The sequence below is a fragment of the Melozone crissalis genome, unplaced genomic scaffold (genome assembly GCF_028551555.1).
Source record: "Melozone crissalis strain CALT ecotype California unplaced genomic scaffold, PUWL_Pcris_2 ptg000020l_1, whole genome shotgun sequence".
NCBI lineage: Eukaryota > Metazoa > Chordata > Aves > Passeriformes > Passerellidae > Melozone > Melozone crissalis.
In genome coordinates this window covers 1,533,861-1,598,257 of record NW_026535798.1, presented here as the reverse complement: position 1 = coordinate 1,598,257, position 64,397 = coordinate 1,533,861, and the positions used below count along the sequence as shown (strand labels likewise).

General features: G+C 46.3%; 1 protein-coding gene across 1 annotated transcript; it reads left to right on the top strand.

Moving 5' to 3' along the window:
• Positions 1 to 23,204: 23,204 nt before the first annotated feature.
• Positions 23,205 to 52,119, top strand: LOC128937668 (mastermind-like protein 3). Its single transcript, XM_054277461.1, has 9 exons — positions 23,205 to 23,222; positions 31,907 to 33,379; positions 48,456 to 48,500; positions 48,633 to 48,665; positions 49,635 to 49,781; positions 50,188 to 50,242; positions 50,834 to 51,022; positions 51,147 to 51,224; positions 51,914 to 52,119. Exons 1-9 carry the CDS (start codon positions 23,205 to 23,207, stop codon positions 52,117 to 52,119), a joined length of 2,244 nt encoding a protein of 747 aa, XP_054133436.1.
• Positions 52,120 to 64,397: the final 12,278 nt, after the last annotated feature.

Sequence of the window (64,397 nt, the reverse complement as noted above, 5' to 3'; positions counted from 1 at the left end):
GGATCTCCTCTCACAGCTCAAAAATTTCCAAATTTCAGTGCAGGATGGAGCAGAACCTGCAGTTCCTTGTGCTGTGGAATCTCTGATCCAAGCTGGGAAATCTTAAAATTAATGCATTTGACCAATTCCAATCTCCTTTAAGATTTAGGAAAGCAGGGAGAGCTGTGGACTTCCCAAAGGATTTGGTGCTTTTCTTCCTTGCTTTAGGTTTTCCCTCCCTGTAAACGACACTGAAACACCCAAACACCTCAAAAAATCCTTCAAAAATTGACATTAATTGAATTAATTAAAGCTATTTATCATTTCAAAGGCAAAGGGATCTCCTCTCACAGCTGACAAATTTCCGTATTTCTGTGGATGACAGAGCAGAACCTGCAGTTCCTTGTTGGGAAATCTGAAAATGGATGGATTTGACCAATTCCAATCTCATTTATGTACAGGTATGACAGCCCTGGCCTGGGAATGATCAATCCCTGTCCATTTTCCCCTGGCAATGGGAATTGTTTGGTGCCCTCACAGCTTTTTCCAGTCTCACCCCATTACAAGGAGAGCCAGGGCTCATATTTAAATTTAAACCAGTGCAAAAATGTCAATAAATTCACAATGCTGCATAAATAGCATGAGATAGACCCAAAACTCACTCCTCTGCCCTTGGGGGCTGAAATCCTGCTGGATAAAGGGGAAAAAATTGGGGAAAATCAGCATTCCTGGCACAGCCTCCCTGCCCCGATGAGCTGGGCACCTCCCCACACCAGATATCAAAGGGGCTTCGATTGCAAATAATTACACTCACTTTTAATTACAACCCTGAACTAAACGAGCCTTCAGCAGGGAGGGAAGGGCAGGGATTTCAGGACAGCTGGGAAAACACAGGGAAGAGTGTGTGGGGACAGAAACTGAGCCTGGGGGGCTGAAAAAACCCCGAATGTGAGAGCGAGGAGGGGCTGGAAAAGGTTTCCCTCTGGATCCCAAAGTGGAAAGGGCTTGGAGCAACCTGGGATAGTGGAGGGGTCTGGATGTGTTTAAAGTGTCTGGATGTGTTTGAAAGTGTCTGGATGAGTTTGGATGTGTCTGGAAGTATCTGCATGAGTTTGGAAGCGTCTGGATGAGTTTGGAAATGTCTGGGTGAGTCTGAACATGTCTGGAAGTATCTGGATGAGTTTGGAAGTGTCTGGATGTGTTTGGATGAGTCTGGATGTGTCAGGAATTGTCTGCATTTGTTTGGATGTATCTCGATGTGCATGGGTATGTTTGGAGGTGTCTGGATTTGTCTGGATGTTCCTGGATGTCCTTGGATGTGTCTGGAAGTATTTGGAAGCATCTGGATGTGTCTGGATCTGTTTGGAAGTGTCTGGATGTCTCTGGATGTTTTGGAAGTGTTTGGATGGGCCTGGAGGTGTCTGGAATTGTTTGGACGTGTCTGGAATTGTCTGGAAGCACAGCTACCTTTCAGGGGTTGTGGAGGGTGATGAGGTGACCCCTGAGTGTCCCTTTGTCCAGGCTGAGCTCCCTCAGTGGTTCCTCAAAGGGTTTGTGTTCCCCAGCTCAAGAATCCCAACATCCCTCCCAAACTGAGGGCCCAGAAGCACAAGCACCTCTCAGGAAGGTGATGAGGGCACCCCTAAGCCTCCTTTTGTCCAGGACAAACACCCCCAACTCCCTCCGGGGTTCCTCACAGGGTTTGTGCTCCCAGCCCCTCTGATCAGCTCAAGAGTCCCAAAATCCTCCCAAACTGAGAGTCCAGAAGCACAGGCACCTTTCAGGAGCTGCAGAGAGTGATGAGGGCACCCCTGAGCCTCCTTTTGTCCCTCAGTGGTTCCTCACAGGGTTTGTGTTCCCAGCCTCTCTGGATGAGCTCCCAATGTCCTTTGCAAGCTGAGGGCCCAGAAGCAAGGGAACCTTTCAGGGCTGTGGAGGGTGATGAGGTGACCCCTCTGAGGGTTTCTGAACCCCTCTGGATGAGCTCAAGAGTCCCAACATCCTTCCCAAACTGAGGGCCCAGAAGCACAGCCACCTTTCAGGAGCTTTGGAGGGTGATGAGGTCACCCCTGAGTCTCCTTCTGTCCAGGCCAGCTCCCTCAGTGGCTCCTCACTCAGGGGTTGTGGAGGGTGATGAGGTGACCCCCGAGTGTCCATCTGTCCAGGCCAAGCCCCCCAGTTCCCTCAGTGGCTCCTCACTCAGGGGTTGTGGAGGGTGATGAGGTGACCTCCAAGTGTCCATCTGTCCAGGCCAAGCCCCCCAGTTCCCTCAGTGGTTCCTCACTCAGGGGTTGTGAAGGGTGACGAGGTGACCGCCGAGTGTCCATCTGTCCAGGCCAAGCCCCCCAGCTCCCTCAGTGCTTCCTCACTCAGGGGTTGTGCAGGGTGACGAGGTGACCGCCGAGTGTCCATCTGTCCAGGCCAAGCCCCCCAGCTCCCTCAGTGCTTCCTCACTCAGGGGTTGTGCAGGGTGACGAGGTGACCCCCGAGTGTCCATCTGTCCAGGCCAAGCCCCCCAGCTCCCTCAGTGCTTCCTCACTCAGGGGTTGTGCAGGGTGACGAGGTGACCCCCAAGTGTCCATCTGTCCAGGCCAAGCCCCCCAGCTCCCTCAGTGGTTCCTCACTCAGGGGTTGTTCAGGGTGACGAGGTGACCCTCGAGTGTCCATCTGTCCAGGCCAAGCCCCCCAGTTCCCTCAGTGGCTCCTCACTCAGGGGTTGTGGAGGGTGATGAGGTGACCCCCAAGTGTCCATCTGTCCAGGCCAAGCCCCCCAGTTCCCTCAGTGGTTCCTCACTCAGGGGTTGTTCAGGGTGACAAGGTGACCCCCGAGTGTCCATCTGTCCAGGCCAAGCCCCCCAGCTCCCTCAGTGCCTCCTCACTCAGGGGTTGTGCAGGGTGACGAGGTGACCCCTGAGTGTCCGTCTGTCCAGCCAAGCCCCCCAGCTCACCTTGGCGGGGTTGAGGGCGGTGATGACCCACACGCAGTAGGCGTTGTTGTCGTACTGCACGGGGTAGTTGGGGGACGTGATGACGCCGCTGGGCCCGCGCAGGTACGTGTCACACATCCTGGCTGGGGACACAAACGGGGACACTCAGCGCTGCTGGGGGGGCAGGAGGAGGGATGAGCTTGGGATGGAGGTGGGAGGAGGTGGAAAAGGGAAGAGGGGGGAAAAAATGGAGAAGTTGGTGTTTTCACGGCCTACACTGCTCCTTTTTTACACCCGGGTGGTGAAAATGAGGGGTTTCTCTGTGAGGAGTGGGGCCATCAACCCTTGATCCCAAAAACCCCTGATCCCATCAAACCTTGACCCCATCAATCACTGATCTCATCAAACCCCGATCCCATCAATCACTGACCCCACCAAGCCCCAATCCTAATAGTCCCTGATCCCATCAAACCCTGATCCTATAAAACCTCTGATCCCATCAATGCCTGATGCCAACAATCTCTAATCCCATCAACCTCTGATCCCAACAAACCCTGATTTCACCCAAACCTGATCCCAACAATCCGTGATCCCAACAACCTCTGATCCCATAAAATCCTGATCCCATCAATCCCTGATCTCACCCAAACCTGATCCCATCAATGCCTGATGCCATCAAACCCTGATCCCATCAAACCCAGATCCCAACAACCCTGTCTCACCCAAATCTAATCCCAACAACCTCCGATCCCATCAACCTCTGATCCCATCAAACCTAATTCCCCAACAATCCATGATCCCAACAACCCCAAACCCATAAAACCCTGATGCCAGCAACTCCTGAACCAACCCAAACCTGATCCAAATAATTCCTGATCTGAACAAACCCTGATCCCAAAAACCCCTGATCCCAGCAAACCCTGATCTCACCCAAACCTGATCCCAACAACTCCTGATCATACCCAAATATGATCCCAATAAACCCCAATCCCATCAACCCATGATCCCAACAAACCCTGATCCCACCAAACCCCAATTCCATCAATCCTTGTTCCCACTTCCCCTCAGACCAACACCCAACTCTCTATGCTCACATTGATTTATTTCCTTTTTTCCCCTCACAAAAACCCTTCCCCATCCAGGCCAGGAATGACACAACTCCTTCCTGATGTTCCCAAAAAACCCCATTCCCTTTCTTCCTGCACATCAAACCCCCAAAACACTGCACAGCCAGGATTTATTAGGTCATTATTAAGTATTTATCAGCTGGTTTCCTTCTGTGGGCTCAGAACTAAGGTGGCAACTCAGCTCTGCATCTTCAAAACACCTCAGGTAAAGGAAAAACTGGAAAAAGTGCTTAAGCAGGGAAAATTTTGCCTGTGGAATGCCTTTGATGTAATATTTAGCTGAAATATTCCACAAAAAAAAGGTGGGGAAAAACATCCTGGTTCTGGAAATAGCCTCTGCTGTGATAGAGCCTCAAAATTAATTTATTGTTGAAGTTTATTTATTTATTTAAATGTATTATTTAATTTTGGAGATGTATTTGCATTTTTGGAGTCTGCAAAGGTTTTTTTTCTTTGTAAAATACAGAAAATCATCTCCTGGCCAAGCTGTGGGAAGAGAACTTTCCCCCAAAGTTTTCTCACTGGAGATTAAAAAATTATTGAAGCCCAAGGGGTTAAAATCTGTGACTGACTGGAGAATTTGAGAGAAACACAATTTTAAAAAATGGCACAAACTGGGAGAAAAATTGGCAGAAAGCTGAAATAAAATTGAAACTTTTTAAATAGAAAAAAAACCCCCAAAATATGAAAGTCAGCAGCTAAAAAAATTAAGTTGATTCACAGAAACAGAATAATGCTGGCAAATCCTTTCTTATCTCTTGTGGGAGGACACCATAAATTTCCTTTACAGTGTCACATATTTATGCCAAATATCCTCTTACACTGATTCAATTTATTCCAGGCTTGTTTCAAGAATTACATGGGATTCCAAAGCCTTGAAAAAATCTGCAGATGAAATTAAAGAAAAAAAGAACCGGGGGAAAAAAAACCCTATTTATGATTTTAAGAGCTTTAAAGGGATTCAATTAAAAATATTACAAGTTGTTCTTTATTAGCATTACAAATATCACAATGTGACATTTCGGAGAGGGAATGAAAACAAAATGGCCAAGGGCAAAATGGGAAAAATGAGAAAAAAATTCCATTCCCCGATGGCTCATGGCACAGGATGAGGCTCCCGGGGAAGCACAGCCCCAAAATTCCACATTTCCAGTTAAAAATCTCCCTCCAGCTCTGCTTTTCCAGGTTTTATTCCTGTCTTTCCTCTTACAGGAGAAGGAGGAGAGGGGAGAAAACACCTGGGATGAGGAGAGGGGTGATCCTGCTCAGGTTTGACATTCCTGAATTAAAAGAATGTTCTGGAGAGAGAGAAAGGAAGGGATTTAGGGATATTCATGGAGGAGTCTGTGAGGGGAAAAGGAGGTGCAGAAACAGGGGCTGAAAAAACCTTTAAAGTGAGGGTGAGAAGGCCCTAAGGAAGATTTCCCAGAGAAATTTGGATGCCCCATCCTTGGAAGTGTCCAAGGCCAGCCTGGGATGGGGAAGGTCTCCCTACCCATGGAACAACATTTTCCTTAAGGTTCCTCCCAACCCAAACCCCTCTGGGACTCTGACCTGGCCAAGGAATGACCTGAGGGCAGGATGGGTGAGAAATGGACAGGAAGGAGCTGGGAATTCCCAAAAATCCCCATATCCAGCCAAACTGAGCCCCTCAGATTCCCTCTAAATTCCTGGGAATGTCCAAGGCCAGCATGGAGGGACAGTGGAAGGAGCAGGATTGTCCAACCCAAACCATTCTGGGATTATTCGACCTGAGGGGAGGATGGGTATGGAAAAGGGACAGGAAGGAGCTGGGAATTCCTACAAATCCCAAAATCCAGCCAAGATGAGCTCCCTCAGACTCCCCCTGAATCCCTGGGAGTGTCCAAGACAAGTGGAATGAGCAGGATGGTCCTCAATATCCCTCCAACCCAAACCATTCTGAGATTCGACCCGAGGGCAGGATGGATGATGGAAAAGGGACAGGAAGGAACTAGAATACCTAAAAATCCCAAAATTCAGCCAGACTCCCCCTGGATCCCTGGGAGTGTCCAAGGCCAGCTTGGAGGAACAGTGGAAGGAGCAGGATGGTCCTCAATGTCCCTCCAACCCAAACCATTCTGAGATTCGACCCAAGGGCAGGATGGGTGATGGAAAAGGGACAGGAAGGAGCTGGGAATTCCCAAAAATCCCCAAATCCAGCCAGGCAGAGCCCTCACCTCTGCAGACAGGCCGGTGGTCGCTCCAGGCCACAATGATGTCGCTGACTCTCTTGCAGGTGATGCTCTTGGAGCCCTGCAGGTCGTAGCCCTCGTTGCAGGAGAACTGGATGCTGGAGCCCAGCCTGGAGAGGGGACACAGGGGACATCAGCCTGCTCCTGCACCCCAGGATTTGGGGCCAGGGCCATCCCCTGGCCCTGCAGCCAGCAGGAAGGGAGGAGGGACCAGCTCTGCCTCCCTTCTGCTGTGTCTGCCCCAGATGCTGATGCCCAAATCCCAAATTTTAGTGACATTTCAGTGGGAATTTCATCCTGGGAGAGGACGTGCTCAGCGGACATTCTCATAAAGTGAAATAAAATTCTTTATCAACTGCTGAGAGTTCTGCTCTTTGTTCTGTGGTTTGGATTCTGAGCTTTGTTCACTGGGGTAACACAATCAGCAGCTGGGAATTCATCCCGTGGAATTTAGGGACTTTATGGGATTCCCTTTCTTCTGCCCTCTCTCCTTTGCTGGGTTTGAGGAGAATTTGACAGACTGGGATTTGATTGAGAGGCACTTTCCATGAGCAAAACAGCTCCTGGAATCCCAAATTTTAGTGACATTTCAGTGGGAATTTCACCCACAGCTCTGAGAGAGGACACATTCAGAATTCTCATAAAATGAAATAAAAATCTTTATCAACTGCTGAGAGTTCTGCTCTTTGTTCGGTGGTTTGGATTCTGAACTTTGTTCACTGGAGTAACACCATCAGCAGCTGGGAATTCATCCCATGGAATTTAGGGACTGTTGGGATTCCCTTTCCTCTGCTTGGACTTGAGGAGGATTTGACAGTCTGGGATTTGATTGAGAGACACTTTTCATGAGCAAAACAGCCCTGGGCAGCAGAATCAGATGAAATATTGATTCCCCATGGCCACCAACAGCTGGGGCATCCCTGCAAAGCAAAACTGGGAACTGGAAAGGAACAACAGCTCTGGTTTAAACTTCCTAAGCCCCAATTAGCTGGCACCACACAGGCTCAGTGACAAGGAACCTCAGCCACCTCAAATTCTCTAAGGGCAGGGCCATGCTGGGGTTTGAGCTAATTTGAAAAGTGATTTCTTTCTTTTGGCCGTTTCAGTTTTTCCAGGGGAGGGATGACAGCACAAAACCTGGATTGGGAAAGGATAAAAACACTCCAAGAGATCTTTGTGGAACAGCACACACAGGAAGGGTTTTACACACGTGTTCCCCAAAACTGGGCAGGATTTTGGGAGGGGGACAAAGCAAACAGAGCCCCCCCACACCAGGAGCACACCCAGGAGCTCATGCACAGAACACACAGAAAATATTCTTACCTAAAATCGTTGCCTATCCTTTTACCTCTCTCGGGAATCCCAGGGTCTGGACACAAATTATGTCCCTGGGACACACCAACCTGAGTTACTACAAAGCAAAAAAACAGCACATACAGACACAGAATAGCAAAAGGAACAATTCTTTCAGCAGCTGGCTTGGTGGATGTGGCGAGAAAAATGGCAACTGGAAGCTCAGAAACCTCAATGTTTTATTCCACAAAAACAACAGCTTTGGAAACAAATATCCTGCTCAGTTTACACACCTGAGTGTTTTCTAGGAAATGCCAGCTAGGGACACAGTTTCCCCTCCATTCCACTACAGAAATACCTCTGGATAAGTTGATTTTTGGGTATTTTTTTCCATTCTGCTAAATGACACCAATCACAGAGCCTGTTTGTTATGATTAAAGCCCCACCTGCCACCCTCCAAGGTGACCTCAGAGCCCTCAAAAACCCAGCCCAGTGTGCCAGGGAAAGAAAACAACTCCATGGAAAGGCAGGGAGTGATCCCAGGAGGGAAAAACCAAGCACAGAACGAGAGGGAGAAAGGAGAGGGGGATGCAAGTCGAGGGTTTGAAAGCCAAGTCATTTAGTTGGAACATGGAGAAAAATTTATGGAGCAACCTGGATGCCAACAAACATGAAATCCATGGGGTGGTGGCCAGCACTGCAGAAAGCTCCCAGCTCCACCCTCCCCATTTCCAGCCCTCTCACGGCACAAAGGAGGGTTCAGGGTAGGGGAACCTGGGGGTCCCTCAGCCCTGGCACAATCCTGATTTCCAGGCTGAATTCCAGCACAGCAATAAAGGACAAAAGGGGGATTTTGCCACAGGAGCTCGATGGGATTTGGTTTTCTTCTCATCCAAACCTACAGCATGTTTCTCAGCCAAAAAAACTCCATTCCCTGATGGCTCATCGCACAGGATGACGCTCCTGGGGAAGCACAGCCCCAAAATTCCACATTCCACATGCTGAACCACTGAAAGAACCCCAATTTCCGTTCCACCTCTGCCCAGCACTGGATTACAGGGAAGAAAATCCCAATTTTATTCCAAGCATGGTGCCCCAAAGGAGGAGGGTGACACTGAGGTGACACCAGCCCCTTTCTCATGGCTCAGCAGCTGGAGCCCTGCAGGGGGAATGGGAGAATCCATGGGGAGAATCCACCCACACTGGACACACACAAAGCCAGGACCATCCAATATTTGGAATTAACCCCTGGTGCATCATCCCCAGCTACAGCTGTTCCTACAAGGAGGATGCTTCCCAATTTTGCTGATCCCAAAAATATTCCAGCTTCTCCTCAGCACTAACACTCTTCTGATGCCCTTTATGTTCTTTATAGGAATTTCCTTTTTAAGGCCCATTTTTCCTCCCTTCCCACCGTGCTGGAGCAGAGATGGGGCTGGGATTGTCCCCACAGGATGCTTTGGTGCTCACCTGTCTGTGTGGGAGGGCACAGAGCCATGGATTCATGGAAAACAACATGTGAGGTATTATTTTCCCATTTTCCATGTCCATAACCTGCCACAAACATATTTTATGAAAAATCCTTTCGTTAGGATCTTTTCTCCTGAGAAGCTGGGAAGCTTCAGCTTCTCCATGTTTTGCTGCTTTGGAATGTGATTTGGAGAACTGTTTACTCAGCATGTGAAATTGGTTTTATTTGATGACCAGTGACAGCCACCTGTGTCAAGGCTGTGAGCAGTCACAAGATTTTATTTCCTTTCCTTGAAATTTCCTTCCCTTCCTTCTGATGAAATATTTTCTTCTATTCTTTAGTATAGTTTTAATACATCATTTTCTTTTAATAAATATATATCATAAAATAATAAATCAGCCTCCTGAAACATGGAGTCAAGATTCTCATCTCTTCCCTCATCTTGGGATCCCTGTGAACACCACCACAATAACCCTTGGTAAGCTCAGTCAGCAGCAACCAAGCAGAATTTGACATCCCTACATTTTCTATAACTCCAAACTTTGCTTTGCCACTTTTCACCAGCCCAGAGGATTCCAAATCAGGAATCAGGAATGAATTCAGTGAAGGAAGGGAGAGCGCATGGATTCTACTCCCAGCTTCTGACAGGAAAAGTTTGGCTGAACGGAGTCCCCAGGTGCCACCACCATCCTTGGGTTCCTTCCCTGCACCCAGAGGTGATGCCTGTGCACAAGCAGCTCCAAAAAAAGGAAAATTCACCTCAGGATGAGGGACCCAATGAGAGTTTTATGTCCCAAAGCCGTGTAGGAGTGAAAGACAGTGCTCAAATTCTTGATTTTCCTCTGTAAAAACCTCCCTGACCACACACACACCTGTAACAACCACACACACAAAGCCAAGACCACCCAATATTTGGAATTAACCACCTGGGAACTCTTCCTCAAAGGAAAAATCCAATTCCCACAGCAAATTCCTCCTCCCATGGTCAAATCCCCCTCAGATCACCCCTTTTGTACCCCCAGAGTGGGCACTGCTGCCACTCCCAGTGATTATTTCCCATATCAGATAAAAATGGAGCCTGGAATTCAAAATTTTGGGAAGAAACAATCCCAGACCCCAGGAAAACAAAGAGAAACAATCCCAGATCCCCAGAAAAACCAAGGCCCCAGAGGAGAGTTTGTCACCCCCAATGCTGAGGCCCAAACCCAGCTCATGTCTCATTAGTGGAGATTCACTAACACCTAAAAACACGAACAGATAAAGCAGAGAACAGGGAAGATAAAGCTGAGGGAAGATATCTCCATATCCTGGGAGTTGGGGAATTTCTCTTTTAAAGAAAGTGAAAGAAAAGGAGGAGATGAATGAGATGCTAATTTACAGAAATTTTTGTTCTCTAGCTTTTGTTTTGAGCACACACACACACAAATAGAGGAGCCCGAAGGTTACAAAATGGATTTGTCATGCTGAGAATTTGCTGTGTTCACCTTCCCAAAGTTTCACCTGGGCTGGGCCATTCCCAAATAAACCCCTCAAGATTACTAGAAAAAAATTGTGATGAACTGCTCAATGTCTGCATTAGAAACTCAGGAATTCTCTCCCCCAACCATGGGATTGGTTTTCCATCCCCTCATCCTCCTGATTTTTTTCAATTTCTCCCTCCTCATGAATTCAGTGACAGCCAGTTCTGATTGTTCAGTTTGCCACTGTTAAAATCCTCTTTAATTTTATTTCTCATAATAAAAAAAACTTCACTGACAGATTCCCAAGGGACAATTTCTCACTGAATTTCAGAACTACAAAATAAAAGCAGCACCTAAAAAATAAACAATTTGACAAAGCCCCAGCATTTCTCAGCATGAGGAATTCAGTGAAAGGAGATGATGGGAAAGACTCCAGCAGGAATTAGATGGTTTAAAGGGTTAATCTGAGTGGTCACACCAGGGTAATTCCATGCAAACTTCTGGGAAAGATCCCAAAAACCAGACCTGAGAGCTTGGAGCTGATTTAGGGGTGCAGGGCTCACCCCAACGAGGTCCTGCTGCATTTCCAACCCCCAAAGTTCCTTCAGCACCCAAAAAACCAAGGATGAAGTGATTCCAGAACCTCAGTGACACCAACCCAGACACTGAATGCCCCCAAATTTAACAACACCAAGAGTGAAAAGGTCACAGCCAGGTCCTGACACTGGGAAAATCCAATCCCAGCTGGGAATGTTCCACCAGGACAGCTCCAAACCCCAATTTCCCAGCTGGGAGTGTTCTACCATGAGAGCTCCAAACCCCAGCTTATTTCCCAGCTGGGAATGTTCCAGAACAGCTCAGAAGATGAAGCTTCACAAGCACTCCCAAAAGTGCAGAATTCCCAGAGCATCTCCAGGCTGTCCCACCCAAGATCCAGGTGGTTCCTGTGTCCCACAGACACCTCCCCAAAATCCAGAAATTCCTACACACTTGAGACCTAAAAACTGCTCAACCCACCCCAAAAATGACTTTGCAAAGGAGATTTTGACCGAGCTGGACACACACAGAATTTCCAGTCCTTCATCCACAAGGCCCCAGGTGGCTCCTTGTCCCACAGACACCTCCCCAAAATCCAGAAATTCCCACAGACTTGGCTAAGACCTAAAAAATGCTCAATCCACCCCAAAAAATAACTTTGCAAAGGAGATTTTGACCCAGCTGCACACACACAGAAGTTGCAGTCCTTCACCCAAGTCCTTCCAGTCCTTCACCCACAAGGCCTCAGAATGCTCCTTGTCCCACAGACACCTCCCCAAAATCCAGAAATTCCTATACACTTGAGACCTAGAAACTGCTCAACCCACCCCAAAAATGACTTTGCAAAGAGGATTTTGACCAAGCTAAACATGCACAGAACTTCCAGTCCTTCACCCAGGGCCTCTCCAGGTGGGCCTCACCCAAACACCACACAACCCACTTGGATGCTGTTTTTTAAACCCAAACCACCACAATTCCCCCACTGTGGGAACTGGAATATCCACACTTACACTCTGCTTTCAGTGCCAGAAACAACCTCCAAAACATGGCTTAAAATCTCAAACTATTTCTTCTACCTAATTTATTTGTCTCTCAGTATTATCTCCCCTCCAGAAGTGATTAAAGCAAGATTTCCAAATAATTTCACTGATGGTGAGCAGTACAAGGCACTTAATTATGATTTAAAACAAACACAATCCACTATAACTGAGCCCAAGAAGCACTTCCCCACAGAATATTGAATTTTTATGGATTTTTTCCCTGCAATAACACAAGCAGCTGTTACATCACTACATTTTCACACAAAACACACCAGGTTTAATCTGACCAGGCAATCCCAAACCCAAAAACCTGCAGGATTTAAGAGTGGATCCTTCCAGGGAGGATTTTAGGCCAAGTTTTAGCAAACAGCACTTGAAAATAAAATATTGCTGGTAGGAATAATCAAAAATAAAACAGGGACTTGAAGGCTGGATTTGATCTTTTCCAGCCTTTAGGATTTTGTGGCAGAGCTTTAAGTGATACCAAGAGACACAAAAATTCCTGAATTTCTGGTATTTGAGCCAGAGCAACTGGAAATTGCTCTGGAATAGGAAATTTCTTTGGAATTATCTGTGATGCAAACTCAGCTCGCGGAGTTTTGGGAGCACAGAGGGGCTCAGCCAACCCTGCAAATCCAGCAGGGAGCAGAACAGATGAGGACTGCAAAAAATAAAAATAAAAATAAAATAAAAACCTGATTTTCCTGGTGCCATCTCCTAGGGAATCAGCACTTCTGCAGCTGGGAATTCCCTGTGGGAGCAGAAGGCTCCAAAATAAGGACAAAATAAGAAAAATCCAGAGCTGATGGAGAGCAGGGCATGGAGAAGGAGCTGGAGGGTGACAAGGACCATGGAATGGGGCCGCCATCCCCATCTCCATTATTCCAGCTCAACAACTTCCAGCCTGAGCTGCCCTCAAGATCTGAGCTCCCATCTGGCAGCTCTGAGCCCCTTGGGATGGGATAAACCAGGCAAAGGGAATGAATTCCTATTTTTCCTCCTCAGAAGTGCAGGATCTGCAGGAAAGGGAATGCAGCTGCTGTGTCCTCTTCAACTCAGTGCATTAAAAATGAGTAAAACTGCTCCAAAGGCCATTCCCAGGAAGGAGAAATGGGAATTTTGTGTATTGTTAACACCACAATGCTTCATTAAATCAATGATTTCACTCCTTTGCCCCAAATTCCCCAAAATCCAGGGCAAAAATCCCCCCACTCCAAATTCCCCTGTGTCTCCACACCCAGCCAGGGGAATTTTCCAACTCAGTAAAGGGCACTGGGACGTTTATTCCAATAAATTCTTCCTGGCAAGGAATGTATCACCCAGCCAGGACTCCATTTTAAAGGATAATTCCCTTTAAAATCGAATTATTTTCCCCTGAACACACCCCAAGTGTTTTCTGCTCTGGAGATTTTGGGTTGTTTTTTACCTTTTTGGGCTTTGCTCCCAAAAAAACAGAGCCTAAAAATTCTCCTGGGAGCTGGGAGGGAAACTCTCCTTCCAGAGCCACGATTCTGATCCAGTCCATGCATTTTTCTGAATTTTGTATGCAAGATCCACCAGTTCTGCTCCAGTCCATGCAATTTTCTGAATTTTTTATGTAAAATCCACCAATTCTGATCCAGTCCCTGCATTTTTCTGAATTTTGTATGCAAAATCCACCAATTCTGCTCTAGTCCATGCATTTTTCTGAATTTTGTATGACAAATCCACCCAGCTGAGCTGTGCAAATGCTCCTCTCTGATGAGGGTAATGGGCTGTGCAACAAAATGAGTAATTCCAGCTTCTCCCCTAAAATCCATTTGGAAAAATGCTCCATCCTGCTCCCATTTGAATCCACATAAAATATTAACTCCCAGGCAGATCCCTCCTGTTTCATTTTAGAAAGAGCCCAAGATTCAGGGACAAAAACCACAGGTTTTGCTCCTGATTTGGGAAGAACCTGATGGGAAACTGAAATATTTCCCACCTGCCTGAGGGAGGCACAGCAGTGACCCCAATGTTCTGCTCCTGACACACCAAGCACTACACTTGAAAAATCAGCACTACAACCTGAAAAATCAGCACTGCAACCTGAAAAATCAGCACTGCAAACCCAGAATTATGATTTTTCTGCAGGGAAAATGAAATAAAACTCAAATAGAAAAAGGAAGACGATGTGACTGCCTCTGTAAATTTTCTAATATTTTGTTTTTAATGTTGCTCCTTATCCCTGCTCCTTATTTACAGCAATAGCACCGATCCCAACCCCAAATTTCTTAGTTTTTCCCACTAAAAAGAGCCTAAAACCACAACCCTGGAGCACAGAATCCACCAAACGCAGAAAATCCAAGCCTTGCGCCCTTCCAGGAGTTAGTAAATGCTTGTGACCAGAGCACTGGGAGGAGGGAAGTGATGCAGAAATGCAGAGGGAAGAGGGAAAAGCACCCAAACTTTTCAGAGTGGCGAAGTTTTAGAGATTACTGGAAAGTCCAATGAAATGTTCCAGGAGATTGTTATCAAAAAAGACAGTGAGGAAGAGCCAGAAAAACTTACACACTGATGTCTTCTGGTTGTTGTCCTTGCTGGGCATGAGTTTCACCCCTCTGGACTTGAGCTCCATCTGCTTCTTGACTGTAGGGGTGGGAAACAAAGGAAAAAAAAGAGGGAAAGGTTGAGCTGAGCTTCAGGGATTGTCAAGTTTTTATTTTAAAAATAAAAATGTGAATCACCCACATCCTGCATCCTTCCCTTTGGGATCAGCTTGTCCTGACTGCTCAAAACCAGCAGGGGTTTGTTTTTCCATGTTAGGGGTTTGGAGAGGGATTTGTTTTCCATGTTAGGGCTTTGGAGAGGTTTAATTTCAAAATAAAAATGGGGTCCAACCCCTCTGTAACCCACTAAAAATGGGAGACAAGCAAAAGGGAAGCTCTGAGGAGCTTCAGGATGCTGAGAGGAAAATGCTGAGCTGGTTTCCCCCAATTTTTCTGGAATTTATCCCATGAACCCATTACACAGCAGAGCCATTCCAGGGGAGCACTCAGAACCTAAAAACTGCAGAGCTGGTGTGAACAAACAGCAGGAAAATAAAATTAAACACCATTATTGGCTAAGGGAAATATTATCTTGGAGCCCCACACCTGGGGGACTCCTCCCCAAGTGCGACCATTCCCTCCCTGATCCAAAATTCCACCAGAAGAGGGGAAAGACCAGGAAAGGGAACAAGAATTCATCCATCTCCAAGGGCCCCATCCTTTTTCTCACACCAGGGAGCAGCAATTTGTTTTCCTGCTCTGGATTTGGCGGCTGCTTCCTCCACCCCCAGGGTTTGACAGAAACCCCACCTGGCAGAACCATCTGGGAGCAGCACAAACACCTGGATTTGGGATTATTGCAGCTTCCAGAGGCAGGAGTTGGGATAAAACAGCCTCTGCTGTGAGGAGCTGGGATAAAAGAGCAGGAATTGGGATAACCCAACAGGAATTGGGGTAATTCCAACAGGAATTGGGGTAATTCCAATAGGAATTGGGATAACCCAATAGGAATTGGGGTAATTCCAACAGGAATTGGGGGTAACGCAATAGGAATTGGGGTAATTCCCACAGGAATTGGGAAAACCCAGCCTTCATTGCAGGATTTGGGATAACCCAATAGGAATTGGGATAATTCCATCAGGAATTGGGATAACTCAACACTCACTGCAGGAATAGGGATAACCCAACAGGAACTGGGGTAATTCCAAGAGGAATTGGGATAATTCCAACAGGAACTGGGATAACCCAGCCCTTCCTGCAGGAACTGGGATAACCTAACAAGAACTGGGATAATTCCAACAGGAACTGGGATAACCCAACAGGAATGGGAATAACCCAGCCCTCACTGCAGGAATTGGGATTAAAAAGTCTCCACTGCGGGATTTGGGATAACCCAACAGGAACTGGGATAATTCCAACAGGAATTGGGATAACCCAGCCCTCACTGCAGGAATTGGGATAACCCATCAGGAACTGGGATATTCCAACAGAAACTGGGATAATTCCAACAGGAATTGGGATAACTCAGCCCTCACTGCAGGAATTGGGATAAAACAGCCTCCACTGCAGGAATTGGGATAACCCAACAGGAATTGGGGTAACCCAGCCCTCACTGTGAGAAACTGGGATAAAAGAGCCCCCACTGCAGGATTTGGGATAAAAGAGCCTTCACTGTGAGGATTTGGGAAAACCCAACAGGAATTGGGATTACTCAGCGTCCAAATCATTTTCTGGGAGCCCTTTCCTGACGAGCCAGCCCTTATCCTTGGAGAAACCCACTTCAAACCCTTCTTCCTCGTGTTCTTCATCTTGTCAGGCTTTCATCCCTAAATTAGCACATTCCTAAGACAAAGCTGTCAAGAAGAATTACCCATGTAACTAAAGAGGGGTTTTTTAATCGTGCTGAGGTTTTTTTTGGGCTTAAAAAGAACCTGTTTGGAACAGCTGCTGCAGGAGGCTCAGACAGGAGGAGGCTCCTTGAAGCTCACCTGAGGTGCTGCTTTGGGTGCAGCTTTTCACTCATCATTTCCTCACAGCTTTTGGCTTTCTCTTTAAATAAAGCAGCAAGAACTTCAAAAAAATTTTTAGCTGGAAAATATTCATGAGGAACAGCTGCTGCTGCTGCTCCTGTCTTCCTCAGCAGCTTCAATCTGTTCAGGGCAGCTGTCTTTTTTTATTAATTTAAGAAGGGAAAACTAATTAACAGCAGGCTGCTGTCAAAGCAAATCGAACTCTTTGTTTCTTTTTGCTCCAAATCCACCTGCAAGTGCAGCAGGAGGAAGAAAAAGCAGCAGGGTTTGGGATGCCCCAAAGGTCCCACGTGGATGGGAATCACAGGAGATTTCCAGCCTGATCTCAAGGTTTTTAATAAATGTGATATCAATGGATCAAAAAAAAAAAAAAAAAAAAGGATTGGGGCTGCTAAAACTCCCATTTTTGGGGTAAAAATCTATTTCTGCTTCAGATAAAATAGTGACAGACATTCCTGTAGTGATTTTCCAGCTTTTTCCAAGCCAACACAGGGATACCCCAAAATTCCCTCCCACGCAATAAAATCCAGGCAATTCCAAGTTTCCAAGGCTGAATTTGGATTTTGGTTTGAATTTTCCAAGGATGTGGGTTGGGACCCTGCAGCCTCCAAGTCTCTGCTCTGTGGCTGTGCTTGGGGGTACGAGCAGCTTTACAAAATAATCCATATTTTGGTATTCTCCACATCCTGCCCCCAGGGAATGTTCCCAACTCTCCACACAAACAAAAGCTCAGCTCGGATGATTTGTGCCCCACAAAGGGAATTTAGAGGCCAAGAAAAGCTTCCCAAGCTTTGGTGAAGCCCACCAGAGCTGATGGCGGCACCATGGATGGGATGAGAAATCCTGGGGAACTCCTCCATGAGGACACAGCAACCTGCAGGGATTTCCCCAGTGCTGAACATCCCAAATCCAGGAGAAGGTGCCAGAGGGTGCAATCAGAGGAATTTTAAGGTCTCTTCCAACCCAAACCACTCCAGGATTCTCTGGCATGGGGGAATTCAAAATTAGGATACAGCCAGGCTTGGAAATTTTTCAGGGACACATTTCTAACCAAGGTTCTCCCAGAGCCATCCCTGCCAGATCCCATCCAACAAACATCCCCCTCCAACCCTGTTCCTGATGGAAAACCTGGCTCCCAAACCCCTCAGCAATGGCAACAAGACACTCAACACTGAGCAGCAATCCCAAAATTCAGAGCCTGAGCTGCATCCCCAGGAAACATCTCCTCCCCTAATTGCACCGTGTCCCTTTCCAGGAGAATTGATAAAGATAAATTGGTGAAGATAAATTGATAAAGAGGGATCACTGCATCCTCTCCTCCTCATCCTTCATTTCGGAGCCCTAATGATGGAAGTCAGACTTTACAAATGACTCCATTTAGATCAGAACCAGGCACAGCAAAGCACCACTTGTTTCGTGCTTTTTAAAAAAAAATTAAACAAATAAGAACAATTCTCCCACTCCCTGCCCTCAAAAATCCTGTATTTGAAAATCTACTTTGTTTGTAAATTGGAATGTGGAGCAGTACTACAAAGGACTGTGTCAGGATAATTGGATGAACAGAAACTCCTGTTTTCTGGAGGCTTTTGCTGCTCACACACATCCAACAGATCTAATGGAATACTCAGCATCCTGTCAGATTTGAGAGATGACATTACAAAGCTCTGCCAGCATGGCAGGCAGGCCGGGCTGTTCCTTTCAAACCACTTCATGTTGCTCTAAATGAGGATTTAAGCAGACATTTATTTATTTTTAATTTGGAAAACAGTGTTTCAGCAACAGCAACAGGAAAAAAAAAAACTATTCCATGAAGCTCTGCTCTCCTTGTTGGGGGAATTGCTGTTAAATCCAAATCCTGCCTGGATCTCTCCCTCCTGCTGGGATGGTTCAGCAGCAGGATGCTCACAGGGGTTCTTGGAGGTGAAGAGAAACCCCCTCAAATGAAACTCTTTGGAAAAATCCCTCTTCTGGCAGCCTGAGCAATGGATTTTGGGAATCAGAGCCTGCACAAGCACTGGGATTATCCAGAATTGCACTGGAGACTCCACAGGTCACATGGAAGGAGGCAAAAATCCCTCTGGAACCCAAGGGTGTGATCCAGGGTGAGGAGGGGGAGATCCAAGATGGGAAATGGAAGATCCAAGATGAGGAGGGGAAAGATCCAAGATGAAAAGGAGAAGATGCAAAATGAGAAATGGAAGATCAGGATGATGAATGGAAGATCAGGATAAAGAGTGGAAGATCCAAGATGAGGAATGGAAGATCAGGATGAAGAGGGGAAGATCCAAGATAAGCAGTAGGACATCCAAGAAATGAAATAGAAGATCCAAGGTGAGGAATGGAAGATCCAACATGAAAAGGGGAAGATTGAAAATTAGGGGAAGATCAAAAACAAGGAGGGGAAGATCTAAAATGAGGAGTGGGAGATTCAAGATAAAGAGTAGAACATCCAAGATGAGAAATAGAAAATCCAAGACAAGCAGTGGGAGATCCAGGATAAAGAGTAGAAGATCCAAGATGAGCAGTGAGAGATAAGGATGAAGAGGGGAAGATCCAGGATAATGAGCAGAAGATCCAAGATGAGAAATGGAAGATCCAAGATGAGCAGTGGGAGATCCAGGACAAAGAGGGACGAAGATCTGTCCAAACTCAAGCCAAACTGATCCATCCATGGGTAGAACCACAGATCTACCCATGGACAGATCTGTAGACCAAAGCCATGGATGGGGCTGGGAGCACCCTGGGACATTGGGAGGTCGCTGCCCACGGCAGGGGTGGAACTGGGTGGGATTTAAACCCATTCCAAACCATTCCAAGACTCCATGACTCCCTCACCAAGCCATTTAGGTGTCTCTGGCGAGCAGCAGGGAGCTCCCCAGCCCCTCCCTGAAGGAGGCAGCTCTGTCCTGTGCAGGGCTGGAGCTCATCCCATTTATCTTCCTCCTGCGGGGAAGGGAAGCGGCCGGGGCGGGGAGATCGATAAAAGCTGCAATTATGTGTTGGTACCAATCAGCTCCAGAGCAATTAGGGAGCCAAGTTCTGCCATAAAACATGTGCAGAGAGGGGCAGCAGCCAGGGCAGCATTCCCATCTCTCCAATTCCAGCCTTTGCAGCTTTCCCAAAACCTTCTGATTTTATAAATTCCCACCCAGCTCCTCTGATGGGGGGGACACTGAGGTGCTGCCACCTCACCTGATTAAAAACTTGTAGATTATTTTCTTCCACCTTTTTGAGGAGACAGGATGGGGAGGAAAATAAAAAATAATTTTTAAGAATAATTCTCTGCACACATTTCTCCCAGTCCCTTTGACTTCCTTACATGGGGAATGGGGAAAAAACATTTGCAAAAATCAAGATTCACCTTAATGAAAGGGAAAAGGGAAATATTTAACTCTCCCAGGAAGGGAACAAAATGAATTTGCTGTGTTCAACAACAAAAACAAAAACAAAAACCCTCTCCACAGCCTGATTGCATCTAACCTTGCTTTTACATTCCTAAAGTGATTTCCAAATGAGGGCACGGATTAGGGAGAGCAGAGGGGGAACAGACAGGGAAGGTGTTCTGCAAAACTCGGGATCAATTTAAACAAGCTGGAAGGGAAATTGTTTTCTTATAGATTATCAGCAAAGCCAGACCCCGTCCCAGAGGACCCAGGGGGTTCATAAATGATGTACAGACACGTCTTTGGAAAACAGACAGCAAATTAGAGCCACCCTAAAGCCTCCCCTTGCTTCTCCTGGCTGATCCTGATTCAGCTCTCCTGATGAAAAATGCATTTCAGCTGCTGTGCTTGCTGTGGAATTACATGGCCTGTTTTGTAGGGATTTATCGCCACTGAAATATTTATGGCCAGGCCAGGTTGTGGAAAGGGTTACAGGGAGGTTTTTAAAGTCTCAGCATCTCCTGTCCTGCAGATCCCACTGCCTGCAGACACCTTCCCTTCATCCCTGGGAATCTTCACTGCTTGGCTGCTTGTTTTGCTGGGTTTTTAAGCATTGAAAGGCAGAAAGAAGCTGCCAAACTCCACAAAAACAGTGGGAAAACGAGAGCAGGTCCCTCTGGCAGCTGGGCTGAGGTCCTGTCCTGATTCCAGCTCAGAATGGGGAGTTCAGTTCATTTTCCAACACTCCATCCCCTCTGCACATGAGATGAGAACCCCCTGACATTTCTCTGAGCAGGGGAATGGGGACATTCACCCTGACTTTGCTGTGCAGGGAAAGGCTGACAAAGACAGGTGCTTTGGTGGAAGCTGCAATCCTGACAGCCATGGAAAAGCCATCCACAGGGAAGCTGCTTTTTCCAGACATTTATGCTGCACAGCAACAACAAAAGGGTTTTTTTTTCCTTGTTTAAAGTCCTTTTTTCCTTGTTTTTTCTTGCAGTTTAAAGTGATTTACAGGTTCAAGGAAAGCAGGGAAGTTAAATAACGATGTGGTTCATTTGTTGAGGCCATGACAGCCCTGCTAAGAGCACCCAAACGAGGCAGCTCTGTGGATTTATCCAAGGAAAAGAAAACCCTCTCCCTTCTCCCTGACTCCTCTCCAGAGCTTTTTCCCAGCAAAGGCTTCTTGAGAACAAACCTGCGGAGCTCCCTGAGGGGACTCAAACCATTCCTGCTTCTTCCCAACTTCATTCCCCCTCTCATGGATCCTGCACCCACAACCTCCTTCAAAAACACCACAGGAGTGGTGAGAACACCTCCAAGGAATCCACTCAATCCATTCTGGTCCCACCAGGAGCAGAATCTTCACTGCCAAAGGATCTCCTGTCCCTCAACAGCACCTGAACATCCCCATCCTGAAATCTTTATCCCAATCCTGAATTCTGCCCTGTGAAGGTGAGGAGGGGCTGAGATGGATTTCCTAGAGAAGCTCCTGAATCCCTGGGAATGTCCAAGGCCATGAGGGGACCTGGAGAACCCTGGGACAGTGGACGTGTCAGTGGATAGGCTTTAAGGTCACTCCCAACCCAAACCAGGCTGGGTTTTTCTATGAACACCACACTTTGGGGAATTCCAGCTGGAAAATAACAGCAGCAGGACCATGCAGGGAGGCAGCTGGGGATTCCTGGCTGGGGTTACTCTAAAATGGAGGCTGAGGGTCGTTGTTGGCTTGTTTGTGGTGTTGGAGCTGGTGTGTGCCCCTTACCTCAAGGGGCAATTCAGGTTGTTTAGGGGGTAGGAAGAAGTTTAGCCTAAAATCAGCTTTGGGAGCTGGAAAAGAAGATTTGAGCCCTTTCTTCCTGAGATGGGGGGGTAACCTCTAAGAAGGGTTTATGTTGCCTCCTTATCACAGGGGCTCCATGCTGTTGCTTCCTATCACAAAGGTTCCATACCTGCTTGGTGTTTCTCATGGACATCTCCTCAGAGCTCCTCTGTGACTCTTTCTCCTTCCCACAACAGACAACTAACCCCAATTCCCTTCTCAACCACCCACCCACTCTTTTATAGCACTCTTCTCCTCATTAGTTACAGCTGTGGCCTGTTAAAGTCGGGCCTGTTCCTAATCTTTGCTAATTAGGCCCAGCTGCAACTCCTTAGGGGCAAGATCACTTTCTACACCATCTTTATTTTCTTATATTCTTACAGCTTTAGTCTTCAATCTTTGGCTTAAAAGACCCATGTTCTTTCTACACCATCTTTATTTTCTTATATTCTATCCCCTTACAGCTCTAGTCTTCAATCTTTGGCTTACAAGACCAATGTTTTTATAAACCATTAGAGTTAATTAGAGTTGGAGTCGTTTTCTAGGGTGGCCACAAGGGGAAATAAAACCAGAATGGTTGTGAAATGGGTGAATGAGGAAATCAAACTGGAATGATTTGTGAAATTGAGGAATGAGGAAATCAAACTGGAATGATTGTGGAATAGGTGAAAGAGGCTGGCTGGGGTGGGTGAGGCCAGGCCAGGGCATTTATTTCTCCCTCCTTACCTTGGTACTGGGCACTGAAGCCCTTCTGCCTGTGGTTGCCATCAGAGGTGAAGTGCAGCCTCAGCCAATTTTTGCTGCTGATCACAGGGGCAGGCAAATTCATCCCAGTGAACCTGCAAGAGAGCAAAGCAGCACAGCCACGTCAGGACCACGTCAGGACACCCCAAATCCCCCTCTCCAGGCCAATCATCCTCCCCCAGGACTTTGGGAACTCCTCTGTGGGTACCACACAGCCAAGGAGAGCCCCCTCCCCACTCCAGGGCTACCTCCAGCCCCATATTCCTGATGGGAATCCCTGCTGAGGGCTCCATGTTTGTCATTACAGAGGTTCCCAGTCCTTTTTCCTAAGGCACAGAACATTCCCAAGCTCATCTCTTCACATTTGGTTAACCCCACTCCAAAATCTTGTTTATTTTAACTCAGGAAGGGAAAGGATGGCAAGAACATCCTTATTTTTTATTTTATTTATGACCAATCCCAACCTGAGGAAGATTCCAGCCAGGATCACAAATGAACAACTCCAGAACCCAGCAGCAGCCCTTCATATTTGTTCATAATTTTATTTCCTTTTAAAACATGATGTTGTTTGCTTCATTTTTAACTCCAGATCACAATTCCTGGCTGAGTTTTGTCCCAAACCAAGTTTTAGACTGGAACAACACTTCAGACTGAGACTGAGGTCCACAATGGTGACATTCACCATGGTGAGGACACCAATGCTCTCTGTGTTCCTGCTAATGAAAGTTAATCATTTTAATCCCTAATTATCACTTATTTAAAAATTAGTGCAATTTCAACACCCATTATTGGCATTCCAACACCTTTCAGTGGCATCCAACACCTTTTATTGCCATTTCAACACCCCATTTTTACCATTCCAACATTCTTTTTTGACATCCCAACACCCCCTGCTTTTTTAACAAAGGCAAAAGGATCCTGGGAATCTGTTCCATCCGGAAGATATTTCAGATTTGATTATTAAACATTATTTAGCAGCAGACCTGGCAGCCCATGGAGCACCTGAAGAGCCCTTCAGCCACCCAGCCCATCCAGAGGTGACCTCAGGCTGGAATTGGCAGCGTTAATTAATGGCATCCCTGCGCTCCCAGTCCCTTAATGAGCTGGCAGGGTGATTAGTGCATAACTAAAGCATCTCTGCCACCTACAGTACAATCCAAACCCTGGATTATCCCGTGCCTGGATCCTGAAGTGCTCTGGGATGATTTAAAACTGGGATTTAAGGTTGTTCCCAATCATTTCTCCATGGATTCTCTCCATCCCTGTTCCCAGCTCTTTCAGGAGGATGAGGTGGAGCAGAAATGGATCCTCTGTGGCTTTTTGCCATCCTTGGGGAACTCCAAGGCAGCTGAACCCACTGAATTGGAAACTTTCTCAAAGATTGAGTTCAAACAAACAGATTTGGGGCTGAGATCAAACAAGGGATGCCCCAAACCCAGATTTGGGGCTGAGATCAAACATGGGATGCCCCAAACCCATCCTGAGTAAGTTCTCCTGGCTGGTTTTTATGACAACACCCTTAAATTCAATGTTTTCACCCCTCAAGGGCCATTTCATTGTTTATTCTGCAGCAGCAAACCCCTCAGGAATAATCTTTAGCTATGCAGAGCCAAATTTCCCTTTCACAGCTGTAATTCAAGTGCCTGAGATAAAAACCAGACAAGAATGAAGCAAAGCTGCCTGAATGAGGCTCAACTTCTCCTGTCCCACATCCCTGGATTTGGTTTTGATCAGCACATCCTTGAAGGGTGGATTCATCCCAAACCTGAGATGTTTTTCCCTTGTGTGACACCAAATCCTCCACATTAAACAAAATTCCTTAATTCAAAACAAGGAGGGGTTAATGCCATCAAAACTCTTTTTGAAGAAAAAGCACTGAAGTGAGGCCTTCTCAACTCTTTTTTATTTCTTTCCTTGCTCTCTCACTTCCCACTGAATCCAGGCATGAAATATTTATCCCTTTCCCTCCCCTGGCACAATTAGTATGGCTGTACATGGCTGGCACTGATTACTCTGCATTCACGTCCCATTATCTATTTACAATCCCAATTCCTGCTTTAATTTGTTTCCACGCAGAGAGGAAGAAAAGGAAGGGGGAAAAAAAATCAATAAAGTGTCACAAAGTGAGGCAGAAGCACTGGAGCAGCAGGAGGAGATGTTTGCACACAGATTTGGAGCACCCTGAAATTCGATTATCAGCAATTTGGCCATTAGTTCTTCTTAAATGGACCCAAATACGATGAGAATTCCTGGTGTGGATGCTGCAAACCCCGTGCAGGAGTCAAAGGCACGACTGAAGGCAGGAATTCCATCTCAAATCCTGCTATTTCAGGTGAAATATCTTGGGTCTGCTTTGCAATTCTTACTGTATCATTAATTGTTCAATCTGTACTTAGATAACCTGCACTCCTTTAAAGGTATTTGTCCTTGCAGGGAAATCTTCAGCTGACTTATGTCCTCGGCCAAGCTGCCTGTTCAGGGAACAGATGGGAAAAAGGAGGCTAAATTTACCATTTTGTTTGCAGCACAGTATGACCTATTCACAAGATTTTTCTTTTAATGTGTTAGTTGTGGAAATCTGTTAATTTGATATTTAAATTATTTTCAAGTGGAAGCCTCATTTATGGTGTTACCTCAAGAGGGTGACTAAAATCTGTGGGCTTGAACAGGTACAGTGTGTAGACCATGTGGCTCTCATTTCCTTCCTTTTCCAGTTGTATGAAACACTTTGCTTCAGAAAGCATGAACTTGAACTTAGCCATGTGGAAGAATGCCTGGAATGACTTAGCCCACACTGATTTGAGGAACTGGAAGGTGCTGCCTCATGCACCTATGGAACACGTAGCTCTGTTGCCACGAGGTGATGTGTGTTGGGAGTTAACACCAGGGATGTGAATGTGCAGGAAGACAACTGTGCCATTTCTGCTTTCAGCCTTCTGTCCGCCTGGTCTCTCTGCTAGAGATCATGCACTAGACAGGCTTCGGTAGTAACAGAGATCCAGTAGGAACTCACAGTCCATGGCAATCTGTGGTGCCATCAGGGGATTTCTGTCATGCCTTCACCATCTCTTCTGGTTCTTCCTTCAGAGTTTCTCTGAGGATAGTCTGCAGTAATATATTATGTATGTAGGTTGTGCCAGGGCAGTATTTTGCAAGCAGCTGGAAGATAATTTGCCTGCCCCAAGCATAGGAAGGGCTTTTCCCTTACATCAGTCAGACAAGGTTTTGGTCTGTCAGTTCTGAAGTCAGGAATAGAGCTCACATGCTACTGGTGCCTTAATGACAAGGAGAGCAGAGCCTGTGTCACAGAGCTGCTCCTCCTTTGCAGAGGACAGGAATGCTTTCATGTCCAACATACCCCTTTGCTAGGCAGCCAGGATGCCATCAACATATTCACTAGCCTGCTACAACTTGTGCTCGTGCAAGGATGGACTGGGACAAGATTTTTCCCAGGAAACCATTCCAGTGTCACATACACAGTTTAAAGAGCTGCTGAGTAGCTGTGGTGCACGTGCAACAGCACCAGGTGTGCTGTTTTGCTTCTTCTTAGTTTAAAACACAAGAGGTTCCTGCATTTCTTTTCAATCCTGATTTGTGGTAATTTGGGAGGCACAGCTTTAATAATCTCCAGAGTGCTTTTTATCATTACCCTCTCTTCTGTCCAGATACGAAGCAGATTGGAAAGGGTGAAGACTTATCAGAACAACTCCCAGACACGTCAATTGGAGGCTGCCTGACTAAATTCTCATAACACACCCTGAAAATGCAGCTCGTGCCATCTGCAAGGACAGTTTCGGAGAGAGCAGATCGCAGCTGCTGGGTGAGAGAGGCAGCAATAGGTACTGCCAGCTCAGTAGTTCAGCTTATAGGCTCTTACACCTTCCTGAGACTTGCACAAATGGAGCAGTGCTGGCACTGCAATGAGGTCACTGCTTTGCCAGTGTTTACCCCATTGGGCCAAAGCAGGATTAAATGAGACAGATCTCTGCAGGACACTGCAAGTGTCATTGGGAAGCTGCTGTGGAGCTGGTAGGCTTAAAACACTGGTGACAAGATGTGGCTGTACCTCAGGCAACATTGGCTTTTGAATGGCAGTGTCAGAGGTGATACAGCAAGGAGGTGCATGCAAAAAATCCTTTCAAAGGTTGAAGCTGAATTTCTGGCATGCAAATGGAAATGCTGATTATTCCTTACTGATCTTAGATGCTGTCATGTCAAATCCACTTGCTTAGTGTCACTTCATAGCCACCCCTGGGACACTTCCTGAATTGTTGATAGGATTTAAGCACAGCACAAGAAGTTAAGTAGGAAACTTTGCTCAGTCTTTAGGGTACAGGCTGGAGACTGCTGAATTGGGGGGGGTGTTTGGCAGAGCTCATGGTAACTACTCCCTGTTGGAGGTAAGAAGTACCAAGATCTTTCTATAGAAGCTCTAGGAGAAGAAGGGAGAAGAAAGAGGGGGAAAACTCAGGAACAGACACACTGGTGTGTTGCAGACCTCTTTTATGAAAATTTCTTTCCTTAGGATTTTTCCTCCTGAGAAGCCAAGAGGCCTCAGGAACAAAATGTAAACAATCATTATCTGCTGCTATGGAATGCAACAGGTGCATCTGTGATTGGCCCATGTTGGATGTTTGTAATTAATGGCCAGTCACAGTCAGCTGGCTTGGACAGAGAGCCGAGTCACAAACCTTTGCTATCATTCTTTCCTATTCTATTCTTAGCCAGCCTTCTGATGAAATCCTTTCTTCTATTCTTTAAGTATAGTTTTAATGTAATATATATAATAAAATAATAAATCAGCCTTCTGAAACATGGAGTCAGATCCTCATCTCTTCCCTCATCCTAAGACCCCTGTGAACATGGTCACACTGTTGGGAGGGAGAGTAGAAACCCTAGAGGAAGACCCAAGACTTAAATTCATTTCATGGAAAGGAACTGAAGGTCATGGTGACTGGTGGGCCAGACTGATTCAACATGAAGAACTGAAATGATCAATTTTTAACAGAAAGAGTCTCAGAAGAGCATGTGGAGAAGATAATAAGCCCTGTTTTTTGTAACCATGCATATCCTCTGAGTGAGATGGACTTTGCTCCTGGTGGGAAAGCAGAGAAACTAGCCAAAGCCCAAAGATAACTCCAGAGCAGGGCACATTCCAGCAGAGCTGGGAAGCCAAGTGCACCAAACCTCTCAGAATTGCTGCCTTTGTCTTGTATTGAAGCTGCTGGAGCTGCCCTAGGCAGAGGAAAGTCAGTGGCTGCATGCAGCTGGTACACAAAAACACGTGACAAAGTGACATCAGCCTCCTGCTCTGGGGGCTCAGAGGAGCAGTGGACCTGTGTCAGACCCTGTGAACAGGGCATAGAGAGAATTTATCCTCTCGGCTCCCCGCCTCGCCCTGGTTTTTGTGCTGTTCTTTGAGGAGCAATGAAAGGATGTTCTGGTGCCACAGCCTCAGTCCCTGCCGTGCGCTGGGGCTGGAGCAGCCGCCCACCAAGGCAGCTCCTGGTGGAGGATGGGCCCGGCTGTTGCTATAACAACTGCACCTCTGTCTCGTTCCTTTTGAGAGATGGATTGCTGCTGGGGAGATGAAGCGCAGCAGCCTCTCCTCACTGATGAAAGCCCTGCCACAGCCTCCCCACACTGCCGTGCATCTGCTGGCTCTGCCACGGCCTGTCCGAGCAGCGCTGGCCAGGGTTTCAGGATGGGCTGCATCCCAACCCTTCAGCTCGGTGTGTGTTTGTGTTTCTGTGCCCCTGCCTCTCCTCCAACCGAGAGCCATTTAAAAAGTCAACCTGCCAAAATCTGACCTTTTCTCAGTCTGCGACTAGAGTTTTTTCAAAGGCTTATAAAGAACTGATAGTCCTGCTTCCCCCTCTTGTGCTTTGGGGTAGAAAACAGCAGTGAAATGAAGATTCATCAGCCAAGTATTTTGTGTGAATAAAGCTAAAAGTTTGTGAAGCTGAAAGGGGGTTGTTTTATTTCAATATTTTCCTTTGATTTTGATATTTTCCTTTTGTTTTTATTCTATGTGTCAACAATCTTCTGTTCCGAGACCTAAATCTCTCAGCTCCTGCTAATATCTTCACAATGCATGCCATAAAACATGCACAAACTGTGTGCTTGTACTGAGAAGGAGAGAGAGGGTACTTTAAAAGGTACTATTTTACTTCAGGGATTGTGTTTATAGAGGGAAGGGGAAGTGCTGGGGTTTTAGTCTAAGACACTCTGGAATCCTGATTGTGGTAAACTGTTTGCCAGTATATGCTCAGTGTAGGATATCCAAACCATTCAAGAGTTCATATGGTGATTGGGAATTAAATCAAGATATGAAAAGGAAATATTTCATTAAAATCATTTGATAAGAGTATTTCTGCATTGTACCTCAAAAAAAAGGAGATACATTTATTGTCATGGCTCCCAACTCCCCCAAAATGCTGGAATCAAGAGGCTTCCCCAGCATGTTGCCTTCTAACAAACCTTTCACATTAAGTCTTTGTCTACCTACAGTTTTTCAATGAGCAAACAAAGAAGACAAAAATATTAGTGCCTGTTAGCCCCCCCAAATCCAAAAGCTTCTGAAGGAGAACGATGTGGATAAACAAAATTAGAATAGATTTAATTTAATTTCTTTTTACAAAAAAGCACGACTTCTGTATGTTTCATATTTCATAGAAAATAGTTTTCATGTCAAGCTGCTTTTTGTTGTAATGCATAATAACATGATTATGAATATTTATATACTGGGCTAAAGTCACTGTCTATTTGTACAGGGGGACATACAAGTTCCAGCACATGATGAAACTTTAGGAACTGATATTTTTAGGGCTGGTTATTTGGTTATTTTCCACTAGATAGTTTTGATTTTTTTGGAAAATTCTTTTGAATTTGTATATTCATATACAAATAAGGTGATAGATTCAGGATAAAATGGTAAATGTTTTAAAACCTGGAAGTGTGAAACCATGTTAAAGCATATCACTCTCACCAATATTTTTGTAGAGTATTCATTCAAACTTGCAAAATGTATGGAGTCAGTTCACTTGTATTCCTCAGGAGATAATCACTCTCACTGGTCCCTGCCTTGTCATTAGGGAATTTTTTCCCCCATATTTTCCTTATAGAACTTTACTTCATGATGAGAAGCCTGCCACCATGTCCTGTTCTTACTTTATCCCAGCACTGATCAATATGAAGTTGGGGTAAAGGGCCATGACACATTTTGAACATTTCTTCAAATCCTGGTTTTGCCTGAGCATTCCCATTGGGCTCACTCTTGAGTCACTTGCTGTTGGGGGAATGCAGTTTTTCTGCTGTGGCAATAGGGACTTTGCAGTGTGATGGCTTAGGAGCTGAAATGGGTGATTTCAGCTGTAAATTGTGGGAGGGGCCCATTAAGGGCAGTATTTAAGTATACTATTTTTACATTTACATAAATATGCTATTTTAACCCATTACATCAACTGACCAACCTGTGCCAACACCTCACCATCCTCACCGGGAAGAATTTCTTACTAATATCTAACCTAAACCCACCTTCTGTCAGTTTGAATCCATTTCAAACTTGTCCTGTCACTTGTAGAAGTCCTTCTCCAGCTCTCTTGTAGGCCCTCTGGGTGCTGGAAGGTGCTATAAAGGTCTGCCCAGAACCTTCTCATCTCCAAGATGAGCATCCACACCTCTCCAAATTCAGGGTTTTGAGACCAGACACTGGAGAGGGGAGCCCAGCCATGGGGCAGAGGCTGTGGTTACAGGGCAGCTGGTCTGTGTGGCACCACAGAAGCACAAAGGGGAGGAATTTCTGCCTGCAGGAGGCTTGGCACACACTGGCTTTGTGCAGGGTGGAACAGGCAGTAAAGTCTTGGCCACTTATGCCAACAGTGACTTCCCACATTAAAAAGCTGATCTGCTCCAGTGAAAATCAAGGAGTTGATGGTCTGCTTAGGCTCATGGCACTGTCTTTCTGCCTGGCTCTCTGCAAAAGAGCAGCCTCACAGTAGCTTGGTGTCCCATGCACGCTGAGCTGTGGCTGCAGCAATGCCTGTGCTGGCCACATCCCTCTGCACTGTGTGATGAAAGAGGGGCAAGAGAAGGGCACAGCCTTCCCAGAACCCGGGCAAGATATGGGTTTGCTTGCCCATCTTATGCATGGGATGAAAGGGGGACCAGCCCTCTGGGAGGGGAGAAATAAATGAGATCTGGATTATGAGAAGAAAGAAGGTTGAGGACCTCTAGGTTAGGGAAGGGGTGGGAGTTGCATATCTGGGACTTTCCTACCAGTAAGAATACTTTAAAAACTGATAAAATCTTTCAGTATTTTGTCTTCTATTGTTCTAGTATCAAGGATGCAAGCGTGTCCTGAAGGCGTTTGCTGGAGCTGTGACCTCTTTGCTTCCTCCCCTCCCCACTATTGTTTTTTGCCTTAGTGAAGAGAGACGCTTTTTTAGCCTGGTACATAAGTAAAGGACTCTGCTTGGGTGTGAGTGGGGAGGACTGCTGCTTGCTGCAGTTCTTTGCTATGCTTCTACAACCAGATTCAAAACTGATGTTAATACACTATTTTTTTATAAAATTCCTATATTCCAATTTATTTGCTTTTCTGTAGACTTGCCTGGCCATTATTTCTGTTAGCTATTTATGTTTTATGTTAGCCCTTAGCACATAGTCACATAGTTGATTCCTTTTTTTTTTTTCATTATTTGATTGAGTTAAAGTTATGCAAAGCACCTTCTGTTTTCTAGGGTGGATTTTTTTTTTCTCCCTTAAAAGTGATTCTCAATGTGTTAGCCAAGAACATAGGGCTAAGCAAATGAAACTATGCAATTTTTTTTTTGTCAACAACACATTTCAATATAAGTAGTCAATCAATTATATTGCAGTTACTTTTTTAAGAAGCTTCTAGAAACTTCCAACAACAACAAAAAAATTTGGAGTGACTAGTAAGTTTTAGTGATTCCTTTTTTCTCTTTTTTAAAATTCCATTTTAAGACTCCTCACTGTGTTAGGCACACTGTTTAAATCTTATCCCTGTATTAGGCACTAAAATGTCAAATTAGTCAACTTGCTCCCTAAATTTCTTGGAAGCTAGCACAGATTCAGCTTGGAAAGCACAGACATATTTTACAGTTCTGCTTTCCTAGTCAAAGGAAGGTTTGGTTTGGGACAGTGGGAAGTGTTTGGTTGTTGGGGGGTTTTTAGACTGTGTTTTCAAAGTGATCGAGGCATAAGAATGAAATCAGAGAAACCTCCTAACCAGTTTTGAAACTTATTGTCACTGGCTTGATGAGGAGCCTCTTGTCACAGTGCCCATGAGCACTTCTTTTGCGTCTGCAAATGGTTAATTTTTTCCTTTCCTCTTGTTTTCTTTAAGCTTCAAGAGACAGTCAAAAGGAAGTTGGAAGGCGCACGTTCACCTCTCAATGGAGAGCAGCAGAATGGAGTTTGCGATGGGGGCTTTTCTCCAACCAGCAAGCGGACACGCAAGGATGGGCCAGGCATTGAGGCAATCAACAGCTTGCCCATTAATCTGCCTTTGCCTGCTGTTTCTCCTCTTCACCAGCTTGACATGAAAGCTCCTGTGCTCCTGCAGAACAGTGGAACTCACAGGAGTAGTCTGGAAGACTTGGGTGAAAACGGTGGGCTTTCTGAGATAAAGCTCCCTGTTAACGGCTGCAGCGAGCTGGATGATGGTTTTAACATCCTGCACAACAAGGAGCTAAAGCAAGAGCCCCTGGATGACTCCAACTGCATAGACACTTCTGAAACATCTCTTTCCAATCAGAACAAGCTCTTCTCAGACATTAACCTAAATGATCAGGAGTGGCAGGAGCTCATAGACGAGCTGGCGAACACCGTCCCAGAAGATGATATACAGGATTTGTTCAATGAAGACTTTGAAGAGAAGAAGGAGCCTGAATATCCCAGGCCTGCCACAGAGACTCAGGAGAGCGCGAGCGTGAAAAGTGATCCATCCCATTCTCCATTCACTCATGTCCCATTGGGATCTCCCCAGGTCAGACCATCTTCTTCCGGTCCTCCATTTTCCAACATCTCCTCAGGCTCCAGCGTTGCCTCAGCATCCAGCGCGCCGCTGGCCCCAGTCCCTGCTGGCTCTCCAGCAAATTGTGTGGTGCAGTCCCCTCAGACCCCCGGCCAGGCCCACACTCCCGGACAAACGCAGGGGCGCTCCGGGAATGGCTTCCTGATGAGCGCGGCCTCGGCCGTGGCGGGCTCAGGGCCTGGCCCCAGCGCTGACCTGTCCCCAGCCGAGCAGCTCAAGCAGATGGCAGCCCAGCAGCAGCAAAGGGCCAAGCTCATGCAGCAGAAGCAGCAGCACCCAAATCAGCCCTCAAGCTGGTCACCAGGGGGGCCTCCATCCAGTCCCTACGGAGCACCCTTCAGTGCAGACAAACCAAATAGCCCAATGATGTATTCTCAAGCCTTTAACAACCAAAACCCTGTAGTGCCTCCTATGGCAAACAACCCCCAGAAGACCACAATCAATAACTACCTCCCTCAAAATCATATGAACATGATCAGTCAGCAGCCAAATAATTTGGTCACAAACTCCTTGGGCAAGCAGCCCAATCTGCTTTCTTATGGCAACACCAAACCTCTGACCCATTTCAGCACTGAGCTGGGTCAGATGATGGCCCCGGCAATGGCAAACCCCGGGAAGAACACCATGGTGCCCTACATCCAGCAGCAGCAGCAGGCCCAGCAGGCCCAGGTGCCAGCCCACGTGGCACACCTGAGCGAGGAGCAGAAACGCATGCTCATCATGAAGCAGAAAGGAATGATAAATCAGCCCGTGGGATATGCAGCACTCCCTGCCCTTGGTCAGGTAAGTGAGTGCACAACCAGAGGCTGATACAAGGGCTTTGTACAGTGGGCCTCTTGTGTTGCTAATACAGAGTCTGACACCTCTTTGTGCAGTCTCCTCCATTTGTCTCCTCTTTCTCCTGGAAAATATGGAATGTCATTGCAGATGCTTCTTGGATTTTTCATGTGGTATTGCAGCCTGATTATTTTAAGAACTGAAATTATGTTGCACTATGCTTCAGTTGTTAATTCAGTGCTCTCTCCCTGTGTCTCTTCTGATGAGTGCTTGGGGCCACTCTGGGAAATTTTGAGTTAGAAGTCATTCTTCCTTGGAGGGTTTATTTCCTTTTTTTTGTAATGCAAGACTTGGTGGTTGTGGATCCCAAACCACTGCATGGCTTAGTTCACCACAGTGTAGCGAGCATTGTGAAAAAAAGATGGAGCAGCTGGTCCCTTCTTCTTGGGGTAGAGATCAAGCTACCTCTAAACAGCATTTTTGGCATTTTGGCTCTGGGAGCAAAGGAAAAATATTTTGGGTTCTGAGTGCTTTTGGTTTTAACTGGAAAAAGTAAGAACAACAGAATGCTTTTAGTGGTGCTTGGGCCATGATGATGAGATGGTTTATTCTGGGACTTTCAAGTAGTCGTTATCAACCCCAAGTATTTTGTCTTTCAGCAAGAGGCTAAAGCCATGTTGGCTTCAGAGCCCTGGCATCACTGTCTCGTGTATTCCATGCTAAGCTCTGGTGCAGCAGTTGCCAGGCGTGGGGAATACTTTGTAATGAGTTAATAACCAGTTGGAATATTGCTTATATCAATGCCCTATCACCTCCTCGGTCAGCAGGGTGTTCCTAGCTGTGCAGCCCCTGTAAAGATCTGCCCATGGAAAGGTTCAAGAACAAATTTTCTAAATGTTGTATTGAGAGTTTTAAAATGGATTAAAGTTAATAATCAATTCTCAAAGTGATGTCTTTGCAGAAGTTATGTGCCACCAAAACAGGTCAAGAAATCTGATATACACCAATAGTGTACAATACACTCATAGAATTGATGGTTGATCATTTTAGCATAACATCTTTTCACCAAATTAGCTGTTTACACACCACCTACAGGGAATACTTCATTCTGAGCATGGTTTAGCTGTGACTCACACTGTAATGCATGTAGAAATACAGCAAATTTTGTTATTCCTTCAGCTTATGGAGTTTGGGGATCAACCAATAAGGAGAAGTAGGAGCTTTACCAGGTCAGACCACATCACATATTATTTAAAGTTAACTGCAAAACAAAAAGAAATGTTCATCTGCCTCGTGGTTTTGGTTCAGGATGTATGGTGACAGCTCAAAGGTTCATATTTTTATATTAATTCTGCTTGCCTATTTTATTAGACATAGGTGATCTAAAGCCTCTTCTTTTGGAAAAGGCTTATCTAGAGAAATATTGCAATAATGACTTAGACTGTAATTGTAGCTACAGGTTTGTCATTTTGTAACTAAGAGGCGGAGGATGCTTGGTCATGCTGCCAATGCTTTATTGTTTCTTGCCTTTGCTTTTGTTAAATCTGCTGAACTCAAAGACCCATCAAAGAGCTGAGAGGATGACCTGCCTGTGTGGAAGAGTTAATGCCATCTCCTCCATTTCATAAGTTGAGAAATTCATGTTAATATCTCTCTGCAATTCCACAATATGAATGGATAGCCAAGGTTTCATTTATCTAATCTCATTCAGTTCCTTTTTTCTTATAAGTGTAGGAAAAACTGGATATTTGGATAGAATTAGATATTCTTTCATAAACAAGTCCAGATATTAAGTCATTTCTGTGACTTATAAAGAAGAAGCTTAGGGCAGAGCCATACATAGTTTGTTATAGTCAGGGATAGTTTGTTTGAGTCAGGGATTTTTTCAGAGGTGCCCTGAAGGTAATTTTGATGGGATTTTTTTTCTGGAGCGGAGTGTTAAATCCAGAGGCAGATTCTGACTCGTCGATATCCAAAAAACCTCATGGTCGGTCCTGACTTGTCTACCTTACCAAGACTCTTTCCTACCAATATTACCTCATACCTGACTGTTCTCCCCTTGGTCAGACTCAGAATTCCCTGCTCTCTACCTTGCTCCATGTCCCCTGATCTGCCCCAAAACCATTTGTTAGTTTGTGAGCATGTGGCAGGTGTTGCCCGTTTTTGGTCTTGTTTTTTTCTGGGTGGTTCTTCCATTCTTACTTGGCTGGGGCTCATAGGCTAACCCAGCAAGTAGATTTGCACAGATTTGCTTGGTATTTGAGGGATAGAGATTCTCTTCTCTTGTGGTTCTCATGTCATAATAAAAGAAATCAGTTCCCCCCTCAAGACACAACAATCGCTTTGTTTAGACTTTTTATATTATTTTAGAAATAAAAGGGAGAAAACCTGAACCCACCTCCTTCTCAAAAATTACACTGTTTTTTAAGCTAAAATGTTCCATTAAGTTTTTGAGATCTATGCAAGGTTTTATGTGAGGCAATTTTTCTCTTCTTCCTCAAACCAAAAAGTAATTTCAAACTGAAGAAAAGTAAAAAGGTTTTCTTTGGGAAATTTAGAAATAATTAACTGTGCTTTTTCTTAGTTCCAGCTGTTCTATATGAATGCATAATGGTAAGAAAAAAAACCAGCCCAAAGGAATAACTGTTGAATGGCTGAGGCAAAATTTGATGTTTGGAGCCAAGTGTGTGAGGGAAAGTAATGAGAGGTCAAAACAAAACAGAATTCTCTGTGGGTGTAAGAACAGTAAAACTAGACTGCAGCTATTTGCCTGCATGGGACTGTGAGAATGCTGCAATTGTTTCCTAATGAAACCACTAGTTATTTTGTTTAAAATTGTAGAGATGCGAATGAAGGAGAGAAATGACACCATCCTGCAAGCATATTTCATATTTAATTATCTGCCCTTTGTTTTAATCTTATGCAATCAAGATGCATCATCTGCTCAGTCTGGTTTTGCATGCCAAAGTGAATACTGCTAAATCCTCCAAGTTACTGATGGTAGAGAGCTGAAACCAGTTGTTCCATTGCTTGGCTAGAGAATGTGTCAGAATAACTGGTCTTTTCCACTTTATAAAACACAGTTGAAGTGGTAACTCTTTGATTCATAGAAACTTCTCCATTTGTTTAAGATTTATAAAAATACAGCGTTGTGTGATTTTTTCCTTGTCAAGTTTCATGAAGACTTACAGTGTGTATTATTCACATCTGTAAAGAAAATGTTTTGTGTTATTTTTAGAAGCAGATATTTTGTATTACTGACTGCACAAAATGTATATTAAATGTCCTCTGTTTTACTTCTTTTCCTTCCTACATGATCTAGGTTGCTACATAAAGAGCAGTTTGTCCTGTTATTTAGTAAGATCCAATAGTTTAATGATTCAGTGTGTGCCAATCAACTCTCCTTCAGTTTTATTCATTACAACTGCAGTTGTGAAGCACTGTGGTTTTGAAAAGTCTATAGCCAGTAGCAGCATATTTTTACATAGAGTGCTACCCTTTCCTGGTGGTTTTTTGTGCCATTTTTTTCCTGAAAGCGCAAGTTAGCATCATCAGTTTTAGCTTTCCAATCTCATAGCCCATTCCAGCTGCTCTGAGCTCAGCATGCACCTGACCTGTGTCTGTGTGAAGGAGTGCTCTCTGATGGTCAGTCTGTACTCCCGGCATGGCTAGGATGTTCCACATCACCACCAAGGTGTACCTCACATCTCTGACTTCGTATTTTGTCTTTCATTTTATCTTTGTGGGTCCTATTTCTGATGCTTTCCAAAACATTTCTAAATAGTCAAGCCTTATGCCACATAGAAGCATTAGGTTATCGGTATGTGTGTTCCCTGCAGAAAGATTTCCTAACGTTGCAACGTGTGAGTGTCCATAGTAGGAACACTCAAGATCTCTTGAAAGACTGTCCAAGTGAGTGGTTAAGTGCAGATTTGGAGTCCTTTGCTCAGGAGGTTCTGCCAAACCCCAGCTGATGCATCTAATTTGCTGAAGAACGTGGCTTCTGCTCTCTCAGCAAAGATTTCATTCCTCATGGGCAATGGGAAGCTTGCCCTCTCTATGTTAATGCTCACCAGCTCAGTGTTGTCTGCCACAGCCAAACTTGTTAATAAGGAGGGGAGCAGATCAGCTGCTCCCTGTATTCTTTGTTCTGTTGTTGCATTCTGGAGTCCTCCCACTCACACTCAGCCCCTTTTTCATGTGTGAGAGGAACATTTTGTGTGCCTTAGCCTGCAAGCATATCTTACACACTGGGACAAAGCCACCCATTCTGTGGCAGCACATCTCCCAGACAGGGGCTTAGTCCTCATTTACACCCGGTGGGAGCTTGTTAGCAGCTCTTCCTGGACAGTAAGAGAGGAGCTGCCCGGAGAGGACCAAGTACCTCATGAGAAAGCAAGCCCAACTTTAGCAGCATTGTCACAAAATTGCATTTCCTCTGTCTCCTTTTCGCTTCTGTTTCACACTTGGGCAATGTTAAAGCTGATTACTCACTCCAGAGGCTTAGTCTTTGGCTCATGCCAGTACCCTTCTGTTGAATCTGTTCTGTCAGATCTCTCACTTCTGGTTAAAATCTGGTTTGAGAAACAGGTAAACATGTGAAATGCCTTTTGTTTGGAGAAACTGGAGAAAAGTCTGTGTCTTTGAAAAATAGAAAGAAAAAAATTTGAAAGTGTCTACCTAGAGAGAGTGTAAGGTCTGTCCTGAGATGACTCCTCCTTTTGTGACATGACATTCCTTGAAGAGTAAACATCCTCAAAAGCATCTGACTTTTAAAATCATTTTTGTACATAGTATTGCCTAGAGAAAGCAAGATTCCTGAGACTGCCCAGCATGCACTTTCCAGGGAATTATTTTTCCAGTGTGTATTTATTTCCCTCTGAATCCAGCAGGTTGGGGGGATTTTTTGTTTTTGTTGGTTTTTTTTGTTTCAATCTGTCCTATATTATTTGTCTGCTTCTTTTCTCTCTCCCACTACTCCATAAGGCATTTTTCTTTCTCTCTGTCTAAGTTCCCTGCTGAAGTTTACCTCCTGTTTCCCCTCATCCAGCTTTTATCTCTCTACTTCCCCTCCTTACCCCTTTAATAGCACAGGACCTTTTTCTGGTGTTGTCACAGCTCACAGGAAATTACTGCAGACACCATGGCTTTCTGTGGTCTGTATACCTCTGGCAGATGGAAATAGTATGAAATATTTGTTGTCATAGTAAATGGTTTTTTAACCAGTCATGGGACAGGTGAAGAACTGGGGAATCTCAGCTATAATCTCACTAATGTTGCAGCACCATCCATGAGATGAATTTGGCCTCTACATCTGCAGTCTGACTGCTAATCCATCTCAACCAGAATTGCAGCGTTCCAGACTATGGAACAGCTTCACTGGATTGAGATTATTTGCAGTGTGCCCTTATCACAGATGGCTGAAACAAAACAAAACAGGTAGGAATGTTCTATTGTTAAGTGGCATAGGACATGCACACCCTAGGGGATTTGTCTATGGCAGGAGAATGCAGTAAATTAGGGTTACAAACCCTTGCAGCCTTGCAGATGGAAAAGCAATTTTAAGTGATTTTTTTGGGAGAGTAACTTTCAAACCCCCCATATCATGTGAAACTGGTCCCATCACTTGAAGACAACTTCACTGTTCTCACAGACGTGCATAGAACAGAAATATTTAAAGCCTTTTAAGACATTTCTGGCATAATTACTATGTGTATCACAAACTACACAGTGTACATGGATGTATTGTAAAATTTAGTGTATGTGGTCAGTCTGAAGATGCATTCACTTTATCCATCTGACTCCGTGGGGGTTGCTAGTCCAGAATCAAGGAGAATAATTTCTGTGGTTCCCCAAGCACCTGCTCACATCCCCCAGGTAAAAGGAACACAATGGGGAAACTGTATGTACCAAAAAGCTTGTGTGTCTGCAGTGGGTGAAGCTCTGGGTGTCAGTGTGATTGATTTTCAGTTAATTGAGAATACAATACCTGGTCTCTCTTTCTCTCTCCTCCATTTTTCTTATCTATTCCACCACTTTTAATTTCCTATTAATAGACTGTGCTTTTCCTTTTCAACTTAGTGAGAGATTTCTCACCTACACAACCTTAGTCAATGGGAGCACTTACATAAGGACTGCACTGTTTGCCCCTGTGCATCTTAATGAAATTGGAGAAATTGTGGGGGTTTTTCCCCTTGTTCTTTGGAATTGCATTCTCCTTTCTCAAAGACTTTTTTTGGCCTCACAAAATTAGATCATAACTTTGCAGAAAACAACCCACTGTGATCACAGCTTCATTGCACAATGCCTGTGCTTTCTTGAATGTTGTTCCCATCTCTTCAAGATGAAGTAAGATCCAGTGGGTTGGACCTTTGATCTGCATAATAAAAGGCAAGGAGATAGTTTGTAAATCCTTCCTTTCTCCATCTTTATTCTTTGCAATTTGGGACTCAAAGACCTGAAATAATTTTTGCTTGCTGAGAGGAAACTTTATGTAATATATGTGGAGAAACTATTATGATAATTAGCGTTGTTAGGAAAAATCAATGTGTGTAAGTCATCCAACAGCAAGCAATGATCTTCTCACAATCAGCAATTTATCATGCATTGTCAATGCAGGAGGGCTAAGACTATTTTATTCAGATAAATTTCTCATTCATTTAGTCAGTAAATCATGGTGCACTTCATGATAGTAATTTTTAATGTGACTGCATTTTGTAAAGTTTTAATCACACATAATGGATTTTATCTGACAATGAGGTCAACCTGTAGTCTCTTCCTCTGTCATTTGAATCTTACCATCCCATCATGGGGAAGATCACAGTCACACCTGGAAGCCCCAGACTGCAAGGAGATAGGAAATACAAGGGGCACAAGAGGATGAATAGTTTAGACTAATTTTTATCAATTGAGGCTTAGGTGAGGATTTACTCTTGGTGGAACAATAACAGATTATACTTGATGTATCCTTGCATCTGAGTGTAGCTGAATTTGTTTGAAAACTCTTTGCATGAGCTCTCCAATGAAGCTTTTGATCTGACCAGCTTGAGCCTGAGCTGCAAGAGCACCTTTAATCCACTGGGTACCCTGGGAAGGATGTAGCTAATGCTGCTCTTTTGTCTGCACTCCATGGTGAACTTTTCCATTGGAAAAGCAGTCAACGATGAGGCATAGAAGTGAGGCAGGGAACCTTTGTGGTTTTCAGAGAGAGACAGGCTGTTCAGTGTCTTCATCTTGAGTCTGAGCTCTGCTGTGACTTGCTCATTCTTAAGCTGGTAGGAAAAGCCCTGTTGTCTTTGTCTACAACAGGAGTGTGCCCTGGATCTTCCTCCCAGCTTCAGTTCAATTCTTCAGGTCTTGCTTTTGTTTCTGAGTAGCTGAGGAGTGTTTCCATTTGCTTCTTATAGATGTGGTTTGAGTTGATGTCTTTCCCCTTTGAAGCAAGCTATGGATGGCTCTTCTCTTTCCTGCTGCTCTCCCTGTGTTCTGGTAATCTCCTTTTCCCCTGCACTGCCTTGCACAGGTCTGTGGTACATGGTTGGGTCCAGGTTTATTAAAGCCCTGTAGGTGTTCCTGTGCTCCTTCCAGCACAGGAGCTATCCTATGGCCACCCGCATGGACATGGTTTTCTTTGCTCCCTTTTACTGATGTGAGATCAGGATGTCATTTAGAGAGGTGTTTGAGTTCCTTTGGGATCAAAGGGCCTCTGGAAGTACAAAATCCTCATCATGTTCCACAAGGCTGGCTCTTGGAAGACCCCTTTAATTTCTCCCTCCAGATCCCCTGATTCCTTCCTTTTGTTGTTCCTCTGAGAGACTGACAATCTAGAGGCTGATGATCCTTTCTCTTACCACAGAACTAGAGAGGGGAGAGGGAGAACTAATTGTCCATGAATTTTGCAGGAGTTTTTTCCTCCTGTGTCAAAAGACTGGCATACCTTGCATGTACTGAGGCTGTGACTTGCCACCCTGTGATGGCTTCCATGTGGAGCCTGACCTGCTCTTTCCAGGTCAGACTCTCTCTTGTTACACTGCTGCAAGTCAGGAATATTCACTGGATAATGAACTTATGCAGAAGCACTTTAGAAAAAAAAATGTGGTCATTAGTTTGGTAAATGGAAATGGAATAAACCTGCTCTGATGTTTTGTTTGGGCGGTTGGAGTTTTGTTTTGTGAGTATTAAAGAGAAGAGCAACCTTAAAACATTGTGTCTTGGCAGGCTTTTAGTATCTCTCTCTGTGCCTTTCTCTGTCTCACTAATGCAACTTTGCCTACAGCTTCATGCATTAGCAATGCAAAGCAGATTTTGAAAGCCAAGGGAATCCAGGCTCTTCCAGATGAACACTGATTTAAAAGAGACAAAAATCTAGAAAAAATAAAGGTTGTTCAAGTGACATATGGTGTGACAGTGACCCTACTGTAAGGACAGATGTACAGAGCTAATGGTAATCCTACACCAGAGCCAGATAACATTCTGAGGTTAGGAAATCAAAGCCCCATGCTTTGGCTTAGCAGAGAATTAGCATGTGGAGCTCTGGAAACAGGGCAATTCAGTTCTTAGCCATGTTGCATTTGGGGCTTTCAGCTTTGGTAGCAGCAAGATCCTACCTCATCCTGTGCAGGAAAATCAGACCCACGTAGTTTGGCCAGGGAACAGAGTGCATTTAGTAAAGCTCGAGTGTTTAGATGGATCGGTGAAGAAGGTGTGTACTCCCTCTGATAATTAGTTCTGAGAAGTTCATGTCTCTTACTGCAGAAACAGCTCATTCACTGCTTCAGAGCTGTGGGGCTTTTAAACTGGGGAATAAGTGCTGACTTTCAGAGCAGAGGCAGCAGCAGTGGTACCCAAGGGATGTTTTGGAGCCTTTTCCCATGGGGACCCCAGGAGCTAACCTACAGCAAACCAAGCCTCAGGTGTGCTCAAGAGCCACCTGTGCTGACACAAGTTTGATATCCTTTAATGACAGAAGAGAATCCCAAGGCTTGGGGTGCAGCCGTGGCTCCCTTGAGCCCCTGGCCAGCAGAGTTTGGAGCAGCTTCAGGTGGCCAAGCACTGTGCAAAGACATGTTCTTCTTCTTCCAGGGAGGGGACTACACATGATGCCATTGTTTTATTTGCCAGAGGCTTGGCATTTACATAAATGCTGTGCCCCTGTTAAAAACAAAGTCATGATCAGTAGGGAAAACCAGGAATGTTCTGTGTTCTCTGGCAAAATACCTCTGTCTCCCTCAAGCCCACCTCTCTGCCCTACTTCTTGTGACTCCCCTCTCTTTCTTCTGGTTTTAAAATATATTTAGCAATGAGATCTTCCTTATTTGTATTCTCTGAAAACACAGGAAGTAGGTCATGTCTTCCAATACATTATATCAGCAGCAGTCATTGGAAAACAGAAATTAATAGGGTAGGACCATAATTTTTTGGTGCAGTTTTGGATGCCTTAGCAGCATTCAGTTAGGCTTTATTTTTAAAGTGGCAAAATGTTCCCAGTATCAACAAAAAAGATTATAGCACTGACTTTTTACCATGCTCATTCAATTTCTTTTTTATGTTTACTTTTGCTTTCCCTCAAACGAGGTATTTGGGTATAAGAGAAAAACACAAATTTAAAATGTCTAAAGGCAACACATGATTAAAAAGTTAAAAAATTTTTTCAGGCTTATTTTGGAAAGTGTCCTGACTCAGTTGCAGAAAATAGGCAAGGATTTATAGAATTTGTTGATGTTGTTCTTCAAATCCTATGCACATATTTTCTATCATTATTGTTCAGGAATGGGGACCTGTTGTATTTTTTTCTATTTGCTATCAAATATTTTCTGTCATAGTATCTGGATCCAAGTACAAAATCTATGTTATGTTAAGCTGTATTCCAGTCACTACAAAGTTGAACTCCTTTATCTAATTAAAAGGCACGTCAGATTTTTTTAATACAATCTTTCTGAAAGATTTTTGGGCTTATTCATTACTTTAGAAGGAAGCTTAGGTGTTTAGTGTCACTTCTCTTTGCATTTTGCATTCAAATTAAAAAAAAAATTAATTGGCCTCTGTGCATATCTGTCTCTGCTTTTTTGTTGTATCATCTGCTTCTTGTTTTCCTCCTGCAAGCAGAGTTATATCCTCTTGCTTAGAATAATGTGTTATGGGGGAAAAGAGGAAACTGATTTAAGTACTTAAACCAAAAAACTTACACAATCCCCTCTTGTTTTTGCTGGTGTCCCTGGAAGCCAGAGCACAGTCAGTCATTCCTGCACACAGTCAATAGCAAATATTTTAAATCAAGGCTGTTCGCAGAGTATCCATGTTGGGTTTTGTTGCAAGTGATGGATCACTAATAGTTCAAAACTCAGAGACTGGGAGCTTCTTTTGTAAATGGAAGGGGATTATTTCATGCTGTTGAGTGTCCCTGCCAAAGTAGAAAAGTCTCTTAGGAGAGGTGGGGTTGTGTATCCAGGAGTTGCTTGCAATGTACAATTTCAGTAAAAACTGAAAACATACTTAGGAAAAATCAAACCAAGCAAACAAAATTTCAGCTCTGTGCTGCTGCTCTCAGATCAAGCCCCTGAAAAGGAAACACAACATAATACTCACCTGGCAAATGTGGCCTGATCAGGGTTTTGGCTTGTGAAATATGGCTTGGCTCAACAGCTAATAAAGTTGCTTGTAATACAGAGGGCTTGCTCAATAATGGTATTATGAAAATTCTTTTAATTGTTACACATAATTGCTCCTGAACTTCATGGTAATTCTATTTTGGAGTACTAAAACTTGAGTTAGTAGAATCATGAGCACCGAGCCGGTCTGCCTGTTCTTGTTCCATCCTCTTGACAGCAGGTGCAGTGTTTCAGTTCACCCAGCTGTGTTCTTCACATGCAAAGGGAAGTTTTCACAAAGGCAGCGATGCTCCCAAATCCCACAGAAACTGAGTGCAGTTATGTGATTGAGTCTCTAATTCTCATTTCTTCTTTTAAAATTTCTCTCTGTATCTTTATCATTTTGGTTTCACTAGACAAGAATGCCCAAACGTCTTCCACAGTTGGTACATTTGATTAGAAACACTGACAGATAAATATAATCCCTGCTACCCTTACCATGTTCCTGCTTTCACAGGCATTAGCTGTTAGCCCTTAAGAACTGGGAAACAAAATGTAATAAATCTTCCATTTCACCTCTTTGTCGCCCTTTTTCTATCAGAGTGGCCCTAAAGGGGCTTTTGGTCCCCATGACACCTCTCCATAGCCTGTCAGGGATGATATAGCATTGGCATTTTGGGAAATCCCTGTAGTTCTGGGGACTTAACAATTTGGCTTAGGAATCACAGCCTCTTTACTTGAGTCACTGATCTTATTAGAGAAACCTCCTAGACACAGGGCTGCAGTTTTTTGGAGAGAGATGGACAGCCAGCTGCAGGACACAGGTTTTTCCTAGAGCCAATGAGCACCTCTTTGTCACTAGAGTAGAGCAGAAGACTCCAGAGTGGCAATGCTGTCTTGGCAAATGCCTTTTCCATTGCAGACTGAACTGCTCAGGGTCCCCCCAAAACAGGGCTTGTCAGCAACTCAGCCTTGGACATACTCAGATCTTATCCTGCTTCTGTGTACTTGCACTCCTCTTCCTTTAAACATCCCAGTGTTTCTCTGAGACCTTGAAAGGGCAAAGGAATGTACTGCTGATTCTCACTTTCTCTTGAATGATGCCCTTGAGTGGCCTCTGAGGGAGATAACACTTCCCAGGCTTATCACCTCTTTGGTATGGAAAACCCATTTTTTCCCCTCCGAGGGAGTGTCCTTGGGCCTCTTACCTCAAAGTTCAGGATAAGCTCTCTTTCTCTGACAAAATCACAGTGAGTGGAAAGAGACTGGGGCATTCACAGCTGGCACAGAAACCTTGTGAAATACAGAAGCTTCCTTGACTGTGGAGTAGCTGGGATGTCCAGAGTTCACCCATCTTGCAAGATGGCAAATGTTGCAGTACTCATCAAACTCCAGCAGAGAAAGGAGGGAAAGGAGGTGCCTTTTCCTTTTCCTGCCTCACCTGTGCACGTGCAGGGCCCGATACATCCCTAATGCACATCTCTGTAATTTCCAGAATTGTCTCACTTTAGGAGGTTTGATCCTGACTAGCTGGGAGTCTGAGAAACAGCAGAGAGCATATAAGGGGTGCAGACACAGAACTGCTTCCAGGCTCTCTGATTTGTGAGCTAGAATAACGTGTAACAATAGTTACCACTCCATAGCAAAATGTACTAAAATAGAAAGCTTCCTATTTGATTTTCTTTGAGCCACACCTCCACAAAATCCAGCCACCCACAAATGAAGCACCAACAGCTTCAGCTTGACACTTTTAAATATAGTAAAAAGCTCTTGAGAAGGCTTCCAGGACAGCATACATTTTTTGGGACATGTAGATCCATTTTTCTCTGTAAGAGGGAGAGGCGGTTCTGTGCAGCACGAACAGGAGTGGGGAGCAGCAATGGGAATTAGAGTGAATTTTCCCCCATCACTCTGGAGAGTGATCACTTTAGAGTTCCACCTTGTTAAATGGCTGGCTGGAATCATGCATGATTAATGGGCAAAATGAAAATTAGATTATGTGTCTTCACTCTTCCTGTGACCTCTACTTTCTCCTGTATCAACTTAAAGCAGCTGGGGGTGGGAGGGGAAGGGAAGGAAAAGAATTAAAATCCTGTATAAAAATCCAGAAGAGAAAGGGAGAAGGAAAGGAAAGGTGCAGGGCCCCTCTGCAAATTATATGCCAAGAATCATGGCTTCTGAAGTATGAATCCCACAGTGCTAAAGCTTGAGGAATTAAAACGTGGAAAAAATGCCAAATTTTCAGGCTGCCTGTCAGTAGCACCACATATGCCAATCACCCATGTGGAACTGCATCCTCTGGGAAATCTGGCTTCCCTGTGCACTGCACACAGGAGGTGACCTGTGGTTCAGACTCAGTCAAGCCATCGGAACAGATGCCTTCCCCTTTGTGGAAGAAAGTTTCAGTGTGTTGCCCATTTTTGGACTCCCGTTTGGACTATCCATTTGAAGACATGAGTCCTAGAGGCAGAGGGAAATCCCTGCTTGCCTGCAGGCGTGGGGCTCTCTGGCAGTTGTGACATCCTTCAGTGCTGTCTGTAATCAGAGCATAGATCTCTGCACTCACTCAGGGGCACCTCATGTGTGGAGGCACCAGCAGCCTGCTCTCTTTTCATGCCTCTCTCTGTAATATCAGAAAGCAAAGGTTTTCCTCACCACTTACAGACTGCTAGCACAGAACAAAATGCGTCTTGCTGTGCCCTCCACAACTTCATTCTTTGGAGGAAAAATGCACATATGAATCCTATATTCACTTGAAATAGCTAAAAGTCAGTGTGTTACATGATTTGCTACAGAGTCCATGGAGTGTGCTCCCAGGCACAGGGTGTGAGTCCTGGGATATCCTGTGCAGGGTCTGCAGTTGGACTCTATGATCCTTGTGTGTCCCTTCCAACTCAGGATATTCTATCATTTTGGGGATTTGATTCCTGATTTTTAAAAAGTTCAGGGTTGGCTGTTCTGTGATGGTCTTTTCATCTCCCTTGCATGAGAGTAACAAAAATGCTATAAGAAACTTCACCATTTCCTTTGGGATTGGCAGAGCTGGGCTTAACAGAGCTGGGATTTATAAAGCTGGGATTAACAGATCTGGGATTGACAGAGCTGGGATTGACAGAGCTGGGATTAACAGAGCTGGGATTGACAGAGCTGGGTTAACAGAGCTGGGATTAACAGAGCTGGGATTGACAGAGCTGGGATTGACAGGGCTGGGATTAACAGGGCTGGGATTAACAGAGCTGGGATTAACAGAGCTGGGATTTGGAGAACTGGGATTAACAGAGCTGGGATTAACAGAGCTGGGATTGACAGAGCTGGGATTAACAGAGCTGGTTTAACAGAGCTGGGATTAACAGAGCTGGGATTGACAGAGCTGGGATTAACACAGCTGGGATTAACAGAGCTGGGATTGACAGAGCTGGGATTGACAGAGCTGGGATTAACAGAGCTGGGATTAACAGAGCTGGGATTAACAGGGCTGGGATTAACAGAGCTGGGATTGACAGAGCTGGGATTAACAGAGCTGGGATTAACAGATCTGGGATTGACAGAGCTGGGATTAACAGAGCTGGGATTGACAGAGCTTGGATTGACAGAGCTGGGATTAACAGAGCTGGGATTGACAGAGCTGGGATTAACAGAGCTGGGATTAACAGAGCTGGGATTGACAGAGGTGGGATTAACAGAGCTGGGATTGACAGTTGGGATTGACAGAGCTGGGATTAACAGAGCTGGGATTAACAGAGCTGGGATTGACAGAGCTGGGATCAACAGAGCTGGGATTAACAGAGCCGGGATTTGGAGAACTGGGATTAACAGAGCTGGGATTAACAGAGCTGGGATTAACAGGGCTGGGATTGACAGAGCTGGGATTAACAGAGCTGGGATTAACAGAGCTAGGATTAAGAGCTGGGATTGACAGAGCTGGGATTAACAGAGCTGGTTTAACAGAGCTGGGATTGACAGAGCTGGGATTAACAGAGCTGGGATTGACAGAGCTGGGATTGACAGAGCTGGGATTAACAGAGCTGGGATTGACAGAGCTGGGATTGACAGAGCTGGGATTAACAGAGCTGGGATTAACAAAGATGGGATTAACACAGCTGGGATTGACAGAGCTGGGATTAACAGAGCTGGGATTAACAGAGCTGGGATTGACAGAGCTGGGATTAACACGGCTGGGATTGACAGAGCTGGGATTGACAGAGCTGGGATTAACAGAACTGGGATTAACAGAGCTGGGATTAACAGAGCTGGGATTGACAGGGCTGGGATTGACAGAGCTGGGATTAACAGAGCTGGGATTGACAGAGCTGGGATTGACAGTTGGGATTGACAGAGCTGGGATTAACAGAGCTGGGATTGACAGAGCTGGGATTAACAGAGCTGGGGTTAACAGAGCTGGCTTTAACACTGGCTCCGAACACTTTCTCCATGAATTCCCCCTTTGGGAACGTTTCCTTTGGGAATGTTCCCGTCTCTCCTTGCCTTTCCTTTAGGGAGATCCACGTGTCCACGGCCTGGCAGCGCTCGAGGGAGAGAAGGTGAGTGCTTCCAGAAGATTCTTGGAATGCTGGGGGATCCCTTGCTAAGCTGGGGGATCCTGCCTGGCATTAAATCCCAACCCTAAATCCCTGCTGTGTCCTCATTGCCTTTCCTGGGTCCTCTGTCCCCAGGGGGAGTCAGGAGAGCCAGGACCCAAGGGACAGGTGAGTGATGGGGATTTGGGACCGAGGACACCCCAAAACTTGGGTGGATTTGTGGGATCCTGAGCTGGATCTTCCCTGCTGAGGTGCTGGGGGAATATTTTCCCTGGAAATGGGGCCCAGTGATCATAATCAGCCCTGGATTCAGGCTCAGCTCCTCCTTGGGGTTAAACCCTGGATTCAGGCTCGGTTCTGGGCTCAGCACCAGGTTCAGGCTCAGCCCTGTTTTGGGATCCAGTGCTGGATTCAGTCTCAGCCCCATTTTGGGATCCAGCCCTTGATTCAAGTTCAGCCCCAATTTTTGGGATCCAACCCTGGATTCAGCCCCAGCCCCAATTTCTGGGATCCAGGCCTTGATTCAGCTCCAGCCCCATATGGAATCCAGCCCCAATTTTTGGGATCCAGCCCCAATTTTTGGGATCCAGCCCCAATTTTTGGGATCCAATGCTGGATTCAGCCCCAGCCCCAATTTTTGAGATCCAGCCCTAGGTTCAGCCCTAGCCCAAATTTTTGGGATCCAACCCTGGATTCAGCTCCAGCCCATTTGGGATCCAGCCCCAGTTTTTGGGATCCAGCCCGTTTTTGGGATCCAGCCCTGGATTCAGCTCCAGCCCCATTTGGGATCCAGCCCACATTTTTGGGATCCAGCCCCAATTTTGGGATCCAGCCCGTTTTTGGGATCCAATGCTGGATTCAGCCCCAGCCCCAATTTTTGTGATTCAGCCCTGGATTCAGCTCCAGCCCCATTTGGGATCCAGCCCCAGTTTTTGAGATTCAGCCCTGGGTTCAGCCCCAGACCCAATTTTTGGGATCCAGCCCCAGTTTTTGGGATCCAGCCTGGGTTCACCCCCAGCCCGGTTTGGGACCCAGCCCTGCCCATGTTTTTTGGGACATTTTGGGCTCTCGGGGTGCAGCCCCCATGCTCAGCACAGCCTGAGCCCCTCATGCCCCTCTCTCTCCATCCCTCCTCAGCAAGGCATCCAGGGAGAGCTCAGCTTTCCCGGCCCCTCGGGGGATGCAGGAGCGCCGGGAATTCGGGGCTATCCCGGCCCGCCCGGCCCGCGGGGGCTGGTGGGGGAGCGCGGAGTGGCGGGAATGCCGGGCCCGAGGGGCACAGCCGTGAGTACCCCGATCCTACAAACCTCCTCATCCTCCCTGCTCGGCAGGAATTGCCTCTGCTTCCCACCCAGCTCCTCGGGGAACACGCTGCTGTTCCACTCAGGAGCTGGGATCCTGCTTTCCTGGGGAGGAATTCTGCCTTTCCCACTGTGTATGGCATCCAAAAACTGTCCCTGTATAAACCAGCCAGCAGCAGGGATTTAAAGGGTTGGGATTTTTCCCTAAAATCCTCATTTTGGACTCTAATGCCATGAGCACAGAGCAAGCTGAGCACTTGCCCTGGGACAGAACAGGGAAGAGCAGGGTGGGAAGGTGACCTGGGATGCAGGGAGGGGATGGAGATTGGGATTTGGGCTGGGAAGGGCTCTGGGAGGGGACAAAAGGAGTGAAATTCCCTTCCTGGCAGGGCCGGGACGCTGGGGACCAGCACATCGTGGACGTGGTGCTGAAGATGCTGCAAGGTGAGGGCGGAGCGGGGCCACCAGATCCCACGGATCCCATGGATCTCTTCCCATGGATCCCACCTCATCGATCCAGTGGATCCCATCCCGTGGATCCCATGTGGATCTCTTCCTATAGATCCCACCCTATGGATCCCATTGTTCCCATCCCATGGATCTCTTCCTATGGATCCCATCCCAGGGATACCACCCCATGGATCCGGTGGAATCCCCTCCCCATGGATCTCATCCTATGGATCTCATGCCATGGATTCCATGGTTCCCATCCCATGGATCCCACCCCATGGATCCCATCCCATGGATCTCTTCCTATGGATCCCATCCCATGGTTCCCACTCCATGGATCCCACCCAGTGGATCCCATCCCATGGATCCTGTGGATCCTACCCCATGGTTCCCATCTTGTGGATCCCATCCCATGAATCCCATCCCACGGATTCCATGAATCCCACCCCATGAATCCCATGGTTCCCACCCCATGGATCCCACCCCACGGATCCCTTCCCATGGATCCCATCCTGTGGATCTCATGGTTCCCACCCCATGGATCCCACCCCGTGGATCCCATCCCGGCCCCTCTCTGCCCCACAGAGCAGCTGGCAGAGGTGGCCGTGAGCGCCAAGAGAGCTGCCCTGGGTGGGGTCGGGGCCATGGGACCTCTCGGTCCCCCCGGCCCCCCAGGGCCACCCGGTGATCAGGGACCCCACGGCCCCATGGGACCCCGAGGTGTCCCCGGAATCCTGGGAGCTGCCGGGCAGATCGGCAATGTCGGACCCAAAGGTGGGTGGTGGTGACATGGTGCCAGGTGCAAACCCTCCTGGGGTGGCACTGCCATGTTTGTCCCCATCCCTGATCACCCATCCAGGGTTGCCATGGAGTCCTTCCCCCCTTTTTGTACCCACAGGGAAGAGAGGAGAGAAGGGCGAGCGGGGAGAGGTTGGCCGTGGCCACCCGGGAATGCCAGGTCCTCCAGGGATCCCAGGTGAGACCAGGTGTCCCCAGGTGGCCTTTGTCACCTTGGGGTGATGAGCCCAGCGGTGGCCGGGGACCTTCTGATCCATCCCACAAAACCTGCACAGGTTCATCCCACAAAACCAGCCCAGGCTCATCCTGTAAATCCGCTCAGGTTTATTCCACAAAAATTGCCCAGGTTCATCCCGCAAAACCTTCTCAGGTTTATCCCACAAAATTTACACAGGTTCATCCCACAAAAACTGCCTAGGCTCATCCTGTAAATCTGCTCAAGTTTATTCCATAAAACCTGCCTGGGATCCTCCCACAAAATGGGCCCAAGTTCATCCCATAAAACCTGCACAAGCTCATCCCACAAAACCTCAATTCATCCCTATTTCTGAGAAAAATCCCTATTATTTCTGAGGAGAAAAATCTCTATTTTCCAGGGGAAAATCCCTATATCTGAGGGAAAAACCCTATTTCTGAGGGAAAAATCCCTATTATTTCTCAGGAAAAAAAAAAAATCCCTATTATTTCTGAGGGGAAATCCATGATTCTGAGGGAAAAAAAATCCCTATTATTTCTCAGAGGAAAATCCCTATTATTTCTGAGGGAAAAACTCCTATTTCTGAGGGGAAAACCCCTATTTCTCAGATAAAACCCATCTCTCAGCTTGATTCTCAGCACCCCACCCATCCCACCCCGTTGCCTTTCCAGGTCTCCCGGGCATCCCCGGCCACGCTGTGGACGGCAAGGCGGGCGAGCGGGGCCTGCCGGGCTCCCCGGGCGAGGCGGGCCGGCCGGGGCTGCCGGGGCCCGCGGGCCTGCCCGGCTTCTGCGAGCCCGCCGCCTGCCTGGCAGCCTCGGCCTACGCGGCCGCCCGCCTCCCGGAGCCGGGCAGCGTCAAGGGCCCCTCGTTCTGAGCGATTCCCCGTGAAAATCCCTTCCCAAAGTGACCACAACACTGCACTCCCACAGGGAGAAGTTTCCGCGCTTTCCCGCTTCTGGTGTGAGGGTGGAGGCGGGGGAAAACGCAGCCTTAAATTGTTAATTTTGGGACCTGATTTTCTTTTACACAGTTCTGGCAGCATAAAAAAATCTTAGAGTGGGTATAAATTTTATTTAAATACGCTTTAGGGTTGCTCCGTTCTGAGCAATTTCCTAAGGAAAATCCCTTCCCAAAGTGACCACAACACTGCAATCCCACAAGGAGAAGCTGCCGCACTTTCCCGGTTCTGGTATGAGGGTGGACAGCAGAGAAAACACAGTCTTAAACTGTTAATTTTGGGACTTGATTTGTTTTACTCAGTTCTGGCAGCATAAATTCTATTTAACTATACTTTAGGGTTCCTCTGTGCTGCCCCTCATTCTGAGTAATTCCCTCATGAAAATCCCTTCCAAAAGTGACCAGAACACTGCGAGAAGTGGCCTCGCATTCCCGGTTCTGGCGTGAGGGTGGACAGAGGGAAAACACAGCCCTAAAATGTTAATTTTGGGAATAACCCCAAATTTGGGACCTAATTTTCTTTTACAGAGGTCTGGCAGCATAAAAAAAATCTTAGAGTGGGCATAAATTTTAGTTCATGGAGAGAAGCTTCCGCGCTTTCCCAGGAGAAGCGGCCGCGCTTTCCTGGTTCCTGTGGTGAGGGTGGACGCAGGGAAAACACGGCCCTAAAATGTTAATTTTGGGACCTGTTTTTTTTTTTTTTTTTTTACAGAGTTTTGGCAGCATACATTTTACTTAAATATACTTTAGGGTTCCTCTGTGCTGCCAGAATCTGTAAAGAGATCTTTATGTGAACCAGAATCAGGGCCTCTAATCCTGTTTCCATCCATGGGGTTTCAAATCTGCTCCCTGCAGCCTTTCCCCCCACCGCCAAAAAAAAAAAGGAATAAATTTTATAATTCCCTGTGATGTTTGAAGGAGCTGATAAAAATTCCCTTTTTAGCCTTCCCTTTTCTTTTTTAAATTGGAATTTTTCAAGCCCCACCCCCAAAACCAAAATCATGGTTTGATTATTTAAGAGAATTCCCAGCTCCAACTTGGTCACTCCCAGAGCTGTAAATCTTTGTAAAATAGGGATATTTTATAATTGTGATGAGGATAACACTAACTTTTGGAAAAATGGACAATAAAACCGAGCTGGATTCTTAATAAGTGGAATGATTTGTGGATTTCTTTGGATTTAAGCAAGGCCGTGGTGCGGTGCAAAATTTTGAGGGTAGAAGTTGACATAAAATAACAGGATGGCTTCTGAGGTAGTATTGGAAACAGAAAAGTTTAAATAAAAGGTAAAATAACAAAGCTTTTTCAGAGAAAAACTGAGTTGGGGTAAGAGGTTTTTAGTCTTACTAAAACACTCCATAAAAGCAATTTTTTTCTTTGTTCTCTTCTTTATCTAGTGAATTATTTAGGTTAGGCTTTTTAGTCTCTGTCTAATTAGACAGCCCTAAGTTTAAAGTCTCAAAAGTTCTATAAAGTGTCTTTATTCCCATTGGAAAAAAATTCCCATTTTCCGACCCCTCTGAGAAATCCCGCTCCAGCTGTGCCACACATCTGGGCCACATCCCAGCTCTTCCTGCCTTTTCTCCCCACGAGAGGGAGCTGCCAACCCGTGGAATTGGCTCTTCCAGCCTGGGATATTCCCGAAAAACGCGGATTTCCTTCAGGAAGGGGCTGGAGCATCCCCCGGCACCGGGCTGAGGGGGGAAAAGGGGGAATTCCCTTCCTTTGACCCCTTCCCGCTTTTGGGACGGACATGGAAGGGATGGAAGGGGCTGGGAGCTGGATTTTGGTCCTGGAGCAGGGAAAACCACTTCCAGGTGGGATCAGGGCTGAGTTTATGTTCTGGAGCAGGAAAAAGCCACTTCCAGGAAGGATCAGGGGCTGGGTTTTGGTCCTGGAGCAGGGAAAAGTCACTTCCAGGTGGGATCAGGGGCTGAATTTGGGTCCTGGAGCAGGGAAGAGCAACTTCCAGTGGGATCAGGGCTGAATTCGGTTCCTGGAGCAGGAAAAAGCCACTTAAGGAGGGATCAGGGCCAAGTTTTGGTCCTGGGACTGGGAAAAGTCACTTCCAGGAAGGATCACGGGCTGAATTTTTGTCTTGGAACAGGGAAAAGACACTTCCAGGTGGGATTCGGGCTGGGTTTTGGTCCCGGAGCAGGGAAAAAACCACTTCAGGAGGGATCAGGGCCTGAGCAGGGAAAAGACACTTCCAGGTGGGAACAGGGCTGAGTTTTGGTCCTGGAACAGGGAAAAGCCACTTCCAGGTAGGATCAGGGGCTGGGTTTTGGTCCTGGAGCAGGAAAAAGCGACTTCCAGGTGGGATCAGGGCTGAGCAGGGAAAAGCCACTTCCCAGGACAGAGCAGGAAAAGCTCTGCTGTGCCTGTGGAGCATCCTGGGCATCCAGGAGTTTCCAGGAATCCTTGGGAGCTCCTCAGTCCCACACAGCACAGCCTGGGATGGGATGGGTGAGCTCCAGCACATCCAGGGACGCTGCTCCAGCTGATCCTGCACCTTCCAGAGGCAGCAGAGCTTCCCCGAAATCGCTGAGGGCAGCAGTGAGGGAGCTCTGCTTGGCAAGGAGCAGCTCTGACCTTCCTGATCCATCCTGGCAGGCGGCAGGAATCCGGAGCCTGGCAAAGCCGGCGTCTGGGAAGGCTAAAAAGCTCGGGAATTAATTAAAATTCCGGGAAGCAGCTGTCTGGAGCTCCTGCCTCTCTCTCTCCCACCTGCTCGTGCCTCATGGATTCTCCTGGGAGCCAGCCCAGTCCTTGTCACCTCAGCTGATCCCTGCTCCCAGACAGCCAAACCTCAAGATCCAAAGCCTGGCCAGGCAGGGCTTCTTTTCCAGGCAAAACCAGGTGGAATCTTTCCAAATTAATTCCAAGAGTTTTGAGAATCTGCTCCCTGGGAATAGAGGAGGAGGAGAGCAGCGTCCTGCCCGTCTTTGGTGGGATGGGAAAGGAAAAAGAGAAGAAGGGAAAGGGAATTGAGGATCATTTGGGATTGCACCAGTTCCTCCTCCAGACCTCCAGCAGGAGCTTTCTTTTGTTTCCCAGCTCCTTGGAAAGCTATGGGAAAAGAGGAAGAATTGGGATAAATGATAGCCTGGAATAATTAAATTAAATGGGCAGGGACACCTCCCACTATCCCAAGTTGTTCCAACCTGGCCTTGGACACTTCCAGGAATGTGGCAACCACAGCTCCCCTGAAATATCCATCCCAGCCCCTTCCCACCCTCCCAGCGAGGAATTTTTCCCCCAAATCCCATCCAAAGCATCCTTTTCCCCAAAAGGCACCATGTCCCCCTCGGTTATGCACCTGAAATCCCACCCCGGGACATTCCCGTGGCCATGAATAATTCAGGAATATCAGGAAAGTTTCGCGAAGCTGATGAGCCCAAATCACCTGGAGGAGGTGAAGATGAGCTAATCACCGTTTGTTCTCTCTCGATAGCTGATTAACTGCTAATTAGAATATTAAACAAGGGCTTAAATACGTAAATGAGCTTCTGAGGACAGAGTTCGTTATTGAGGGTGCCATAAAATTCCTGATTTTTATTCTTAGATTATTGTTTGATGGGTTTAATTTTTTTGCCTCCTAAAGAAAGGGTTTTGTTTTTAAAGTGTTTTGTTCTGCTGGAATGTTGTAGGATCTGGGATAAATTAATCCCAAACTCCATCAAAACACCAGGAAGGTGCTCCCAGGTCCACAAGGAGGATGCCCAAAGTTCAGGAAGCTTCTCCAAGAAAAAAGGGCAAATTTTGGATGCTCTGCCCAAAATAGCTCCAAGATTCGTGCAGGGTGAGAGGAGGGAACGAGGAGTCACAGGGAATTCACTTCCATCCATTTCCATGGAATTGGCTGCGGGAATGAGGCTGGAAAATCCTGAGAGCCCAAATTAAAGGTGGGGAAGAGCAGGATTGGCCCGGCAGTGACAGGAGGGGACAGAGGTGTCACACACAGGGGTGGCACCCAGGCAGAAAGCAGGGATGGAAAGCACCATGGAATTGTGATGGTAGGAAAAGATCTCCAGAATCATCAAATCCAACCTTCCCACATCCATCCTTCCATGGAGCCCACTGACAGGGATGCTGCTGATGGGATGAGGGCTTGGAAAATCCTTGGGGACGTGGCTGGAATGTTGGATCCCCTCCCTCTGCACCCAAACCTGACCCCAGATCCCATCCCAGGTATCCCTGCAGGACAATTCCTGCACAACCCTCCCTCTATGGGAAGCAGGGAACAGCTGCCTCCTCTCTGAAAATGAAATAATATTAATTAAGCCTCTTAATGAGGGTTTGTTGTGGCATTAATTAACCCCCAGGCCTTGGCAGAGGATGGGGGTTGGGGTTCTGCCCCAGCACTTCTGAAGAATTCCCAAAACCCCAATTCCCAAAACCCCAATTCCCAAAATCCCAATTCCCAAGATTCCTGTTGTGATTTTCCCTGCCTTGCCCTCAAATCCTGGCAGCTGTCCCTGCTCCGGTCACCTCCCCGGGCTGCCAAAATTTGGGATGTGATATCCTTAAACCTCTCTCTGCTGCCAACACCATTTTGTTCCCATCTGTTTTCCAAGGGTTTTTCCAAAGGAGCTCAGCCCAGCCCAGCCCAGCTTGGCAGCATCGTCCTGCCCTAAAACCATTCCTTGAGAGCAGCAGAGAATTCCAGAGGGGTTTGGGATGGAAGGGACCTTAAGGACCATCCTGCCATGGTTTTTCCATCCTGGCCTTGGACACTTCCCAAGTTGTGCTTGGGAATCCTTCATCCATCACGGGATCATGACATTCCTGTGAGGAATGAGCTGCTGGTTTGGGATGAAGCTGCTCCTGCTTGAAATCTCTCCATTCCCAGCAGAAGGAATGGCAGCACCAACGAGAAAATGGAGGGAAAAAAAATCCCAAATCCAGCAGGGAATGGATTTTTGGAGCCAGAACCTTCTGGCGTGGCAGTGCCAGCAGCAGGAGCTGCTTCCAGCAAGATTGGGAAATTCAGAGCTGGGATCAAGGGGCTGCATCCAGGTGCTCCAGCTCCTGACAGGTGGGAATGGTGCAGTTAATCCATGGATTTGTGTCCAATTCCAAGCGGTTTGGCTGCCCAGGGTGTGAATTCCCAAGAAGAATTGGGGTTTGGGATGGAAGGGACCGTAAGGACCATCCTGCCATGGATGCCGGGAAGTTCAGAGCTGGGATCAAGGGGCCGCATCCAGGTGCTCCAGCTCCTGGCAGGTGGGAGTGGTGCAGTTCATCCATGGATTTGTGTCCAATTCCAAGCGGTTTGGCCTTCCAGAGTGTGAATTCCCAAAAAGAATTGGGAATTTTGCTGATTGTGGCAGCTCCTCCCATCTGATCCCACATCCAGGGCAAAGCTACTCCAGGTTCAAGCAGCTCCATCAGCCTCACCCTGAGCTCTTTTTTTGTGCCTAAACACAGATTTTAAACAATTTTTCCCATTTTTTGCCAGATTTCCTGGCAGATTTCCAAAGGAACGCTCCAGGACAGCGCCTGCAATCCCAAAGCTGTCCCAAAGTGCCCAGTGCTGGCTCCAATGATGTTTTCCAGGCACTGAGAAGTGGTGAAAACAGGGAAAATCAATAGTTACAATCCCAGTGGCTCGGTTCTGCTGATGAGCCGTGTTCTCCCTGCTGAAAAACCGGGGAATTGCGAAGGAAAAGGGAAAAAATTGGGGAAAAAAAGGGAGAAAAAGGAGGAAAAAAAAGGGGGAAAAGGGGAGGGGGTAAGGGAAAAAAAGGAGAAAAAAAAGGGGGGAAAAAGAGGAAAAAAAGGGGTAAAAAAAGGGGAATAAAGGGAAAAGGAGCACAGAACTCCCCTCTGTGCCATCTCCCTTTTAACCTCTTGTGTCCTGAATTCCCTTGGGAAGATCCAACCACGCCCTTCCAGTTTGGAAGGGGATTTTATCTGAATTTAATCACCCTTTAATGGGAGAGAGGCCAAGAATTCCCAAGGCTTCCCAAGGATTTGTTCCACAATCAGCTGGAATTGCCGCTGGAAAGGGCAAATGGAGCAATAATTCCTGGATTTAGAATTATTATTATTATCCCTAACACCCCTTTATCCCTCCATCCTCAGGCTGAGTTAAAGTGATCTTTCAAGTGACATTTAATTAAAGAGATATATAATTTATAGTTTATTTTATAAATCCCACGTGGGAGAAGGCAATGATTTCATCTTTTCCATCCCTCCTGCACTTCCACTCTCCTCATGGGGAGTTTCCCACTTGTTTTTACTGGAGCTTGGAATATTCCAGGCTGGCAGATGGAAGGAATTGGGATTCATTTTCAAAGAAGAAAATCCTAATTAAAAATATCTCCTGGATTTTTTTTTTTTTTTAATGAGACAACTCCTGCCATCAGGGCAAGGATCCTGCTGAGGAATCCCATGGGATATTCCTGAAGAAATCCTCAATTTCCCTGATGTTCCTTTCGTGTTTTTTCCCCCCAGAAGATTCCCAGTGGATGCTCCAGCTCCTTCCAGCTCTCCCACTTTTATTCCCCCCAAAAAATGCCCAGGGGATGCTCCAGCTCCTGTCCTGCTGCTTTCTCCATGGAATTTTTTTTCCTGGTGGAGGTTTTGCTGGTCTTTCCCTGGTTTTTCTCCCCAAAATATTCCCAAGTGGCAGCTCCAGCTCCTTCCAGTTTCTCTGCTGGTCTCTCCCTGTTTTTTCCCCCAAAAGATTCCCAGTGGCAGCTCCAGGTCTCCCATTTTCCCTGCTGGTCTCTCCCTCAATCAGCAGCCACTGGAAGATCCGGGAGATTTTTGGGATCTTTCCTTCCAGAGGGGTTGGGAAAGCTTTGGAAATCACCAAATCCCAGTTTTGGAGGAGATTCCAGGGCTGGAACTTGGTGGCAAAAGAAAAGCTTGGGAAATGAGGAATTTTCTCCTGAAGAACGCCCCCAAAAAAGCTGAGCCTGGGTTGGGGATTAAACCCCAAACACTGAGGGAAGCTTTGGGAATTGGAAGAAGGAAGAATACCCCAAATACAGAGGGAAATTTTGGGAATTGGAAGGAAGAATAATCCTGGAATGGTTTGGGTTGGAAGGAACCTTAAGGATGATCCAATTCCACCAAAATTCCATGGCCATGGACAGCTCCCAGCATCCCAGGCTGCTCCAAGCTTGAACACTCCCGGAATGGGGCAGCCCCAGCTCCTCTGGGAAGCTCCAAAAGCATTTGGATCCCCTTCCCTTCCCGTGAATCCATGGAAATCCAGCAGGATCCTTTCTGCTGCCCCAAAATCCCAAGGAACCCCATCCCAAAAAAGCTCAGCTCCCTCCTTGACCCTTGTTTTGGATAAACCGAGCCAAGGAGGGGACAAATCCAAGGATAAATCCAAGGATGAAGCGTCTGAAAAGCCAAATAAAAAGCAAGGGAGCATCAAATCCACACGGGAGCAGCCGCGGGACATCAAAGATCCTCCAGGGCCTTTTTCATCCCAAATTTCCTCGATCCCGACTTAATTCCTGCCAATCACCGGGCACGGAGAGAGAGGAGGCGTTAATTAAAACCTCATTAAGGCAAATTGGGGCTCCTTGAAAAGGAATGCGGGGGTTGGGAAGGGGGAAGGGTCCCGTTCTCCTTTCCCCTGGGATATCGCTGATAAAATCCCGCTGGAAAAGCCAAATCCATTCATCCAAATTCACCCAATCTGCTCGGATTTTCCCCTTTCCTGAAATCGTGATGTGCTGGAAAAGTCGGGAAACTCCATCCTTGCATGAATGGTGTGTGCACATCCTGAAAATCCCGGGATAAAACTTTTGGAATTCACACATACCTCAAAAAAACCCAACCAAAATCCCAAAAAAACGCTCAAAAAAAAAAACTCCACAAAAACCCCACCAAAACCCAAAAAAAACACCCCAAAAAACCCCACAAAAAACCAAACCAAACCAAACAAAACAAAAAAACCCAAAAAACAAAAAACCAAACCAAACCAAAAAACCCACACACACACAAAAAAGAAAAACCACCCAAAAAAACAAAACAAAAAACCCCAAAAGAAAGAAAAGGAAAAAAAAGCACCAGGGGGCTGTAAGAAAAAGCAATGCAAAAATCGAGATTTTTTATTATTTGGAAGTCCAAAATCGAAAATAGCTTTGAAATTCCGCAGGGAACGCTGGGAACACACGGAAAAGCCTCATATACAGAGACAGATAAATTAACTGGGAATTCTGCAGACAAGCCAGGGGCATGGAGAGATTCCATATGTACACTTTTATGGAAACCATTTATACACTTTATTACATTTACAAAAAAAAAGCTGATTTTTTTCTCACTACTTTTTTTGTTCTTTTTTCCCTACGATAATGAAAAAAAAATTACATTTTGTTTTTTTAATTTATTTTTTAGCTGTACAAACTTTTAATTAATAAAAATATATCTCTGTACAAAAGAGGGATTTGAGCTTTTTTTGTAGTTTTTTATCATTTTTCTCATTTTTTCCCTTTTTTTTCTTCATTTTTTTTTCCTTTTTTCTTCATTTTTTCCCTTTTATTTTAGTTTTTTTTCCCTTTTTCCCATATTTTTTTTTTACCATATGCAAGTCCTCTGGGCACAAGGATGGAGAATGGCATGGAGCAGATCTCAGCCAGCTTGCAAAAAAATGGGATAAACCCCTTTTCCCACTTCCTTGGCTCCCTGGGCAAGAGCAGGAAAAGGGAATTCATGGATCCAAAGCAGCAAATTCCATTAAAGTCGAGCTCCCCCTTCTCCCTGCCTGGGTGGTTTTAAATATTTTGGATTTATTTTGCACTCCTGATATGAATTTCTCCTGGATTTTCCATGGAATGAGTGGGAGCCAGGTGTGGGAGGATTCCCTGGGATTTGGACAAGAACCTGGATGGATCCAAGCTCTGCTTCCAGGGATTGTTGGAATTTTGGGGCCTGGAATTGGGATTGGGACGTGGCAGGGCAGGGGTTTGGGTTGGGCTCTGGGGTTTTTAGGGATAATTGAGCTTGGAAAAGATCAGGGATGGGCCAGGAGAGCCCAGTGGAGGCAGGGTGGGATCCAAGGATTCCAAGGGATTATCCCAGCCTGGTTCCAGCCCTGGGAGGATGGAAGGGGGACAAGGGAAGAAAGGAATATTCCTTTGGAGCCCCAATGGGATTGACACCATCCCAATCCATGAAATTTCATCCTGGGATCCTCCCCAAATCCATGTGGGAACATTTCCCTGACCCCTGCCCATGCTGGATCAGGGCTCAGGCTCCAACTCCCACTTCCCAGGGAGAAATCAGAGCACCTTGGTGGGATTTTTAGGAGAAGTGACATTTTTGGGAGGACAGGCGGCATTTTTTGGCAGTCTGGGAATTCTGCTCCCTGTGGGAGAGCCAGGAGTAACAAAAATAAAATACTGATGTATTTACACCCAGAAAATCAAGGATAACAAAAAAATATCCCAGATTATCCCAGGAAGAGCTTCAGGGAGGAGAAGATCCATGCTGGAACTGGAGCATGGATGGAAACCCCCATTCCAAAGGGCTCATCCTGATTTTCCTCAGAGCCTCCTGGACTCAGTGACCTGGGAATGGCACTTCTGCCTCCCCTGATCCTAAAGAAAGTGACTCCAAGCAAACTTTGGATCACAAAGATCCTTTGGAGTTTTTGCTCCCACAAAATCCCGAGAAACCTCAGTGCCCCAGGGAAATAAAGGGAGCAGCTCAGGATGGGAATTAAAACTCCTCTGGCATTGCCCTTTGGAGGATCAGTCTGGAAAGGGCAAAGGATTTGTGCAGCTTTTGGGGGAATTAGTGTGGAGTTCTTTTCAGAGAGGATTTTTGTCCCTTTGGATATTCCTGTCCCTTCAGGAATCGCCTGGCAGTGAATTCCTGATCAGGGATTTGGGCCCAGCTCAGATCAGGGGGAACATGGGGCAGGAAAAACCCAGCTGGGAATGCCCAAAGGAAAATCAAACACAGGGAAGAGGGGAAAAGCTTTTGGGAAGGTCCCATTTGGAAAACTCTTCCTGGGGTAGAAAATCCAATAAAGAAATAACCCAGAGACCCAAATGCAGAAACCCTAAATCCTCATCCTGTCCCATCCAGGTGTTATCCATAAATCCAACCAGGAATGCCCAAAGGAAAATCAAACACAGGGAAGAGGGGAAAAGCTTCCCAAGTTTTGCATTTGAAAACCCTTCCTCTGCTCCAGCCCTGGGGTAAAAATTCCAACCAAGAAATGACCCAGAAACCCCAAATCCTCATCTTGTCCCGTCCAGGTGTTTTCTGTAAATCCAGGAATGCCCAAAGGAAAACCAAACACAGGGAAGAGGGGAAAAGCTTCCCAAGGTTTGGAAAGCTCCCCTTTGAAAACCTTTCCTCTGCTCAAGCCCTGGGGTAGAAAATCCAACCAAAAAAATAACCCAGACACACAAATCCTCATCCTGTCCCATCCAGGTGTTTTCCACAGAATCCAGCACCTTGTGCACAACCTCTTTGTGGCCCAAGCTCTTCCCAAAGTTTGGGAAGCTGGGGAAAGCCTTCCGACCAGCAGGCCTTCCCGAGGTCTGGGAGCGGGGCCGGAGCAGAACCTTTGGCTTGGAGATCCAGCAGGATGGAGGTTGGAGGTGGATCCAGCAGCCCCTCGGGAATTCCGGGGAGGTGCAGCAGCTTCCCCGCGGCCTCGGCGGGGCGGGAGCAGGGAGGTGATGAATGGATGGTGAGGTGGGAACGTCATCCACACTGGACACCGGCCACGGGAATCTGGGGGAGCAAGGGGGTTGGTCATGGCACATGGGAATTCTGGGGAAGGGGCTTTGGTGTCCTAAAATTGGAGCATTCCAGATGGAATATTCCCTGCATTCCATGATCCCATGAGAACCCTTCCAACCCCACACATTCCATGATCCCAAACCCTTCCAACTCCCCATATTCCATGATCCCAAGAGAACCTTTCAACTCCCCACACACTCCATGATCCCAAACCCTTCCAGCTCCCCACACATTCCATGATCCCATAAGAACCCTTCCAGTTCCACACACTCCATGATCTCAAACCCTTCCAGCTCCTCACACACTCCATGATCCCATGAAAACCCTTCCAACTCCCCATGTTCCATGATCCCAAACCCTTCCAACTTCCCACATGCCACGATCCCATGAGAACCCTTCCAACTCTCCACACACTCCATGATCTGAAACCCTTCCAATTCCATGTATTCCATGATCCCAAACCCTTCCACCTCCCCACACACTCCATGATCCCAAGAGAACCCTTCCAATTCCCTGTACTCCACAATCCCATGAAAACCCTTCCAACTCCATGCATTCCATGATCCCAAACCCTTCCAACTCCACATTCCATGATCCCAAACCCTTCCAACTCCCCACAATCCATGATCCCATGGAACTCCACACATTCCATAATTCCAAACCAACTCACCACGTTCTACGATCCCATGAGAACCCTTCCAACACCACACACTCCATGATCCCAAACCCTTACAACTCCCCACACACTCCATGATCCCAAGAGAACCCTTCCACCTCTCCACATTCCACAATCCCATGAGAACCCTTCCAACACCACTCACTCCACAATCCCATGGAAACCCTTCCAACTCCACACATTCCATGATCCGATGAGAACCCTTCCAACTCCCCACACGCTCCATGATCCCAAACTCTTCCAACTCCCTGTACTCCATGATCCAACTCCCCACACTTCATGATCCCATGAGAACCCTTCCAAATCCCCACACTCCATGACCCCAAACCCTTCCAACTCCCCACAGATTCCATGACCCCAAACCCTTCCAGCTCCACATAATCCACAATCCCAAGAGAACCCTTCCAACTCCATGCATTCCATGATCCCATGAAGATTCCCACGAGAACCCTTCCAACTCCCCATGTTCCATGATACCAAGAGAACCCTTCCAACTCCCTGCACTCCATGATCCCAAACCCTTCCAGTTCCACACAATCCACGATCCTAAGAGAACCCTTCCAACTCCATGCGTTCCGTGATCCCAAACCCTTCCAGCTCCCCACACATTCCACGATCCCAAGAGAACCCTTCCAACTCCCCGCACTCCATGATCCCAAACCTTTCCAACTCCCTGCATTCCATGATCCCATGAAAACCCTTCCAGTTCCACTCACTCCATGACCCCAAACCCTTCCAACTCCCCACACATTCCATGATCCCATGAGAACCTTCCAACTCCCTGCACTTCATGA

What these genes read in the sequence shown, in the direction of transcription:
- LOC128937668 (XM_054277461.1), top strand. An exon ending in CGGCAATGTCGGACCCAAAG is followed by an intron (nt 51,023 to 51,146) that starts GTGGGTGGTGGT and finishes TTGTACCCACAG; the next exon opens with GGAAGAGAGGAGAGAAGGGC. An exon ending in AGGTCCTCCAGGGATCCCAG is followed by an intron (nt 51,225 to 51,913) that starts GTGAGACCAGGT and finishes TTGCCTTTCCAG; the next exon opens with GTCTCCCGGGCATCCCCGGC.